The 72,089-nt window shown below is 28.2% G+C and overlaps 1 protein-coding gene across 4 annotated transcripts; it reads left to right on the top strand.

Annotated features, from left to right (window-relative positions):
* Window positions 1-20,457: 20,457 nt before the first annotated feature.
* Gen (XPG-like endonuclease) lies at window positions 20,458-56,465 on the top strand. Of its 4 annotated transcripts, XM_043041628.3 has the most exons (14): window positions 20,543-20,652; window positions 20,835-20,992; window positions 22,606-22,786; window positions 26,221-26,310; window positions 27,953-28,039; window positions 30,121-30,302; window positions 34,312-34,409; window positions 37,398-37,585; window positions 39,879-39,965; window positions 45,467-45,606; window positions 46,556-46,617; window positions 48,162-48,284; window positions 51,380-51,444; window positions 55,850-56,465. In XM_043041628.3, exons 1-14 carry the CDS (start codon window positions 20,641-20,643, stop codon window positions 55,919-55,921), a joined length of 1,545 nt encoding a protein of 514 aa, XP_042897562.1. In that variant the 5' UTR covers window positions 20,543-20,640; the 3' UTR covers window positions 55,922-56,465. The 4 variants fall into 4 exon arrangements, with proteins under 4 accessions (XP_042897560.3, XP_087013646.1, XP_042897562.1 ...); XM_043041626.3 differs by lacking the exon at window positions 55,850-56,465 and having other exon boundaries at window positions 20,458-20,575; window positions 51,380-53,141; XM_087157520.1 differs by lacking the exon at window positions 55,850-56,465 and having other exon boundaries at window positions 20,532-20,652; window positions 51,380-53,141.
* Window positions 56,466-72,089: the final 15,624 nt, after the last annotated feature.

Genomic DNA, 72,089 nt, shown 5'->3' on the forward strand with positions numbered 1-72,089 from the left:
CGTGCAAAATAATTTTCAAAAGCAAATTCTTCGTAACAAGCTTCACTTTAAGCCACTTAATGTCATTCTCTTTGAATATTCAATAGTTCACCTTATGAATATGAATAGTTTGCTCGTTTAGCGTGGTTGTTCAAACAATAAAGAAACATTTTTTGGCAAAATACTAAGTTGCAAATTTCTAAATTTCTTATAACTGAATTTTATTATTTATTTTTTTTAGCTAAGATATTTTAAAAATATCCATTATGCCATAAAAATGAATTTTAAAATATAGCTAAATTAAATAAAGTTGATTTTATAGGTTAAAGTAATAAGGATCCGCAATAAAATGATGTCATCATAAAAAAACTATTAAACTACAAGTAACTAAAGATATAATTAAATTTTCCTTAAGTTAACTAAGATATTTATAAGTAAAAAAATTAATTTAATGCTTGTTTTCATTTTTTTTGGAATTTTTTTTGAAAAAAAAAAGAATTTGACATTCAAAATCAAATTATATTTTCATATAGAATGCATATAAAATACATATACATTGATACATTTAGATTACGAAGGGTGTAAATTAAGTAATGAGATTGCTGGCGTAATGTTCAATATGGCAACCCTGAACCCACCAAACTTGGACGGTGGTTGGTGAACCTCATATGCACGCTCATTACAAGCTTAAACTCAGCTATTGCGGTTGCCTGAAGATATATTTCTTGCAGAATCAGTTTTGTGGTAAGTTCTAAAAATGAATGACAATAATATGAAGCAACGGTGTGCTGTAAGATTTTAATTCAGACTCAGGCCACTAAAACTTTTAAAAAATTCTAGCAGTCAATAGCATAGTTTCTTGGTGGTTTAAAAAAACTCAGAAGGAAAGGAAAGTTAGAAGATGAATCATGGATCAGTAAAGGGACTTCAATTACAAGAACCGGATGAAAAAGTTGGCAGAATCCAATGCGAAATATTAAGTTTTCAAATCGTTGACTGATGTCCTGATGATTGGAGAACATTTCAATTTATATCACACCACCGTTCATCAGAATTTGAAGTAAAATTAATTAAATTTGAACTCTGGAAAAGGAAGGTAGGTACTTTATTTATGTCGCACTATAGCTGCACAATGGGCTATTGGCGACGGTCTGAGAAATATCCCTGAGGATAATCCAGAGACACGTCATCACAATTTTGATCCTCTGCAAAAAGGATCTAATTCGTGAGGCCACTTCCTCAAGTTAGACGTAGACCTGAAGGGCTCCTGATCCTTGTATTTATGATACTGCCCCATGAACGACCACTGAACTATTGATTCCATAAATTTTACACACGTATATCGTATGGTAGCACTCTATGTGTTATAGTGATTATCAAACCCAAATCGAGTTTGATTGTCTAACCACTGGGCTGCCACGGTCAGTTCGAAAAAGAATTATGCCTCTCAGACCAACAAGAATACCTTGTCAATAAACGTGTTATGGTCAATGAACACATTCTTGTGACTGATTAACATCTTTTGCACCTGACTTGAGTTCTTATAAACTTTTCTTCTGTAAAAGATAGAAAATTCATAAGAATGGTCGTCATTTTAAAGACAGAAAACACTTAAAAAGGATGTAATCGACTAGATAAATGCTTTTCTAGCTTCTGTACTTCCGATCTCCAGCATTGCTATTAGGAGTTGAAAAAAAGAACGTCACCAAACGTGAATGTTTTCCCAAAGAAATTATTTCAAAGAAGACAATTCTTAAGTAGTAATCTCATTAATCTTGGTGAACATGGAATGCCTATAAATATATATAAAAGACATAAAGCCTGTTCAGTGCTGAAAAAAAAAACATAGATGTATAGTTAACGCAACGAATAAAATTACCATAAACAAAATAGTCTCAGGAAATTAGAAAAGGGGCATATGCGAATTCTTAGACAAGAGCAATTAAGTTTTTAGAGGGGAGAGGAGGCTTTCAAAACTCTAGTAGTGGATTGATAGCAGTAAATGATGAAGATGATTATGATTAACATAAAGCATAAATATATTGGTTAAAATATTGATGGATATAAGATAAAATATAATAAATAAAACAAAACAAAGTAAATAAAACACAAATAATACCAAATGACAAACCTACCGTAGTAAAGTACCTTCAAGTTAGTTCCACATAATTCGTTGCTTAACCATCCAAGCGTAGAGCCCCTGGGTAAACTACGTCCTGCCACGCACTGCCAAATATCCTGCCACGCACTAGTTTCCCATTCAATTGCATGGAAAACCCGGGTTTTTTTTATGCATGATAAGCTGCGTCAGAAAGTTCGGAAAAAGTCGAAACCAATGCTCAGAGGGTTAACTATATTCATCGACACTGATGAAGGTTCTTCGTTATAGAAATGAAACTATTGACAAATAGCATGGTTACTAACAGATATATTTTATTAAAATACCTTCATTAAGGTACAAACATGGAACACATCATTCCGTGTTCGGATACAGTTAAAAGCTCTTAACTATAATACCGAAACTATACCTGTTACCTGTTCCGTGCTATTATTTTTTCACGCTGTTTGGCAATATTCATATACGCCGAAGAGCCATTGCATTATGACCACCCAGCTAAAAACATGTAGGACCACCTTTAGCCCTCAAAACTGCTAGCACCCGCTGTGGCATTGATTCCACAAGGTGGTGATAGGTAGTCTGAGGTATCTGGTACCAAGTGCTGACCAACTGGTCCTGCAATTCCTTCACATTGCGAAGGGGTAGCGTGGCAGCACGAATTTGGTTTTCCAAGTAGGACCACACATGCTCTATTGGATTAAGGTCAGGTGAATTTGGGAGCCAAGACATGACTTGAAAGTCACTGGAATGTTCCTCGACGATTCGACCCTTATGACATGGTGCATTATCCTGTTGGTAAACACCGTCCCCGGCAGAAAAAACTGTTGCCATGTATGGGTGAACCTGGTCTGCAACTATGTTCAAGTAGCTTACAGACGCCAGGAATTGTCATTTCCTGCCACGCACTAGTTTCCCCTTCAATTTCATGGAAAACAAGGATTTATGTGTCCTAATGGGCCCCTTGAAGACATTGTTACTGGACGAGAAACCATGAAAACCTGGGCGAGCCCATTGTTATAAATGGAGGGTGGTCATAATGTAAGGGCTGTTCGGTGTATACCAAAAACATAAACTCTTGCTACACTTTTCTACTCTTGGATTGAATTAGAATTTTTCTTTCTAATTATCTCTTTAAGTTACATTTTGATAAAAATTATTCTATCATTTTCGCTTAGTTTTCCTTTTCATCGATAATTAATCGTGCACATAATAAAATTAATCCTAAATTTCTCATTCAACAGATCTTCCAATTACTCTGATTATTTTGAAAGAAAACCAAACTATTTAAATGTTTATACATCTACAAAATACTTACTATGCATTAATATTCCCGTTACTACAACAATTATTCGTACATTTAAAGCAGGAGATTAAAATAGCAATTATTTGATAAGATATTTCTAAAGGGGCTCTGCGTGCAGCTTGGGTTGGTTTCGTCTCAAATACGTAACTCTCATAACTCTTACCTATCAAGAGAATAGGAAATAATTCTAAGTTATCTTTGCGTCATTCTCCTACGTTGTCTAAACTCTTGATTGTGAGTCCCATCATTAAAAGCTTTAAATTCATACACGATCATTTGAAAAGCTTTTCAGACTACGGACGTCACTTCAACAATTTTCATCTGCAAGGCTTTACTCTAATGTAATTTCCTTGACTTCCACGATAAATCCTGAAAATTATTACCTACACTACCCTTTAATTTCCATCTGGAAGTTTTATCTTTAAATAGATTGTAACTGAACAGGATGCTGTGTAAATGGAGAGAACGGAAATTAAATAAGGGTGTATTTTATACGGATAAAGAAGGCACTTGCCAATCACATTGATTTATTTGTATCACAAATATTTTTAACATGATTAAATTCTTTAAAAAAATGTCTTTGTCTGTATCACCATATCTACGTAGATATTTTTTTTAAATTTAGTTTTGGCTTTAAATATATTTGAACTACTGTCGAACAAACTCAGATTCAGAGCCTTCATTACACATTTACACTAACTATGACATATTCTGAATACATGTTTTCAATTTTATTTGATATATTTTTGAAAACATAACCATTTTTTAAAATCTATATATTCCCATAACCAGTCAATCAGTAACTGGTATTGTGTATAAGACCATTTAGGACGTCCAAATTCCCCTCTGTAGTTAACTAAGCATAAATATTGTATGCTAGTTTTACACTTAATTAAATATTAAAACTTCCATTGTGACTTACTCATAAAATAATTAAAGATGAGTAAAACAATATAGGATATTTATGACAGTTTTTCAAAACACCATATAACAAAAAATATAGTGATGGAAAAAAGTATAAAGTCACTGAAGAAAGTGATAAAACGAAAAGAAGAAAGGACGAAAGTACTTTTATAGTTTTATTTTAGAATAGAGTCATAGATTATGTTATTAAATGAAAAGCAAAATGAAACTAATGATAGAAAACATTGTACATTACTTTATTAGTCATAATAAGATTTTAATGCAAAGTAAGTTGGGAAAAAGTACAAAGGCGGCACAATTACTGCATCAGTAACCAATATGAAATCCTTTCTTTTCAAATACATTTATCAATATCGCTTAAATGGCCCCAGATAGAATTCACAAAATGCTGGCATCAATATTGTTCCAAGACATCTTGATTGCATTAATAGAATCCCACTTGCTCTCGAAATATCGTCCAGATCTGTATACTTTTCTCACGAACATGACCCAATGGTTTTCTACCAGATTCAGATCTGTGCTACAAGATGGCCACTCAAGGGATTTAACCACATTTTGCTTTCATCCAGGATTTAGTTGGATATAAATTATCGACTGCTGCATTCTCCTGTCAGAACATCTAGTCTCCGGGTTTTATAAGAGGAGCAACATTGATAAATTATCTCCCAATATATCTTAATAAATAATTCAATTAATTTAAGTTTGTATAAAGGTATTTGGAGATGCACCGCGTGCTGCAAAAGTAGCTCAAACCATAACAGGCCCTGAACCAAATTGACGTTTGGAAAACTACTGTGGTTTAGTAGTACCAAAATTAATATCGACAGCCATCTGGTTCATTCAACCATCAAAAAACTCTAATTCGTACCTTTCTTGAAATCTTACTTTGCAAATGGTAAACGAGAGTCTTTGCGTAATTTAGTAAGCGGAGGTTTTCTTTTAATATTTTTAAATTGAATGTTCGGATTATTACTAACAGAGAAATTATTATTACTATTTAATTTTCGCTTTTTGTCTAACATACAGAGAAAGTCTGTAGAAAGAACGGCAAAGTACAGGGTTATTCATAATTCCCTCCGGGGGGAACTGGACTATCGCATTGATGTATGCCGTGTGACCAAGGGTTCACACATAGAACACCTGTAATGTATGTAAGTAAAACTTGAATAGTTTCAGAATAATTTCATATGTTTCTTTTTTTTCATATTCGTCTTCTTTTTTTTTTACTATAACGCTTCGAAACCCCGGAGGGAATTATGAATAACCCTGTATTACAGTGCATGGATACCAGTTAAAAAGAGAAAAAATCTGTATTTTCCTTCAAACAGTTTTTGTCTGTGAAATTATCTCTGAGTTTGCAATTATTTTTCTCACTGTATCTTTTGCTGTGCACCAATATCACACCGAAAGGAGTAAAGGTTTATAATAAAATGTTACTATTTAGTAATTTAAGCGTTGTTTTAAATAAAAATTAAAAGTTTATTGCTCGCATATCTTTACTGATATATCCTAATCGGTTATAGATCTTTCAATTACATAAAGTATAATGTTTTTCTTTTCATATTAAGTAGTTCTTCTGCTTCCAACTTATAAATGAGCTATTGAGTGATGATCTGAATAAGTCAAAAAACCGGCCGCGCAGTTAAGAAAATGCATAATGACTCAATTACAGTCAAGTCATTACGAAGGTTTCTTTATTCATCCGAAATGAATTTCGTGAAGATTTATTGCCAGCATTGTGCCCCTATAGCACAAAACTAGTTTATCAAAAGTCTATCATTTAAGTAGACATCATTAGTCATTTATTTTGAGAGGAAAAAATCAATTCATGATTAAAGGAAGAATTTTTTAGCTTTGAAATTAGTATTTGCTATTTCTTAAGGAACTAATTCATATTAAATTATTATCCATGAAGTTTTTATAAGATTGGCAAAAGTTATCCAGAAAACTAACAAATATCCCTATCATTTGCAAATTAAATTGTAAATGTATTTTGATAGTTTAATAACTTACTGAGTAGAAGCACCGTTTTGTTATTAAAAAAAAAATATTCCTGTTTTAAAAGAGAAGAGGAATTCCTGATGAAAAGAGGAAATTAACAGTACAATATAAAAAATTCCAAATCAAATTGCAGTAAAAAAGACTAACACTTTTGTGCATTATCCGTAAAATTTATTTTATTGCAAAATATACCATAATTTCTAAAGTAATATTTATTAAATTACAGTGATTCAATGATTTTACGGTAATTATTACTATAAAAATTACGGTGTATCAGATATTTTGCTCTGTATCATGTTCCGGAAAAATGGATTTCTACTAGAATTTATTGCTACCTAAGAACTAGTTGTAAAGTAGTAGTAGAAAGTTTCAAATATAAAAATTTTCAAAAAAACAAAATCTTTTACATAGTCTCTTGTGAAGGAAACAGCTTTCCAGCAATCTCCTAAACTTCTAGTTTTTAGAGGGCATTTTTTACTTTTAACTAATACAGCAACAATGCTTTTCGGTTGAGTATAGCTGAGTTTGGCTATCTAATTGAGCGTCTTTCAAGCCCTTTTGCTTAGAAGCAAATATTTTTTTCATATTATGATAAAAGATATAGATGACATTTTGACTAAAATAGAATTTTGAGTTTTTTTCACCCCTAGAATCTCGATACATTAAAAGTTAAAACCCAAAAATGCTAAAATCATTTTGATAGAATACCGGGCACAAATAAAAAAAAACAATTATCAAAATGTAAAAATTTACCAGTAGTTTTTTCGACAGTGTATTTTAGGATAGTACATCATCTTGTAAAAAATGTAAAAGAAGAAAAATTTTCACATACTTGACTAAACTTTAAGGAAAATTACTTCTACGGTCAACCTTAATATAGGTACTTTAAACTAAAACACGGTGCAAATTTTTTCACTCTTATTAAGGTACACGGAGAAAAAATTTCTGTAAAATTACTGTACTATATGGTAATGACATTTTTAAGAAGAAAAAAAAACCTAATTCTGGTTTTATAAAACCAAACAGTATGGTATTTAAATCATTGATTTGATAATTTCTCCGATCATATGGAAACGGTTTACTGGAAATTACAATTTTCAAAATTATAGGTGTTATTACTATACATTTTGTAAAAGATGCAAAAATGAGAAGAAAGTTTCACCTAAAAAATGATTTGTATGCCATGTGCTAAGATAGCATGATAAAACTGAAATTCTACTACATTTACCAGACTTTATCATGTATTATAAAACCATATTTTGTTTTCAATTTTATCAAATTCATTACAAAAACGGTTCGGCAAAAATTGCAAAGTTTTATGGTGCTCCCATGGAGCCAGAAGCACGGTAAATTTTACCATATCATGGTAGTTTCTTTGCTTTACTTTTTTCTCAGTGTATCAAATAGAACCGTGTTACCATTCAAGTTGAGTCAAATTATAATGCAATCAAGTTAAAGAAATGCAATAATACGGTTAAAGTTAGCACCATATTAAAATAAAAGACAATTTGAGGTTCAACACACCACAAACCTTCTAACAACGTAAGCAAAATGTTTAATTATTTTAAACGCAAATAATTATTATTTAAAAAATGTCATCAGTGCCGGATTACCCATTATGCCAGAATAGGCCATGGACTGGGGCCCTCAATGATTAGGGATCCCCTTAAAATGGATTTTTTGAAAATAAATTTTAAAAAATTAAGAAAATCAGTGATTATTTTTTTAAAAAATCAATTTCAAATATATATGTTATGATTATAAAATGTTATGATTATTTTTAGTTCCAATTTAACAAAATACAGTCAAATTTAATTTGTTATTATTTATTTTTATTTTGAATATGCTTTTTTAAATGAAAAGATATATAAATACTTTTATATTTGAATAAATAAAAAATATACGAGAAAAAATTTAATCTAAGGGCCCCAAAAATTTTAATGGCCTAGGGCCCAGCGTACGCTTAATCCTGCCCTGAATATAATAAATATTTTACATTGTACGGAACATCTGGAAACAAAGGAGAAGATTTTGCTAATTATTTTGCTCCCTTCTAAATAGTTTTCTCAAACAAAAGGGCACTGAAATTATTTCGATAACTATTCGTTTGATGTAAAATTGACACAGCAAAAGTATTCGAGAAATTACGCAAAACTTTATAAGACGCCTCTGGCATCTATAAAGTTCGAGCATATTTATCTACATCAGAACATTTTTCTACTAAAATACATAACTATGTAAGCATTCGATAATATTTCTCATTTGAAGAACCCAATTAATTTTAAAACAGCAGCGTTAGAAAAATTAATAAATAAAAAAATACTAGTACACCAAATCCATCCGCTTGATTTAATTTAAAATGAATCTGAAGAAACTTTGACGAGTCAGAAATAAAAATTCCTTTCATATATGTGCGCCAAAATATATTTCTGAAACTGTTTGTGCAACAGCTGCACGACTCGTTACAGAGTTGCACCAAATTTAAAATTGCAGGCGACATCCCTTCATTTCGAAACATTTCTTTTGAAGCTGGTGTATGGAGTCACGCAGGAGATATTACTTGATCCATCTCATATCTCTTCTCGCCCACCCCCTCCCCAGAGAATGTTTAAAAAGAAAACAGTTTTGAATTCGAATTTATATACTGAAAAGATATTAAAATTGAATTCGTCATTTAGGTGGAGGTTCATTTTTAATATGAAATTTGACACGTTATCAACTTTTATCAGTTATTCAAAAGTTTAATTAAGCACCAAAACAAGAAAGAATATGTACTTGTAATCATTAAACAAACTCTAAGCTTATTAAACATCGTATTCTAACCGCAGTATGAAATATGGAGCGTTACTAATCAGTAATTTAAAAGTTTATTTGAATATTAGTTCAAGAGAGAATATGTTATTGTACTTATTGGAAACATTTTAAATGTAATTTATTCTATACAAACATATCACTTGAACTATAAGCAAGACTTACCGACGAGTTTTAAGGACAGGTTGCATAGTTTTTCATGGTGTGAGGTTTTGGAACTCAATAAATGTAAGATGCCCAGTTTTGAAATAATTAGCATTTTTTGAATAAAATATGCAAATTAAGCTTAAGAGGTAGAATCTAAAAACAATTAATAACAAGTGACAATTAAGAAATGTATCGACATCATTTTCATAATAAAGATACCATATCATTGTTTTAAAAGTAGAAAAATGTATTTTTTAATACATTTTTTATACAAGCATTCAAATTGTATTTTAAAACAGTTTTTGAAAAATTATTTTTTTAAGCAGCCGACCAGCAGGTGGCCGAGTGGTTAGCGTGCCTGACTGCGGAGCCGATGGTTGCGGGTTCGAATCCCGCACGGGGCATGGATGTTTCTTTCTCTCTCTCTCTCTGTGTTCTATGTCCTTTCTTCTGTGTGAATGTAACCCGCCCTATAAACGGGTGTGTGGTGGCGACGCTACTCCGCCACCGTTCCTTAGCCATAGGTGCTCACTGAGTGACTGCACTTTTAATTACACGCGAATGCACTTTTAGTTAAAAAAAAATGAATTAATAAATAAATAAAACTTGAATTGTGAAATAAGAAAAATATCACTTGTTTCGCCTTTATTACTATTTCGAAAGAAATTCTGAAATTTAGAGACAATATCATAGTTTTTACTGTTATCTTGTAACGGTTGCGGCCGTAACATATCTTGCAACTGATTACCTTTGCATAATCAACTTGATTCGTCTTAAATAAAAATACTTTTTTTTAATTCAAGTTTAGAATAAATAAATTTATAAAAGTTACATTACAGAGATTAAAATCATTTTTTTAAACCATCGTTTTAAAAAATAAGATATACTGATGAATTCCCCAATACACTTATACCGCCATCTCAACCAAGTTAAATACAGCCAAGCAAAGAAGAATTTAGTACCGATATCATTGAACTGGGAAATAATATCAAAGTAAAGGTTACATTCGTTCTTCTAGGAATGGTTTTACTGATTGTGTCATGTTGATTGTGTCATGCTGTCATATACTCATTGTTGATATTTTTTTTTATATTTATGGGACATCAACATTTACGAACACTGTATTTTTTTTTTTTTTTTAATATTTATCTTGGGTTGAAATTTATCTTAGTCAATATTTTATGATATTTATCGTATGATGATCTTTTTTAAAATTTCGTCACTTTCGATAAGTAATGATATTCATCGTTAGCGAAATTTGTCTTATTTATGAATTTATGATATAGCGAAATACATAAATATCGTTATCGCAGTAGTTACAAAACAATCAATATGTAGCGATTTATCGATATATCACCTAGTTCTATATCTTTTTTCTGACATTGCTGTAAAGGATTTGTTGATTTTCACCTCAAACACATAAATATTTTTCCAAACTATTTATAATTATAAAAGAAACTGTTTTCTCATTTTAAAAAATTATCTTTCAAATTAATCGGGAAAAAATAATTAAATATCTTATTATTGTTTTCAGAGAGAGAACGTTTTATTCATCAAAATTTAAATAAAATTTGACGTTAAATTCATTGCAAACTTTACAAAGATATGTAATAATTGCATCCTATCCTAAAGTGTCAGCAGTAACTGAAATTTTGAGATTTTATTTATCATAAAATAATTATGAAAATTATAAAAAATATTAACTATTTCTAAATATTTTTTTAATGTTAATATTGATGATTAGTTAAAAATTTTATAGCTTCTATATTTAGCTTTTTTTATATAGAACAGGGTTGGAGCTTAAATGTTGCAATGAATTTTTAGGGTAGTTAGGACGCATCATCAAAATTGTAACTGCATAGGAACCCATGCCCGGAAACGTCGTCATACGTGCCTAGGGACCCTTTTCTATTATGATCTGTTCAGAAGCACACGAAAAATCAATTCATAATTATGAAGCGCCCCTAGCGGCTATGATGACATTTCAGGATATAAGTTCCTAAGCGACTTTAATCCTAAAAATATGCTCTTTACTTCCCCTAGAAGTTTGCCTCAATATTTCCCCGAACCCTAATTACATAATGTTTTTAAACTTGTAGATTTTAACAAAATAAACTAAAAATGTCATTTAAAGAAAATGTAAGTTGAAGAGAGAAACTGATTACAGATTTGAAATCAGTGACGGGAAAATAATCAATATCCGTTAAAAAAATCTCATGCAATAGCAAACAAAACAAAATTGCTCTCTAATTAGTTCTATATTTAATTTCGGTTAAATTATTATTTTAATTAATTTCAATTATTTTACTTAAATCATTCTATATTTGTGATGCTGTAAGAATATTTTGAATTCATCACAAATATCTATCGATATTTGTGATGTTGTAAGAATATTTTGAAATCTAACCAAACTAAAATAAAGGATTCAGTTTTTTTCTTATTTGTTTATTCGAATTTCTCCTTGTTCTTTTTTTTTATTTATTTATTTATTTTAGCGAAAACCTGGAGAAATATTTACAAAACTTCGAATTTGATTTCAATTTCCAAGCTACATACATAATGTTTTGCATTTTTGAGTTTAAAATACTTTGCGAAAATAATTTGTAAAACTTTTTTTCCATACCAAACATTATGAGAAAACACCGCGTTCCTTTTTCTGTAGCCCTGATTTTTACTTTTTGTGATCTTCTGTTTATCGTGTTACAGCGGTTTCAAATTTCACCGAGATCAAACGTAGAGTCCGTTTAATATAAAATAAAAACAAGATAGTTATACATTAATTATATTCGTCATCAATTCTATTTTTTGTTATATTCATTATTATATTATATTTATAAAAATATTAATTTTTATTTTTTTACCATTTAATGATTTTTTTTCTAACTCAAAAATTCTAAAAAAATTTCTCTTTTAAGGTAAACATATTATTTAAATTCATATATCAGTTTATAAAATGATTTTTAGCTTACAGCTTAAGATTTCAACTTTGAGGAAGAAGTTTAAAAAACTTTGTGTCATGACTCTTTCTAAAGAAATTTTAAATTAAAAAAAAAAATTTTGATTTTGTTTAAGTTTAGAAAAAAAAACTTATGCATAGAATAATTACTTGAAACTTAAGAAAAAACATTGAACTAATATATTTAATATAAAAAATTTAATTTTTTTCTAAGCGTTAAGGTCTTTAAAACTAAAGTGATTTTTCCGGTTAAATAAGATATTAAATATTTATTGCATTAGTTCTTAACATTTATTATCCAATTTTTAATGTATATTTTTTGATGAAAAATTAAAGAGAGCTTGAAAATGCTATACAATTCCAACTGGGATTCGGTATATTTTTGGTTTTAGTGAAATTTGTTTCTTCATGCATTGTATTCTTATGTAAAAAGTTATACTGTGTATTATCCAACTAGATGTAAACTTAATTTTTAAATCTTTTAATTATTTAATTATTTATATTACCTACATAGATATAAAGGCAGTATATCTATGCCCCCATATTAGTCCCTGATTACCTACTTACTAACTGCTGTTTGTGAAAAGAAAAGGTTATAATAGCTTTAGTGCTGCCATCTATAAGAAGAATATTGAGAAAAATGTAATTGTCATTATAAATTTAAGTACAACGCTAAATGTTAAAACTTCTACAAGTATTTACTTTATTCTAAATGCAAAAAAAACGACAAACAAATTGAGAATTTTAACTTTTATATTTTCGGAAATATAAAAATTGCTTTAATGTAAATCTTACTGATTTAAAGATATTTGATTGATTTTATAGGTTAGTTTCTTAAATTGCAATTTTTTACTCGTCAAAAATTAAAGAAAAATTCAAAATGAAACACAATATAAAAAGTGAAAAGTACCAATGTAATCATGATTAACTAGCAAAAATGATTTCAAAATATATCCGTAACTGAGTTGCCAGGTTAAAAAATAGGAAATGAAACGTAATAGAGGCTATAGCTTTTATTACGCAATCAGGGCCGGATTAACCTCTAGGCGCGTGCCTAGGGCCTACGAAATTCAGGGGCCTACGAAAAACTTGCGAGAAAAAAACTTGTTGACGAAAATAATTTCGCTTTAAAAATTATTAAACTATAATTTATGATCCTGAAAAATATATGTAAAAAACATTGGTCAATTGCTAAAATGACTCATTTGAAAAAACGTGACTAACATTTTATTAAAATAGTATTAAATCATTTTTTTCTATTAGTAAACATTTAACCTACCTTGAAAATTTATTTATAAATAATTTCAAAAGATTTACTTTTGACAATGTTAATTTCCTTCACTTAGTTATCATAGTAGTATCATGAAAACTATGAAGCTATTTGTAGTATAAATATTTCTTGTAATTAATCTCACTATCAATTTCACTGTTTTCTTTGCTGGTTTGTTGTTGTATTGTTGACGTGAAGTGTTTACATAGTTATCGATCGAACTAATCATAATGGTATTATCGATATCAACTGCAATATCGGCAATATGTCGGTATTGCAGATTAAGTTCGATAAACAAATTTGTAAATTAAAATCCATATTAATAAAAATGTTAAAAAAAATATGCAAGAAAATTTTAGCATATATTTTGAAAAGAGGGAAGGAGGGGAGGGCCCAAAAACGGCTATGCCTAGGGCCTACGAAAGGTATAATCCGGCTCTTTACGCAATGGATGGCGCAATAGAAAGGCGCGTTTTAACAAAGTTAAGATCTGCATCTGTTTTATCCGTTAACTTGGATTCTTTTACTATCATTACCTGTATTGTGCAAATAATAATAAATATTGTTTGATAATTCAAGAATTATAAATAATAAAAGGTCTAATTAAAAATGCAACGCAACATTTTAATTCAATCATTTTTAAAGAAATGATTGGTATTTTTTGAATAATATTTATCATTTAGTTGAAAATTGGAGGAGGTTGTTGGTTAATTATGAAATGTCGCACTATTTACAAAAAGAATTTCTCCGGAATCAATTTCACAATTAATGATATCTTTTATTACCATAATAAATAACTCAAAAGAACATCTTTATGTTCATAAAGGTGGAAGTCTATTAAAAAACTAGAATTCAAATGCGCAATAGATCTAATTTTGTTACATGTAATGAAATCTAAAATAAGTTAATTATTAAAATAGGTAATAATCCATGAAAAACTTATTTAATGATACTGTTAATAATTTTATTTAAGTAATTAAAGAAATTAGTGTTAAACCCACAAATAAATTGTTCTAAACTTAGTATTTTTTGAAATTTTGGTCAAATTATAAAACATGGTAATTGTACTATATTCATTACTAATTTTCCTTTTTGATCTCTTATAGAAAGCTAAACTTATTTTAATGATAGTATTATAATTTAAATTGCTAAATTTGAATATTTCACTATTATTAATTCCTTATTTAAAAGTTTAATGCAGAACTTTTTACAGAAGTAGTATTTTTTGTATAGTTGTTCTTAGCGTTTGTCTATATAGGTTACTATAAAATTCTTTTAAAGTTGTGTAATAGCATGATTAATTTAAAAAGAAAAAAAACGCTTAATTGATTTTAATAATTTTCTTTTTCAAGCAATATTGCTTATGGAACGATATATATTGATCCATAAAATAGCAAAATTTAACTATATTGTTATTTGTTACATATCTCGTACGACAATTTACCTGATCTCTCCTTTCAAAGTCTATTCATTTATGAGTAGTTGATATTTTAAGAATAAATAGGATTATTGGTTTAAATTAAATAGTTGTTTGAAAACAAATCGTATCCATTTCAAAAAAATGCAAAGTTATTTCTAAAGTATATTTAATAAATAAGTAAAAACATTTGCAACTAAAATAATATTAAAAAAAGAAAATTTTCTACTTGCATAATTAATTTATTCCAATTGTTGATACGATAATTATCATAATTACTTTAAAAACATTTCATTTTAAACTAAACAGTTTTAGCTTTTGCTTTAAGGCACGCTTTTATGTAAATTATAATATGTTAATAAAATAATATGTAGATGACATTAAAAGCGTTAGAGAACGTTTTATTTTCATTTTGTTAAACTTATACAATAATGTGTATTTAAATAATATTACAAGCAAATTATAACAGTAACAATAAAAGCCAAACATTTATATATTAAATTACCCTTACCTGGCAATATTAGATTTCGGGTGATTTTTTAATTGATTTTCTCATATTGAAAGAACAAATAAGTATCTAAGAGTTATCCACGAAAAAAAAATACAATAAAAAAATAAAGAAAAGAGAAAATAAAAAAACTTCTTATTCAGATGTGAAGCTGAGATTACAAAAATTGGTTCATGTTTCAGTTTCCGAAATGGCAGACGATTATGCAACAAAAATTTATTTTATTCGCTTAAAATCATCTGCAGACGATTAAGTTTTACATAATTATATGTATCTAACTGGAAACCGCAAAGAAGTGAAAGAAAGGGTTTTCACTGGGTCACCGCAACTCGGAGCCGTTGAAGCTCGCTTCAAAATAAGTTTAAAACTTTTGAAAGGTAAACAATCGTTCGACGGTCAACTTTCTAGAGAAACAGTTCAAAGTGGCGTCATTTTTTTAAATTTAAATCTAATTATTTCTTTAATATATTAACTGATTCTATCAGAAGACAAACTACAATAAAATTAAAGTTGAATTCTTAAAAAATAGTTTAAAACAATGCACAATTGGGAACATTCGTACTGAATCGGGTTTGATCATTCTGCTTACAAAACGCGAATCAAATTCCCAATTTCTAAATATATGTATTTTCAAATTAATTTTTATGTTTATGAAAAAGTTGCAATAAAAAATATTGAAGGTGCAGCGTTGGGAAATATATTTGTATTAAAAGGGAAAGTATGTTTTGTAAACAATTTTAATTCAACACAAAATCATTTCCTGTTGCTCCTTCTCCCCAAACTAACTTCCTGTCGTTTAGCTATGGGTGAGTTACGAAACGTCATTCTGAAAAGTCCCGTAATGAAAGGCCACAAATTCTACGATACTGTCGGAATTATAGGGATAAGCAACAATTTCTTCAATTAAACACTGTTTTACACTTTGAAATATTTACATACATACTTACAGCCGCGGATCCAGCGAGGGGGGGAGGTCATGGCTCCCCCCCCCCAAATTGAAAAAAAATTTGATTTTTTTAATAGTTTTCAAAAGAAATAAAATATTGTAAAAATTATCTAAGGAGGCATATACACACCTAAGTAGGTCGGAAAAATCGATTTTTTTTTCCATCTAATTATGTTCTTCACTGTTTCAAGAATCACTGTTAAAAGATTTAGAATACTTGAATTATTTATGTACTGTTCTATTGTTCATTATGAAAAAAATAAATGAGAAGACTAGCATTAAAAACCCCAGTTTTTTTTTCTTTTTTAAATACTTTTTTTTAAAAAAATTTATAAAAATAATTAATTGTGGGGGGGGGTATCAGAGTCTATGACCCCCCAGGAAAAATTTCTGGATCCACCCCTGCATACTTAAATATTGAGCCATATTGTGGCCCTTATTGTATTGAGCCATATCTTTTCAGTTAAGACCATTACATTTTAGAATGTTTGAAATTTTATTCATAAGACGAACACTATTGTTACTTAATTAAAAATTTCCGTTCAAAATATTCTGAAATAATGAGTTACTTTACATAGTTTATTATTTATATTAATTTGTAAATGATAGCAAATGATTAAAAAATAAACAACAGTATGGCCGACTTAAAGTGTGTTTGCATTGAATGAAAACAGTGCTGAAAAGGAGTTGCAATTTTCATTCAGGAAGTTTGAAAAAATTTTTGAATATTTCCGATTGGCTCCTAGCTTATGCAATGAACAAAAATATTTTGATAGTTGAGTGTCATGGTGATTTGTCTTTAAAAAAAAGTTAGAAAAGTATTGAATTTGAGATATTTTTGTATCTGTATATGCTCGAATATTCACTTCAAATAAAAAGAGCTTAAGGGTTTTGGGCTATAATTTTTCTTAAATAAAAAAACAAAATTTTTACTTTAGAGAGGTTATAAAAGAAACTATTTTAGCTAATCGCCTTCCCTCTGATAAGTTTTTCGATTCTTGTGTACTGACTCCGGGACTTTTTTGACACAGGTGTTGATACGAAAATCCACTTATCGAATTTTATAATAAAGAATATCACAATTTCTTAAAGTTATTTTCAAATTAGGTAAATAAAGTTTTAAATAAATATTTAATGCTTCATAGTTTAAATTTAGTGTTTACAATATAAAGTTAAACTTTTTTTCTCTTATAATTTTAGTTTGATCTGCTGGATTAACAAGCTAATCTAACAGGAAGTAACAATTCAATTTTGAGATGAGCTGCGGGACACTGCTAATGGAAGATGACACAATCTGGAAGAAAACTAAAGACCGTAAGTTCGATTCTGCTGAAAACAAAACAACTGATGTGTATATGACACAAGGTGCACTTTAAATCTGTCGCAGCTAAAAGTCCTCTTATTGGTTTTCGTGAAGAAACTTGAAGAAAGACATAAAGCCTGTGTGATTTATCCCTACTGTTTGTGTCATATATACACAATATTAATTGCTGCTGATCATTTTATAAAATCATTCAAACAACATTCAGAGATTCCCTGGTTTTTTACTCGGAAATATAGTTGCAAGTAAACAATATAACTTTCAATTGAAGGAATAAAACTGCATGAAATGGCTGTAAAGTCTCGAAAAAACTTTTTACGTAAAAATAATTTTAGAACGTAAATATTTATTTAAGAGAAAAATATAAAATAGAAAAGAGAAACGTGAATTACCGGTTTTGCACTAAATTTTAGCCACGGATTTGCACGAAATGGAAAAATTATATAAATTAACAAAGAAATCTTTTTAGTAAATAATTTAAGCCACATATTTGCCCGAAATGGATTCGCACATGGAAAAATTTTATAAAATAACAAAGAAATTTATTAGTAAATTATTTTACCCACGGATTTGCCCGAAATGGATTTGCACATGGAAAAATTATATAAATTAACAAAGAAACAATTTTTAGTAGATAATTTTAACCACGGACTTGCCCGAAATGGATTTGCATATGGAAAAATTGCATAAATTAAATTTGTGTATAAATTTGTGTTCTATTTTATTTGTTGCAATTTTTGTAAAAAATTTTTTGAGTGCTCCTCACACTATTGTTTTGATATATTTTGCTTTGGCTATATTGATACAATATCAGAAAGCACTCTTTTTTACAGATATAATCGTGTTGGCTGATGAAAAGATAATATCTTTGATTTTCCGGATTTTTTTAAAAAATTTTTTAATTTTTTTTCCCAAGTTGTTTGTTATTTTTTTATTATTTTTTTTCTTTCCCCCCTTTCTTCATATGTCTGTAATTTGCCTTTGTTTTATCTTCATTTTGAACTTATCTTAAGAGTTCTGTTTACTTGCAGCTTATGCGCAATAAATGAAACTTAATTTTCTTCGTGTTTTTTTGAATTTATTTATTTTGCTGTATATATATATATATATATATATATGTTCTTGTCAATTATTACGAAGAAAAAAAAAACAATTTTATTTCAGGATTTTAAAGAAAAAAATTATTTTTTTAAAGTTAAAATTTCAATTCAGTTTAAATACTAATTTAACTTTATAATAATATACTAGTATGGTTTTTATTAAATAATTTCCGAATATGAATAATGTATGATAATTGTTAAATTACAAATGGTTAGAGTATAATTTGAGATGACTGGAGTTAATAAAATTGATCAGGTTGATTAAATTGGTCCATTTCTAAAAAAATTAGGAATACGTTTTAAAATAAACACCTACAAATGACTAATGATGTAAAATTTATCACAAAATTCATTACATAAACAACAGAAAAAAATATCAATAAAAAATATCAATAAAAGTTTAGCAACTAGAGTATTATTTCTTAATTAAATTGGAAATATTTATTCCAAAAAGTCAACTGGACACAAAATACACTTTGGAATACGAAAATTCGATAATGTAATTTTATTTAGTATTTCTGTATTGCTAAGTAAGTAATGCGTCGAGCAACATAATAAAACTATTGTTTCATGTTTTACTGCTTCACAAAATTACAAGAATTTAAGTTCAAAGTTATATTTCCAAATTAATTTACTACCATGCAAATATCCGTTTTGCTTACTCCAAAAATAAAATACAGCGCTAGATGTACAAAAAGCTAATATTATTTAGCGTCAAAACTGAATGCAAAATAATGTTATGGTGAACGCTAGATAATATTAGTTTGTGTAGAATCTTATGTTACATAATGCATAGAGAATAGCGACCTTTTGTATCTAACGAATGTTAGAAAGTTGCGCAAGATAGCGTTAGATTTCACTGGTTTTCTGATGTTATTTAATATTAGGTGCTACTTAGGAAGTAATATGATTGAGAAAAGTATAGAATATAAAGCTTAAATAGACCTTTCATATTAGATCATTAAATTTAGTAGAGCGATTTCGCAAACATTAGATTTTAACTCTAATAAAAAGATAAGATACCTATTTTTTTTCCCTGTTTATTTACAAAAATTTTGCCGATGTTATGGATGTTCCTTCTCTATAATGAAACGAGATTCCATTTTATTTTCGCTTACATAAGAAGGAGCATCAAGCATTTTTCTTTTGTAAATTTAATAAGTCACAATAAGGAAACATCCCCGAGGAAGATCCGCAGACATGCCATCGCAATTTTGATCTTCTGCAGAGAGGATGGCTCCCCTGCTTTGGTATCCCCACGACCTGCACGTGAAGTCGAACACTTTATGGTAGAACAGTTTAACGAGGACCAATACCACACACCGTCGGTCCCTACGCAGACTGATCCAAGTGGTCACCCACCCACACAGTGACTGCAGCCAGTGATGCTTGACTTCGGTAATCTGCTGGGAATCGCGTCTTAACACTGCGGGACAGTTTCTTGCCTTAAAAGTTATTAATCTATTTGAAAATCAAGAGCGAAACTATCGCACCTCCATTTTCAATGACTCTCCTCTCGCTACTGGTGAACGTATGTGAAAAGTTGCATAGGTCGAGAGTTCTGTTCTACGCCATCTGTAATCCATTTTGATCACCAATAGATACAGTTACATTTATTTACCCATGTAGTTATAAGCTTCTGCATCTGGCAACGTACAGTTCTCAAATAAAGATATATTTTTCATCTAGTTTAAACTGTTGAATTCGGTTTTTGTTCATATTATTGTCAAAGCTTATTAATTTTAATTTAGTTTACATTTACAACGTTCAAAAGTTAGCAGGATTTCAATTTTTTGTTTTCTATTTAACAAGCCGATCTTTGTTTATAGTTGGTTTGGATGATTATTACTGTCAGATTATTTTTTATCTTATTTTCTATATATATTTCAATTGTAGTTGAACAATTTAATTGAAATATTAGTTTAAATTTCTTCCTCGTATACTTTTTAGGAAATACTAACTCTTTTTTTTGGAAATATATATTTAAATTGCTGACATATGTTTTTCTAATTATCATTTATTGAAAATACAGATGGGTGTTCAAGGTCTTTGGAATATACTGTCTGAGTTAGCGGAAAGAAAACCTTTGAATTATTTATCGGGTAAACGAATCGCTGTCGATTTAAGCGGCTGGGTGGTTCAAGCAACTCAATGCAAGGGGCTTGCAAATTCAAGAAACCCTCATTTAAGGTTAGTGTGAAATTAGTAGGTAATACTGCATGAAAATATTTTTTCTGTCTTGACTTTTCAAAATATTAACTATCAATTTTGTTTTTGTTACCTTCTGAAATACTTGTTTCTTATTTCTTTATAATTTTTTTTGCGTTTTATTTTTTTATTTTCTACTTCATAACTGAAACAAACAAATTTTCGTCTGGTTAGCTTGAAAGTAAAGTGAAAACCTTGCTTTCTGGAATTCGACTAAATAAAGATGCCAATTAACAACTCTTAATAAAAAAAAGGTAAAAATGAAACAACACGCTAATTTTATTTAAAATTCTTATTTAATCTTATCTCATTTAATTGTAAATCTTATGTGTAAAAAAGCACGAAAATGTTTGCCCGGGGATGGCTACGAGTTATATCTTTCGAGTTGGTGATGCTTTACAGTGTTTTCATTACAGAAAAACAAAATGGGAGAGAATTTGTCACCCTTTCTCAAAAACAGAGTGAGATTTCAAGAAGTTAAGTGAGATTTCTAAAAATTAAAAAAACGCAAATAGACTTTAAAATTTTTTTTTCTCTAATTATAATGCATTTTTAACATCTCCTAATATTTAAAGCATTGAATATTTTTGCTGCATTATCATATGGAAAATGTTCTATATCTACTTTTTCATCAGCTATTATATTTATTTGGCTGAAAAATATCCGGATTTGTTTCGATTTGACCGTTTCTACTGACATTTGTTTAATTTTCATTTGTTCGTTACGGAGTAGAAGATGTCGCCTTAGCAAGGTATTTGTCCATTTTACATTCATGCACAAAAAATTTAAACTTCTTACATGAAAAACCTTACCTACGATGAACACATGATAGCAGAGAAATGTGTTCTGAAAGGGGTTCGGGAGGGGGGTGTTCTGCTGTTCGCGGCGGTTCTGAAAAATACTGGTAAATAGGGAAGCTAGATAACAAGGACCGATGTTCAAAATAATGAAAGATCGAGGAAGAAAAGTGAAACGGATTTTATTCAAAATTTCAGAAGACGAAATATTTTCCAAATTTCGTATATTTTGAAATTGATTAATAGAGTGCGCAAACTTCTTGCGGTAATCATTTTTCAACGCAAAAAAGAAAAAAATATGCGAGATTCTCACAATGTAGTGAAAACACTGCTTTATTCTGTGATTTAAAAAAATTTTTTTTTTTTTAGTTTCTTGCGAGCTGCTGCCCGCAAGACATATGACAGGGAATGAGGCAGAGATTAATATTAAATTAACAGTAATCATAAATAAATGAAGAAACAAGGATTGTGTTTAATGGTAACTTTGGGTATCCGTTTTAAGTTTCTTTACTAGTAATTTTTCTGCTAAACTGTTAGTATGTTTTGCAGAAGAACAAAAATGGCAGAAATATTGAATATTAAGTAGATTTTGATTAAACAGAAAATTTTTCTGTTTCCAGCATTTTCTTCAACTTTGAAATTTAATTTCTCAACCAATTTGTTAGGTGGAAATACAACTGGTGGAATCTTATCTTTAAGCATCATAAAACACTAACCAGTTAAAAACTATTTAATATTATAATTAGTAATTAATATATGGTTTCTAAAAATTCATATTTTTATTTTATTTTATTATAGGAATTTATTCTTCCGCGTATCCAGACTACTTCAGGATGGTGCATTTCCAATTTTTGTGCTTGAAGGTGACATGCCAGCTTTGAAGAAAAATGCTTTTAAAGAACGAAATCATCATAATTCTGATAAGAATAAAAATTCTGATAATATTAGCCGTTCAACATTTGATCGTACCTTGTCACAGGTATCACACACAATCTTTCAGTTTGTACTTGTTTTCTCTTAATATAGCATAGATATTTCAGCTTCTTTAAATATTTTGTTTATCTATTAATCAAAGGTGGCACACTAAGTAGGTAAATATTCGCCTTACTGTACATATACAATATAGTGGAATAATCCATTCTCCATTACCATTATCTTGTCTGCTATCAAAATCTTCTTTTGGTGTACAAAAACATTATTTTTTTTCATTTTAAATTTTAGGATTTTTAGATATGTTTACTACTAATTAAAAAAGGTCTAAAGCTTTTTTTTTTGATGAAATTTAATAAAAGGAAGTTTATCCAAACTTATTTCAATGCGTGAAAGAATTTTTAAACAAATTTACTTTTTTTAAAAAAAAAAAAATTAGTAATGGAGAATTAATGAATTATGAAATTTTTAAAAATGGTATATTAATATTTTTTTTAAAAAAATAGTTTGGCTAATAGGGAAAATTATTTCTAAAAATAAGTTTGAATTTACAATATTAATTTGTAAATTTTTTTTACATCTCTGCATGGAGATGAAATTTTGTCTTCATATATTTAATTTTGCAAATACTATTTTAAAGTTCTGATAGAGTTGGTGGGAATTCATGACCAAACCTTATTCAAGTAAAAAGGTTTGTTTTTTCATAAAAATTAAAAGAAGGTAAAATAGTTAAATTAGTCTTTATTTCTTTGTACAATTTCAAAGATATTAATAAAATAATAATTTAAGTTGTTTGTAATAATCAGTTTTGTATGTATGACAGATTCTGATGTATCCTATTTCAGGAGAATATTTGAGAGAGAGAGTGTTGTTCAAATTTAAAATCATCAAGCTATAGTACTCAAATCAAAATTTAAAACACTCCCATCTGTTCTACTGATGGTTAGCAGCAGTTAACTGTTATAAGTTAGTTATTTGAAGCTATCTAAAAATGCTTACAGTTTTTCTTTCCACGATAAATTCACTAATAAGTAGCAAAAAAAAAAAAAAAAAAAAGTGAATAGAAATATTGAATTGATATTTTTAAATAACATAATATAATTTATTTTTGTTAATGAAATAAAATTTTCAGATTATTTATTTCAACAAGATTTAATTGGTGCTTCTTAATTATGAATTAGTAAAAATATAAACAAAGTTGGTCTTGTGAGTTAAAGAGTTTAACATTTCAAATAACTACCATTACCAGTGGTAGTTATTTGAAATGTTGAACCATAGGTCTTCTGCCACCAATGATATATGATTTATGCCAATCCCCTTCCATCTGTATATTCTTTTCCTTAATTCTAAATTTATAATTTTTTTGAATATTATTTTAATAAGATATTCTTTTATTTGGCAACTGGACCAAAAATGTATTATTAAACTTATTTGCTCTAGTTGAAAATATATTTATATTTTATATAGCATTTTCAGTAGCATTACATTTATTAAATATATTTATATAGCATTATATTTCCATCATATTTTATCTGATATTTTTTATGTGAAGCACTATCTACCTTTATTATCCTAAACTGTGATGAATAAGTATTTCCTTAAAATTCCTTTGTATTAAAATTTTAGATATCAATATATTGTATCTAAATCAATTATCTCTATCCAACTATTAATATTCATCATTATTTCATATAAGAAATTTGTAAAAAATCAAATTAAAATTTTTAGTTTAAAAATCAATGAAAAAAAAAACTAAGCTATTATGTCATTAGATTTAAATTAATATACTTTAGTTAGGAAAAATTAGAAAACTTTTCTAATTATTCTAAAATTTTAAGACATTTTGGTACTTTTTATTTTATTTATTCATATTAAACTATTAACAAATTCAAAATAAACTTTAATATACATTTTTAATGCTTCTTTCTCATTGTATTTTTTATGAATAAATATGCTCTAATACAGCACCAGTATTTGACATAGAATAGTTTATTTGCTTTGTGACTTTGGTTTTAACTTTTGTCCTCTTTAACATTATATATGTTCCAGAGTTTTCCCTAGGAATAAAACCAGGCAGGTGCTTCCTCTCAGAAAAAGACGCTTTGAATTTTGAAAAGGGCACTCACTTAACACCATAAAAATTTATCAAAATATATAATATCATGTAATCACTGAATTTCATGCTCACCAATTTTTAAGTTATCGTCTTATACACTATGTTACGTTATACGTCTCATATGTTATTTTTTATGTGTATATTTTAAAAAGTTTTCACTCATGTAAATAAGAGAAAAATTTATAGTTTATAAATAACAGTTAAAGGCTTTCTAAGAGACAAACAATCTCTGTGCATAATTTTTTTTAAAAAAAGAAAAATGTAAACAAAAAATTTTTTTTAATAATAAACAGCTTAAAAGTTTTTTTTTTATAATTTATACTGAAATGTATTAGAAAACAGACAATTAAAGGTGCATTTTAATAAAAAGGTATTAAATTAAAAATAATTTTGAAATTTAAAATCAGTTTAAAAAAACATTAATATACCCCATTGAAAAAGAGAAACTTATAAAAACTTAACCAGTTTAGAATAATCCTAACAAAATAAATATTTGCAATAGTAATCAGAATTAAACCTATAAACACAGATAATTTTTTTGTGCAATTATTATTTTAACAGTTAATTAAATCTTCTTAAAAATGGAATATGAATAAAAATTCAATGTTTTTAAGAGATTTGGATTTATTTTTACAAAGAGGGCACATTTATAGGGATCAAATGGCAGGCAGGAGAGCCACCCTTTTAAAAACATTTCAAAAGAACATTGATATATTCTTATCATCCCATATTTTCACAGGTGTAATTTTAAAATCAATACCTGTTTGATAGCAGTGCTTTTCTCATATAGTGCAATACAACTTGCTGGCATAAACTAACAATAGGATATATCTTTTATTTGAGTGTAGTGCACTAACTATCTGATGTGATTATTTTATTTTTTCTTAGCATTGTTGTTAATATCTAAAACCAAAAACAAGGATGACTCAATAGGTACAAAATTAAGTAATAAATGGTTATCTCGGATAGTACAGTGAAATAAATACTGGTATGATATGTAAAAGAAAATCTCTTATTTATTCAGAATTGTCTGATGAGAGTATTTGTTTTTGGGATCTATTTTTTTCTCAAAAAGCTACTCTATAAATAAAAGTTATTTCAATGTATCAATCATAATAAATTAATAAATATCCATATTATTAATTATATTTTAATGTGTGTATTTACAGTGTTATTATGATAGATACAATGTATCAACTAGTTAAATGACCTGCTTACTCAAATAATTGATGTTGGAATACTAGTATTTATTTATGTGTTGCTGAAAAGGCTCAATTGGAGCTGTATTTCTTTTGTATATTTCATTTGTGTTGTATATATTTGTTTTATTTAATGGTACATTTTACTGTCACACTTAATTTTAATAGTGTAGAGATTTATTGCAAATTCTGGGAGTGCCTTGCTTGAAGAGCTGTGGAGAAGCAGAAGCATTTTGTGCCTTTCTTTGCTTGCAAGGGGTAAATTATCTTTTTATTAAAAATATACTTTTGTTGTTTTAGTTAAATTAATGTTTTTATGTACAAGGTGTCTCATAACTAATGACGTGTGTTAAGGGAAGATAGGACATAGCTAGACAAGCATACATCACTATACAATGCATATCCGAATGCAAGTCATAACACGCTAGAGGGCGTCTACCTGCTCATTTGCTCTGTGGATCATCGATAAGATGTATGCATTCGCAAATCTGGATAAGGCTGAGATACGTTACATGTACAGAGCTGCAGATGACAATGCGAGGGTAATTCAACGATTTTGCCTCTAGCATTTTCCTAATAGATTCTTCCCTGATGTGAAAGGGGTTCTTTTTCAAGTTGTATGCTGGATGACGGAGGTACCAGGAGTGCAAGAACGCCGTCCGTAAGGGACAAAATTGTGCATCACATCAGGGTGAGGTCTGTTTCATATTAGGTTCGTGAAAGAATGAAAAAGTCGTGATTATGCAATAACCACAATATAATTTGAAATAAATACTGTCTGATGTGGCCAAAGGGTAGGCTGTATAGGAAAGTAGAAATTTCCTTTTCTTAAGAAGAAATTTCCTTTTCTTAAAAATTTTCTTATATTTAGAGGATAATGCTAGTATTATGTATGTAAAGTAGTGCACCTCCGCAACAACTGGTTGTTGGCTAAATAGTTTCTGAAACTTACAGCTTCACTTTTAAAAAGTCAATGATGTTGGAATGCCAACCTGGTGAGTATTGTGCACTATCTGCCTTTACTTTATTGGCTGGCTGGTACCCATTGATCTGGAGCTGAATAGGTTTTAAGCAACTGCTGGTATTAATTACATATTGTTTCTGGAATGTAGTTTTGTCTTGTATGATCTCCTCCTTCCTATAATAAAGGATGACTCCACTTATTTACTTGAGATGTAAAAGTCAAATATTAATTTGTTTATTTTAAAAAAGAATATGAATTTGTCTTTACCTTTCACTTTAAAAACTATGAATTTTATGCAATTTAAAGTTTATCCTATTAAGCTGTTGGCTTCAATCTTAATTTGAGGTAACATGGAGATGCGTTTGTGTGAAATATTCCTGTTTTCTCCAAGAGTTTCAATAAAGAGACAATGTTTGGTGGAACTTTTAATTTTTAGATTACACTATTTTAAGTGCATTGTTGTTTTTATTTTTTTTCCTTTTGCTTCTTTTTCTTCAGCATAAATACTTTTTAAATGTATTTTAATTTTTATGTGTATTATCATTTTTAAATGTATATTAGGACTTTTTAACCAATATATTTTTATTTTCTACTTCTCTTAATTCCCTGTGTTGCACAAACCTCTGTGTACACAAACATTTACCTCTGTGAAAAGGCAGGCAGGGTGGGCCAGCTTTCCACAAACTCTTCGGGAGGGAGAAGACGGTATATATATATATATATATATATATATATATTTCCGAACATAGGTTTTAAAAATTGCTATGTACTACATTCGTTTATGTTTGCAAAAAATTGTTGTAATTTTTTTTTTTAAATTCAATAAAAATTTATACATGTAATATGTATGTAATATAAGTTATATATAAGCATTATATATCTGATAGTTCATTGAGGAAAGGAGTTTAATTCAAATATATTCTATTACTTCTGCAGATAGTGGATGGAGTTATAACTGAAGACAGTGATGCCTTTTTGTATGGTGCTGATTCAGTTTTTCGAGAATTCACAATTGATCCTACCGTAAGAAAAACTTATATTGTAAATTTTTTTTTCAGTAAAAGAAATTTATTATTATATTCCTAAACTGCATTAGCACTTAATATATCCAGTTTGTTGGAGGAGAATAGTAGAAAATAAAAGGATGTATCTCAATGAGTGATATAATCGAGATGTAAAAGAAAATATATCAAACTACATTCCGATTAGGACAACTGTATTAATGAAATCAACTTTAAACTATTTTAATTTTGTTGTTACTTAATGTTACTGCTCTTCTTTCTTATTCTATTTATTATTGTTTGTACATGGAAGTACAGTGCCCGCCGCTAATAAAATCACCGGATAATAAAATCAGCCGCTTTATAAAATCAAATCGGCAAGAACCGAATCGTTACAATATTAGTACAAGTTAAAAACATCCTTTAATAAAATCAATGCCGCCGCTTTTTAAAATCAAAATTTTGACTACATAATAAATCAAAGGTGCAATATTTCAGCTTTTTTTGTTCTTATTTATAAATTTTTATTTTTTTGAAGTTTAAAGATTTTTTGAGAAGAAGCAACAGTTACTCACAAACCTGTGAAACAGGTGTGGTTAGCACTTTCCTGAGATATACAAAGTGTAAGAGTTAAGGAAAAATGTGGATGGTAAGCGGCCAGTTTTTAGAAATCAATTTATTAATGTTAATTCCTTGACTTGAATGAAGTTTGAAAAAACCTATCTCACTCAACAGGTGTCAAATTCTTATCTTACTTTTTATTGAATGAACCATAGAAGGGAGAGAAGTTTCTTTTGTTATCTATCTTAACAGAGAACATGAATAGATTTCCAAAAAACTGTCTGTGCACATGTTCCATATTATTTAAGCCGTTTGAGTAAATTGTAGTTAGAGCACATATCATTTTTAAGTTCGTCTGGTGCTAAATTTTATCAGCATGCCGAAAAGGAAAGATTTGAGTCTTAAAGATAAATCCAAAGTGTTGCAAAACTATGATACGCTTCCTAAATGTAGTCAACGTGAAACTTCAATGGAGATGGGGCTAATAACTGTTTCGAAGAAATGATAAGCAATGAAGAAAATGAAACGGACAAGAATTTTTCACGTTACGTAGCTATTGACGATAACTTGCAAACATCAGGAGAAAAATCTGAGTCTGAAATTGTTACAGACATCAAAAATTGCAAAGTTATTTCCAATCAAGAAATGGAGGAATCAGACTCAGAAGATGAAATAAACTCATCAGTGGAAGTCAGAAAAGCACTTAATGTATTGCGGCAAGCTTTAGAACAAAGAGGAGGAATATCGAAAACTATAAAAACTTCTATTAACTCTCAAATGATGTTGAAAAGTTAATTTTAAATACTGCAACTCAAGCAACCATTGATCGTTTTTTTGCAAAACTTTTGTAAATTTAATCTTATGTAGGGTTTTACTTTATTAAAATAATTAAATTAGTTAAAATGAAGCATTAATGTGGTCATTATTTCAGCTTTTAAAGTTGTGCATAAAAATTTGTTTTTTTCCTTCAAATGTTGAATCGCCTCTTAATAAAATCAGCCGCTTAATAAAATCAAAAGAGCATCAAACGAAAGTGATTTTAATAAGCGGCGGGCACTGTAATCACAAATTCTTCTTTCTATCTCTATTGATACCTCTAAAGGTGCACAAACTCAAGTTCAAGTCTTATGGTAAGAATAAAATTTTTCATTGCAAATTTCAATGAATTTATAGAATTTGCTCACCAATTTTTGCTCTTTTAGAAAAAAGATTCATTATTTGAAGATTCTAAAAATATTCATATAATTTCTCATAATTCTTAGGAATAGAAAATTGTTTTCCTAAAATTCTAAATTTTTTTTATTGAACTGTAATAAATAAAAAGCAATGTAACTAAATGCATGATGTAGCAAGGAGGCTTCTATTTAACATGATCAAATTTGGTTCTTATATTTTTAACTCCTTTGAAATCGCTCTCCCTCTATTCTTAGCATGAGGATGACCATATTCAAGTAAATATTTTAAAAAAAGCACTTGTGTGTACTTAAAATTCAGTTGAGTTCCAATTATAATTTTTAATTACATGTACTGTAACACTAATAGGATCCTCATGTGAACCTGTACAGTCTCAGCTCAGCAAAGAACAAATTGATACTTAGCCGAAGAAATTTAATTGGTTTAGCTTTATTGCTAGGATGTGACTATGTGAAGGGAGTACCAGGAATTGGGAAAGACAGTGCTTTAAAACTGCTGCATGAACTCCAAGATTGTGACCTTCTTAAAAGGTAAAATTATTAATTATAATTTCTTTTTGCTGATAAACATTTTTTTGAATAACATTTGTAATCATTAGATTATAACAAAAAAATGTTTTTTTTTTTTAATAATTATGTTTCTATTTTTTTTCTTCAAAAACCAAAAAAGAAGAATCATTTCACAACTAGCAAATTTATCAAACTCTTAACTCAAAAAATTTATTTATTTATTATTATTATTTTAAATCTGAAATCAGTTTGGAGCTTGCGTGTTTGACGAGATTTTAATCTCAAATAAAATTTCAGACTTAGCTGAATTCCAAGATATGTTTGAAATTCTGAAAATAAGAATGCTTCCAAGTTCAAATATATTTTCGGACTTTTTTGAATTCTTGCACAAACCAATCTTTATATTCAACAAAGTTTGAATATTTTTTCAAACTTGTCAAATTCCAAGATCAGTTTATGTATGATGGTATTTTGCAACAGTCCTCAGAGACTATATAAAGAACTCAGATTTTTAAATCCACACTCGTCGGGTGATTTTCCATTGATCGGCAGATCATGCGTATTTTGCTAAACTTTGACAACAAATTTCAGAGAGTGTTTTTAAAAGAAAAAGTAGTTTTGTTCAACTGTACAATCACCACCAGTGTCCTGCAGGTCAACTTTTAGGGGAAAAAAAGAATTCCATATTTAGAAAAGATTCCTATTTGAATCCTGGACAAAGGGCCCTACAAAGCAATATAGTGCATGCAGTTTGTCAGCAGACACGCCCAATGCTATCCAAAAGACTTTCAGAGTTTGATCCTATAGATGGAATGGCAGACGTTTTGGAAACTTTGCAAGGTTATGTTTTATGACCGGACTCAACAAGTTTGACTTGCTAGGCATGAAGAAAAATTTGCAGAAGATGCTGTCTAAAAGTGCGATGGCGGCGAGCAGAAATGAACGCTTGGACTATTTACGGCAGGCTAAAAGAGTAATTGGTATGGAAAGTTTGGATTTTTATGATTATTTGTGATGTATATATGTATTGTTTTGTAAATAATTTATCATGCCATTTTATTTTGTAAATTGCCTTAAATAATGATTGTTTTACGTTGAACTGTTGTGAAATTTGCCTTTTATGTTTCTAGTTTTGAAATTTAGCTAATACCTAAGACTAAAATTTAACTAAAATTAATATTAAAAAGCATGCCGATATCATTGAGGATGGTTTGGTAAAATATATTTGACACTCCTATTGTATTTGACACTTTGATTTTATATTTTAAACGATGTAATGTAATGTATTTTATAACTTTAAATTAGTTTCATTCTCAGACTCAAACTGTTTCAACCTACAACTCCTGTAACTTGGATTCCATTGTAGTTGGAAAAAGTTTTCAAACTTGTTGAATTCTCCAAAATTCAAACCTATCTTCGAATTCGACCAAGCTTGAAATAAAATATTAGAATTTAGACTGTCATCATTCCAAATTTTTGTCATTTCTGATTCCTCCAAAATTATTTCAGATTTGAAAATATTTTTCTAAAATTTTATTTCGAGATTGAGATTTTAGATTTAAAATCTGAAAAGAGTCTCAAAACCGAATTTTGAAAAATATTTTCTTTTTCAAATTTGGTATTTTGCTCATGGTGCGGTCTTTGTTTATTCGGTATAAAAAGGAATCACCTCCCCACACCACACTACTCTCTGAATTTGTACATCGATGTCTAAATCTGTCAGTTGGGATCTGAGTTTTAAATTCAAATGAGATTCAAATTATGAAAAAAAAAAGGAGAAACAGTTTGGAAAGGTTGTAGTTGGCGATTTATATTTTTAGATTTATTTGTCATTAGTATTTATTTGTCAGATGTTTTTCTTGGCTAAATCAAAACTTCATATCAACTTTCACTCAGCGGTTTTTGTATGTCTGGGGGATGAGGTTTTTAATTTTTATTCAATGTCAAACAAAATGTATTTGACCTTTGACCTTGACTTGGTTTTATTCCCCTCCTTTTTTCAAAATAGTATAAATTGTATTCATTGCCTGTGAATTTCTTGGTAAACAGTTTATTGTTATTGTTTCAAGATCTACAAGAAAATCAAACTTGTATCCTGACTCTCACACATGATTTTCGCCGATTTTTAAGTTGACATTTAAGTTTTTTTTTTTTTTTAATTTTTCTTTGTATTTTTTTTTTTTTTTTTTTGGATTTTGTTTGATGTCAAACACTGAATGTCTAACAAACTGCAGCACTTGTTGTCGAGCGCCTTCATGTCACATGCCGGTTTGAAAATTCAATGAATCTTTCCAGTGTTTTCATCGCAGAAAAAAAATGGGTGAGAATTTCTCACCCTTTCTCAAAAACAGGGTGAGATTTCAAAAAGTTAAGTGAGATTTCTAAAAATAAAAAAATAAAAAGCACAAAGAGACTTGAAAAAAAATCTTTTCTTTAATTATAATACATTTTTAACATCTTCTAATTTATAAGGATTGAATATTTTTGCTGCATCATCATATGCAAAATGTTCTACATCTACTTTTTCATCAGCTATTCTCATTAGGTTGCTCAAATGAGTGTTGGTTTCGTTTTGATCGTTTCTACCCACGTTTGTTTCATTTTCATTTGTCCGTTTCGGAGTAGAAGATATTGCCTTTACAAGGTATTTGTCCATCTTGCATTAATGGGCAAAAAATTTGAACTTCTTACATGAAGAAACCTTAACTACGGTAAACACATGGTTGCAGAGAAATGCGTTCTGAAAGAGGTTTCGTGGTTCGGAGGGATGGTGTTCTGTTGTTCTTAAAGGTTCTGAACAATACTGGTAAATAGGGAAGCTAGATAATGGGCAGATGTTGAAAATAATGAAAGATCCAGGAAGAAAAATGTAACGGATTTTATTCTAAATGGTGCAATGGGAAATTTTTTTCAAAATGCGAGAAATTCGCGAATTTTGAAATTGGTTTATAGAATGCACGAATTTCTCGCGGTAATAATTTTTTAATGCGAGAAAAGAAAAAAATATGCGAGATTCTCACGTTCTCGTACTGTAGTGAAAACACTGCTTTCAAATATTAAACCGTGAAAATACTTTAATAAAATGATTTCTTTAAAACCTCATAATATTTGTAAACATTTTTTACCCACTGTAGCATCTAATTATCAATAATTAGCTCGTTTAATTGATTTTAAATTCTTTTGCTAGTTTTTTAATAATTCCTCTTGATTCTATTCATTCCACAAAACTATATTTATCTATTTGCACTACCAACATAATACACATTATTTTAGTCAAAGTATGGACTCTGATTTTTAAACTAAGTCATTCTGTTTATGATAAAAAGATGGATAAATCAACTAAAATGCCATTTATTTTATCAAACCAAAGCACCCATTTTCTCCAATTAATCAAAATGTTTATTTGTTGCTCACATAAAATTGTCAATTAGATGTAGGTATGCAGCACAAAGCCTGGTGTCAAGCTGAATTATAACACTTATTTTCTGTCACTGCAACGGAATAAATAAGTTGTGTTCATGTAAAATTAATAAAGAAAAAGAAAAAGAAAATAAAAACGCCTTAAAATTGAATTTGGTAAACATAAGCATTCAAATTAAACAGATTCAGAAAATCAAAGTTTTATTGTGCTTTTTTTAAAAAATAAATTTTTTAATGTATTCTAATGCAGAGTCGAAGTATAGTAGTAATTCAATACACTAGGACATGGAGAATTTCATGAAATATGTGCATATTGCTGATTGATTCCTAGGTTGATGGAAGTCATTCATCAGTATACATGATATCTCTTTAGGAATAGAATCATCAAAATATATCAATTGTTATAAGTAACTTATTAAATACCACTGATTTGTTAATGATTTTTCTAAATCTTCACAGTATAAATTACTCAAGGTTTGATAGTGTTTGGTTTCATTTATAATTATGTTTTCTTTTTCATTATTATTGTAAAATTATGTTTTCTTTTTCATTATTGCTACAAAAAACACAAATTTATTTTGATGAGGTGATTTATTGTTTTTTCTTTCAGATTTGAAGAATGGAAAGAAAAATCAGAATCTGAACTATTTCCAGGATATAATGCGAGTCTAAAGAAATGTAGTCACTGCACTCGCTGTGATCATCTTGGTAAAAATCTATTGCTTCTTACGTATTAAATCTTAAAAAGATTATAAAAAATGTGTTTAAGCAGTTTATCATTTAAACAAATAATATGTTTTCAAATTAGGTAATGTTGACCAATCTCCTTTTCTAATACTTAAATTTGTGAATACTTCAAACACTTTTAACATATAATTTTAATCAATTCTTTTAACCTATAGTTTTTCTGTATTTTTTAAACATAGGAAATAGTTATATAGCTGCTCCAATTTTTCTGAATTAAAAATCTTTTTATAATTAACTAGCAATTAGCTTAATTTATTGGAAAATATGTAAAAATTTTTACATTTTTAAATCTAAAATACATGTTTCTTTTTTTCAGAATTTACTGTAATGTACAGTTTTAATTCACATACTTTAACTTAAACATATGTAGTGCTTTAGCTACCATATTTCGGATTATGCTAGCTGATTCAATTTATAAGTGCACCTCCCATTTTTCTCTTCAAAATGAGAGATTTTGTATTCACTGTATAAGTTAAATTCTGAATTAACTATTATTAAAAAAAATCTAACCTATTACAAAACTGTTATCCAAATATAAGCAAAAATTAATTAATAATACTTTAGTATTATTAATTAATTTGTGATAAAAGATTTTTTCAACATCTTTTTATTATAATTTATAGATAAAAAACTTGTAACCCGGTTGTCAAGTGGTAGTGATTCACACTCCTGTTCCACATTGTGTCAGAATTTTTTCAATCTTCCTATGACAATTTTACCTAACAAATACTTTTTTGAAAGACCTTTTTAATAGTAACAAATATATTACTATTTTAACAATATAGGATTATGATTATTATATAGTATCAGATATATTCATGTATAAAATAAAACTATGTAATTTTTTTTAATTCTTAATGTAAGAATTTTTTTATTAATTAAAGGAATACATATTATAATATTATTGGTGATATTCTCCCATTCATCCATGGCAATGACTACCGAAAAATGATTGGCATTGAAGGCATGCAAATCGGATTCTTCAAAAAGGGGATGCTCAAATGCAGTCTTTGTTTAGAGATTCGTTTGTAATAAATAATATAGTTCTTAAAATAAAATATATTATTTTAAGAGCTTTGGGGAAAACAATAGTAATAAATGATGAAAAATCGATCAAATAAATGATAAAATCATTCCAGTGAAAGGTAAATACTCTAATTAGCGATAGGAATTTCTCATGTAAAATTTTTCAGAATCTAAGAAAATATGTCTAAAATATATCAGGATTATTAAAAACCATGTATAACTTAAAACAATAGTTGTCAAAAAACAATCGAAGCAACACATGGATTTACCATGCAAGGGGCAAAAATTGAGCTTGTTCTTCCCTTCAGTGGATCGATAAAATTTGTATCAAGCATTCTTTGGAAATAAACACTAAGCCTGACTTCAAAGCCTAAAGTCAAGAAAACTCGAATTGACAATGTAAAACATGGCTTTCATTCATGGGCTGTTGTGCCTCTGAGTTTAGTTTTTTTTAGTTTAAATAAAATACTCATTTTGAAGAGCATGTGTCAAGTTTTGCTCTTTCTGTCTGAAATAATGATGCTCAGTCTTCAAAAGTGTTTTGATTGTGTTGAATTCCTATATTTGGTGAATTTGAAAAATTTAACCCTGTTTTTAAAAGATTGACTTTCTGTATCAAATCATTCAGGGTGGGTGCATGAAAAAATGCTAATGTATTATTTAAATCTTTTGAAAAATTTGGTGTTTCCAATTAATTAGATGATACCAAAAATTATAATCTATGTGGGAATCAGGCGAGAAAGATGAAGTAGAATCCCTTGAAGAAATTAAATCTCACCAGGATAGGTAAAGTGTATGATGTAAATTGATGTTTTATTATTATATACAGTTTATTTTGTGATAATTATGTTTTTTTTTTTTTATGTTTGAGTTTATGGTAGTGATTAGGTTTAATTTTCTGTGAGAATCAGTTTTTGTAAGAAAAAAAAATCTTTGTGCTAAAAAGTGTTAGTGGTATCTAAATTAAACCCTAGTTTTTATAACATTAAAAAAATGTACAATGCTCCAAAAAAAAGGACTTTTGAATTAATAATCGGAGCTTTACTTCCTAATCTTAATGGCTCGAGGGGGTGCCCTCAAATATGCTAATTAATAAGTGCGGATGATATTTTAAGTTATGAAATCAGACACTAAATGTACTTTCCAAAATGTCAGATTTTTCATATTTATTTTTGATGATATTTTGAGCCATTCGACCAATTTTGCCATGTAAAATTATATTCTTTAAAATGTTGCAAAAGTGTGTATACCTTACTATTCAACATTTTTCGACTATAATCAAATGAAATAATAAATATTTACTAAAAATTATTTTATCTATGGAATATTCTTTGGATAAATAAATTTTATAATTGTGTGCAAAATTTTTCAATTTGCTTAAAAAGTTCTCAAGATAAAATGAAATATGCGAAAAGTAAAATCTTAAAAAGTTCTTGAGATATAGCGAAATACGCCAAAAGTCCAAACTTTGAAACGCTCTCCTAACCAAACTATTTGAACTATATTTTGCAGTTTGTGATTACTCCCTTTATTCTGGGGGTCAGAAATCGTAATCCATTGAAAAACAGGTATGTTTATTCAGAGAAAACACTTTTTTGTGTCTGATTTCATAACTTAAAATATCGTCTGCACTTATTAATTAGCATATTTGAGGTCACCCCTTTGAGCCATTTAGATTGAGTTCTAGAAGTTAAAGATTCAATGAGGTTCAAAAGTTATTCAGGGTGTTCCTTTTTTTTTGGAACTCTTTAAATATTTAGTATAAGAAATTTACACTGCACTTTAAACTACAATAAATATAACTTTCAATAAACTTCAAAATGACAAAATATTTAAACTCTTCCAAATTTTTTTTAAAGAAATTTTTCTTTTTTTTTTCTCACTGTGTTTTTCACTGTCTCATTATGTTCGTCTCTGTCATAGGTACCCAGAAAGAACACAAGAAAAATGGATGTAAGATTTGTGACAGTAAAATAACTTGTTATTTAGCAAATAAAAATAATCCATGTGTGTGTGATTGGCATAAAAGTGAAGAAGTTTTGCTCAAAAGGAAAACTGAAATCAAAATCTACAATGCCGTGAAAAATATTCCCGATTTTCCTAGTACAGAGGTATTGTTATGCTAATATTTCTGTTTCATAATTTTCAATCTCCTAAGATATTATTTACTTTTGATCAAAGGTCTATAGATTATGGTTGCCACTGTGCCTTAAAGAATTGTGGCTGTGATGTAAACAGGGCAGATTGTGCTCCCTAAAAATTCCGAATTTCCAGAATTTTCGCTAACAGTGATCCGGAAGTTTCCGAAAATCAAATTTTCAAAGGTGGAACTTAAAAACACAGTTTATTTTATTTGTTTGTAAGGGAGAGCCAGAGATATACTTTATAAGCTTATATTCATGATTAATATTCATTTTTTATCAGTAAATAGTTGTTATAATCATAAACTCCAGAAAGAAAGACATATTTGTAAATTTTAATCACTTCTCCAGATCATCATAGGTATGTGTTAAATGGTATAAGTATGTGCAAAATTTTAAGTAAACTAAGAAATATTGAGAAAAAGGAAAAAAACCTTGTTTACATTTTTTTCAGTTTTAATTTTTTTTTTAACTCCAGAAATTTTCAGGAATTTTGACTTGGGCTCACAATCACCCCTGTGTAATCAATAGTAGCTATAATTTAAAATTGTAGCAAAATAACATCTAACCTGATATTTGTTGTTTGCCTTAAAGCCTTGTTTGAAAATTATGCTAGTGTACAATGTTATTTTGAGACGTGATAGCACAGTACTTAAGGTGTATTACGCTTGACAGTTTAGAGCCTAGCCTGCCTCAGATCCAGGCGTAACAGCTTATCTGGGAAGAAAAAATGCTGGTATGCAATACCAACTACATTAATCTTGCTGTTGGTCTCAAAATTATGAAACTTTTACCTTCATGACCCCTTTCTATGAATAACTGGCTTTTGCCTGAATGCTGTACTTAACTTGATATGATTTTAGCATGCATAATTATCTGCATTAAAATTGTACATATAAAACTTTATTTACATTTAGATAGTATTAAATTAAAAATTAATTGGACTTGATTAAATTCAAGAAAGTAAAAAGCTGTTATTCTACTTTAGATTCGGAAACATGTTCTCATTTAAGGCTCCTAGAAAATTTGAAATTTTTAAGACCCTGCATTAAACTTTTTTTCTTTTGATACTTTATATATTTAATGCTAATTACTGCTGTAGATTTCCTGCATGACATTACAATTAACTTTTTCACTCAATATATCTATTATTTATTTTATATTGAACATTTTCAAAAACATTGAAATACAGACAAATACATTACAAATGTCAAATACATTAAAATACAGAGTACTTTTATTTCTTAAATTCTGAGTTCCTATGCATTACAATTAATAAATAAATAAATACATACTTAACTAAATACATAATTGGACTGTTGTTGCACCTATTTTAATTTGAGGATTGTACTCTGATATTTTTTTGGAAGAGAACATTTTCGCATTTTGTCACAGTTTACACAGTTTGTCACAGTCCATTAGCACTTTCAACGGCTGTAACTGCCATTTTCACATCACTCCAGTTTTTTTTTCTTCCCAGGGTAAATGACAATACTACCCCTTTTTTGCATATATGATTGATTAATTAACAAATAAATGCATTAATACACTTTTTAACTTACGATGATCAATTTTTTATTAATAAAAATCTTAAAAACAGGTATAGCTGTCAATTACCAACATATCATCAAAAATTGTATGACTACAGCTGTTATTTGTGGCAACATATTAAATAAAAATCATATTTGATTTATTGTGAGTTTCTGTTTTGTAATTATGTAGGTTTTCATAAAAGGAATAAAAATTTGTTTTTGTATATTGGTGAAATTTTTTCTATTGATTTAATTGATGTTTTTGTCCTTTAAAGTAAGTGTGTTACATTTTGAAAAAATTGTTGTGATCTCAATTTTAAAAATAAATTGTTATGTTTTAACATTGATGAATATTTTATCAAGTTTAGAAATACTTGCTTATTATAAAGCATTGAATAACCTTTTTTATGAACGGTTTACATAGAATAAAAAACTCGGTTTTTTATACTTTGGTCTTACTTAGTAATTTCTGTTTATGTGGAGTAATCAAAAATACATGATCTCATATTTATATATGAAAAAAAAATTTAGGGAGGTTTTTTATAATGAGATAAAACAAAAAGCAAAATAAATATGTCCCTTAATATAAAAAGTATCTCCCTTACCCTACTTGTAGTATTTATTTGAAATTAATTTAATTGGTATAAATAATTAGCATTATTTTTATTCTTTTATTTATCATTCATATTTTACCATAATTTTTATTGATATTAAATATTTTATAAATGTAGGTAATTGAAGAATATTTATGCTACGTCGACAAAATACCCAGTGAAAGTGATTTAGATTGGAAATGTCCTAATTTAGAAGCCTTTCAGGTTTGTTATAAAATATTGACTACTGTTGTCATTAATGTTCATTGATTATTACAGTTGTATATTTGTTGTCAAAAGATTAGGAAAAAAACTCGATTGACGTATGGACCTTAATTGCATTTGCTTATTTCTTTGTTTTGTCTTATTTTTTTAAAGAGAAATATTTTATTAGTACTAAGATCAGGTTTTGCATAATACAATAATTTAGAAGACATTAATTGATGTTCAATGACGATATATAAAAAAAATGATTCTTTAAAAAAAATTTTTGTGAAAATTCATTCTATACTGTTATGTTCTTTCTAAGTTTTTTTTTTACCGTATGGAAACAAACAAACTCAAACAGTTTTGTAATTAAAAACATCCCTTTTATGAACATATTTATCTCAAAGTTTAAATTCAATCATTTTGTTAATTAAGTATTTTTTGCATGCTTTAAAATATTGGTTTTGTTTATCTTGATATTTGACGAGAGTTAGATGCATTATATTTTTTAATTCAATCTTAGATCGTGGTAATGAGCTATAAAATTACTAGTCTTGTTAATTACATAGAGAGTAATTTTATTAAATCATGCCAAAAGTATGTAGAATTATTTATTTAAACATATACAGTCTATATTTGGTTGGAAACTTACATGCAATAAGAACTATTCATTTATTCTGACAAAATAGTTAAATTATTGAAAAAATATTAATTTTATTTCTTCTCTAAAAATTTCTAAAATTTATTCATTCTTTTTGACAAAATTTCATGCTTGTGTTAAGTGTTATTTTTTCAAGAATGTAAAGCTTTTAATAAAACTCAAATTTTTTAACAAAACTATTAGTTTTTAATTGTGTTATAAATTATGACATTTTATTGTTCACATTACTGTAGCAGCTGAAATTTTTTTATTAAGCATTAAATCAAGGCATTGAAGTCTTACAGATTGTATAAAAGGATATCTGTAACAAACTTCATGCCAATGCCAGTTTTAGAGATTTTTTTGTGGTAGTAATTGAGAGAACCCAGAAAAGATAAGAATTAGAGCTTTGCCTCATAAGGCTTCTATTAACAAAAATGTCAAAATATTTAAATATTTACTGTATTTAAAAAAATAGGTAATTTTTCGTAGCCCTATTAAAGTTAAACTTGGAAAAAATTTGTTAAAAGCTAAAACTTATTTTAATCATGTCTTACATCTAATTGAAGAGATTTTATATTTGTCCCATTTTACATAGTGAACTTTACCTTTGACACCTGATATTTTGCACATAGCATATAATAGTGGTATGTTGTATTTCCTTTTTTTTCTCTTAGAATTTAAAGATGCCTTGTACTTTAAACAAATACATCCTAAAAATAATAAGTGTATTTTACATCAATTGATTTCAGATTGATTGTACCTATTGTAATAGTAACTTATAAAAATAATAATTTTATAACAATATAAAATAAATCTCTAGATAGCATAATTTCAAAACTAAATCTTGCTTAACCAAGTAACTGTCAGTATTCATCTGAACTAGTCTAGGTAATATTGTAATATAAGGAATTAATAATGATCTAAGACTAATTCAAGGAATAAATTGCTACTTTCAAACTTAGTTCTTGGTCTTAAGTCACTCGTCAGATTAATATTAATCAGTGAATTCATTGATTCTAAATTAATTAATTTTTAAAACTGATTCAAAGGTGTTGAGAGCTGAAGATTGATACAAATTTTATTTCATTTCTTCACAGGTATTATATAAGGTATGAAATCTCAGTTCTAAAGGTACTGGCCAGACTAAAATATTTGCTCACCACTAGGACTGGGCGATATTAGAAATTATATATCGTGATATATCGTCAGTTTTGCATCGCGATATAGCGATGTATCGCGATATAGTATTTTTGAATTTCATTTACTTTAAGGCACAGAAAGTCAGATTTCTATCAAGACTTCATACGCATATTGATTTAAATCAATTTATAAATTTGAAAATATATATGTTTTGCTAAAGAAATATATTAAATAAATTGACTAAGATGTACAAATCTTACTTAAAATATTTATTGAAAAAATGTGTGTAGATACAGAATGAAATATTTGCACTTCTTTATCGTTTATAAGGTATAAACAGTCTTAATTTAAGTTAACCCCTAAAACACCCTTAATGAAAAAAATATTGTTATTAAACAAAAGCTGATTTTAAAATTTCAAAATATATTTTAATTAAAATAAAAGTTAGATTGACTAAAAGCCGAAGTTTAAAATTAAAAATGTTCGAATTTTAAACTAAAAAGTAAACATAAGAATTGTAATAATTTCTTAAAATTTTCATTCTCTGAAAGATTTCTCAGTTTAAAAATAAAAAGGGAATTTTATAAAGATATCTAGCTGAAATTATTGAAAGAAAATTTAAAAAATTGAAAAAAAAGTTTGTTAAGAAAGTCATTATACACTTAAAACAAAGTGTTAAAAATATATATATTTTTTTTAAAAAAAAAGAAACTTTTTTTAACAAATCAATATTTGCTTGTACTATTATGCGTAAATAATTACAGAATTATTAAGTTCGATCGTAATGTTCAAATTCTTAATGAAGAAGTAAACACAAGTTTTGTTATATTTTCTAAAAATGATCACGCAAAACAAAAGATTTCTTAGTTTAAAAATAAAAAAATAAATAAAAGTGAAATTTATCAATATATTTACCTAACAGCATAGGAACAAAATTTAAAAAATAAGTTCGTTAAAAAATTATTTGTATGCTTAAAACAAAGAGTTAAATAAATTTTAGAAAAAAAATGCTTCTTAAACATTATTTTTATTATTATTTCATATAAATAATTAAATTAAATTAAATAATGAACGAACGAAAAACAAAGTAAGGCAAAGTTTCTTAATTAAATTCTTAAAAATAAAAACAAAAGAATTGTGATATTCGGTAATATATTTAGCTAATTAACTAATAATATAAAACGAAAATTAAAAAAAAATAATGATTTTACTCTCTAATAAAACGAAGTAGTAATTGATAAAAAAAAAAAAAGAAATGAATAAAATTCGCAAACTTTTCAAATTCTTTTGAACAAATAAAGTTTATTGACTTATGTCCAAAAAATAAGTTTTGTTTTAACTTTATTTCTAAAAATAAAAGCAACTCAAGATTTATAAATTTAAAATCAGTAATAGAAGCCCATTAAATTATTAGAAGTTTTATCCGAAAGGTTTTTAATAAATTAAAAGAAAGTAAAAAAATAACCTAACAAATTTATTTACTTTGTAATTTAATTCCTTATGGGTGCCTTAAATTAGATTTCCGATAATTTTCACATTTAAAAATATAAAAAAAGTTTTGTCAGAAAATAAATAAAAAACTTATCTAATTAATGAAGAAACTTTTCTTTATAAATTCTTTTCAATAATAGATTGCGTTCAGAACAAGGTTACGATGGCGATCACGAAGTTAATCCCATTGAAAATAATCTACAAGAAACGATTTCAAATCGCGAAGGTGCGAAAACGAACATGTGATATAACGATATAAAGTCTCAAAAGTGATTCTGATTCTACCGCTCATCAGTCAAGGCCGTCTCAACATAACGAAACAATATCGTCTTCCACAGCGCGAGTTGGCATCGGAACGTAAGAGAAAGTCCTTGCGTGTATCGCTATATCGTTATATCGTCTTCTTCACTCGACGGCTTAAATCACATTTCTGATGTATCGCTTGGAATGAAAGTTGCTGTATCGGTTTGCCGATATAGGCGTTAAATCGATATGTCGCGATATATCGATTTATAGCCCAGTCCTACTCACCACTAATTTTACATAAAATATGAACAATTTTTAAAATGACAGATGTTGTTTAAAGAACTTTTTGATGATCAAGACCATAAAAGAATATACAAACAGATTTTTTTCAACAAGAAAAACGAATTATTTTAAAGGTTGTCAAAGTTTCAATGGTTCGAATATCACCCACATATCATTAAGAACCTATGAAATAAGAAAAAGCAGAATATAAAAATATCAGATATATTCTTACTATTGTAACACTTTGTATATGCATACCAGTGCCTTTTTTCACTAAAATACCATTGGAGAATTTCATTGCTTCAGTAAAACTCTTTTAAGGGAGAATGCTTAAAAATCTTGAGCAAATCATTTCATGCTGTCTTCATTCTATTATGACGGTTAAAGCTTCTTCCACAGGAAGCTCTGCAGAATATCTAGTTTAGTAGAATACCACAAAATTATATAATTTATAGAAAATTAGGAAATCTTTGCCAAACACTTTTTATATGTAACTTCTTTGGCATCTGAGTCAATGTTGGTTGAGCAAAGTTAGTTCTGCTTATTTTGCCAACGCAACATCCATTTCCTTAAAGATGTTTGGGTTTGAAGACATGAAAATGATATCTCATCTATACCAAATTAAGAATTTTTTGTGATCTAACTATGCAAAGATGATAATATATCTGTTAACATACATTGCAGTCTTACTATGATTTTTTTATCATGGTATGTTTTAAAGTCTGAAACTCTTGCTTCCTATTTTTAATACTTGTCAATTGCACATATTTTATCCAACTGGCTAGTGAAAATTTTGTGCCCAGATTATTTATAATGAGTGTCTTTTTGTTGAATGCATTTTCATGTTTATTAAATTAGACAAATTGTAATTAAATAGCTTTTCTTTTTAACTTGAAAAATTATAAAGAATTTCTTTAAATAGCTATTGTAAAACTAATTTAACTATTGTAAAATTAATTTTTAATTTTTTTCACATGAAATTTTTTAAAATTATTTTAACAAAAATTGCAAGCCATTTCTTTATGTGTTAATTTAAGATGGTGAAAATTTCTTTTATATTTTAGTTTACTTAAATTGAATGATTTTTAAATAAATTTAAAATAAGAAAATTCATTTTTGATTCCCAAAATATTTTTGTCTGAACTGAAGTATATCTTTATTGAAAATGACAATAATAAACTAAGAGTGTTATTTTTTTGTAATTTTATTGTTAAATTGTTTAAATGTTTGTAATTTTATTTTAGATTTAAATCAACTGTACAAACAATCTTTAAAAGCATGGAAATTTTAATCTCTAATTTCTTCAATAAGTTGAGATCTAAATGAAGATTAATATGCATTTTATTTTAAAAGTATCAGGTTTTTGAAACTCATACTCAGTTATGTCAGTTTGTACTTGATACCGAAAAATTGGCACTTTTCCATTTTTACTCCATAGTATTGCTACATAAAATACTTATTCATCATTAACAGATTGTGGAACATACAAACTAAATTGCAATTTATTTTGTTCTTTAAAAATAATACAGTGTTTAATACCATTTAATAACCACTACTTACTAGATTGTAATATTTTAAATTCAAATTTTATATAGTTTGGAACGTTATTTATATCGAGTCATACATTTTTGATTATTCTTTAAGAATAAACTTTAAAATTTACTCTTAGAAATGTATAAATGATGTTCTTACCTTCTTTGCATATTATTTATTTTAGGAAAAAGCATTTACTTTATGGAATTTTACACCAGAAAATAGTTCAGAAAAATGTTTACCAGTTATTACTGCTTGGCATCAGTTTCAACTTATAAATCTAGTTCCTGATAAAGTGCCAAAATTATGGATAGAACCGTCAAAGTAAGAAATTATTTGTAATGCTATATCAGAAAATAATACTTGATTTATGTTTAAAAAATTAATAGTTAATGAACGTTATGATATGCAGGTAATTGTAGAACTCTTAAAAGGTTTTTTTGATTTCTGTTAAGTAAACTATTGAAGGTTGAACTCCTTTATAGATTTCAAAATTGAAATACTATTTGAAAAACTGGTTTGCTTCCAGTTGAATAAAAATTCATTTAATTTGAAGTATAATTGTCAAATATTGTTAAAATAATGCTGAAAATGGCTTTCATTCAACTTTTTTTTATGTGTGTGTATATATTTATATACATATAAAAAGGAGGGAAAGAAAGAAAAAAACTTCTTTTTTTAGAGTGTTGCCAAAATTCTTTTGATTTATTTTCTAGTTGTTTTAAATATACTAAGTGTGAAATTTCATTGTTGTTGTTTTTTATCTATAAAGTCTATAGTTCCTTCCAAAATTTTTAAATTTTTTCTGTAAAATTTGATTTTAAAGCTGCTGTCAAAAGAACTATAAACATGATTGCATACTATGTTAATATTTTTTAAACTATAACTTTTTGAAACCTGTCATTGGGGGCAAGCTCAAATAGTCCAAGGAATTGTATTTGGATGAATAAGAAATAAGTTTTTTTTTTAAAAAGCCAACTAAAAAGTGCGTTTTTTTTAAAAAGTTTCTTAAATAGTTTAATAATATAAAAAAGTTAATTTTTTACAAATTTTATTTAACAACAAAATTTAGCAATTGTTTTTTGTTTAACTTATTTTGTTTATTTATTATAACTTGGCATACTTATTATTTTTAGTGCTGAAATTTAAAGCTTGCATTTGTGTTAGGTTTAACTTTTTTTGTTTGTTTATTATATATCTTGGCATACTTATTATTTTTAGTGCTGAAGTTTAAAACTTACATGTGATCCAAAATTATATTCATTAATTTTAGAATAATTAAAGAAAGGACTGTGAAAGGAGAAGATTGTATTGAAGTTCAATGGAAGAGATTGTGTAAGTTTTTTTTCTTCCATCATTTTTTTAAACAATAACATTTAGCAATCGATATGTTAAGAGTTACACATTATTTATCAATCGATATGTTAAAAGTTTCAATTCTCTGTAGGTAAGGAAAACTATTTAAAAAGTTTTTAAGTTATCAAGGATATGGTAAGAAAGAAAATTTTACTACAAGTACTTTGCTATACAGAAAATACAGTTTATGATTCATGAGTATTTGTGTACTGTGTGTGTATAATATATATATATATATGTTGTCTTGCTCAATATATTGACTACTGTGTTCCAACCAATGACGAATGTTGTAACATAACGTTGTTGTATCCTGAATACACAAAATTATTGCATATATTAGTTATAACCCATGCATACTTGACTTCTTTTTGTAAAAATATGTTACACATTAAAAAGAATTCTAAAACAGACAGTTTGTTTGACAGCAGTGTAGTTTATTAAATCTTAATAAAGTACAAGTACTGTGCAATATAATACTTTAAAGATTATTATAAATTTAAATTTTTTTTCAAGTTATTTCTTTTAAAATTTTGCATTAATATTGTATGTAATTTAACATTATCATTTGATGTTGCTTTCTGAGTTTTGAAGTTTCTCTTCAATAGAATGATGGCATGAAATCAGAGCACTTTATTCTTCTGCCTGTGGAATTTCATTGTGAATTTTAATTATTTTAATCAAATGTCTATTCAGAATCTCTAGAATATTTAAGCAATTTGTAATTTTGACTTTACTTTTCAGTCCTTTTCCTAATTTTTAATTCCCATTTTAAGCATATAGCGTTATGCTTGTAGGAGCAGCCACTGTCGCTTAATAGCATATGTCCAACAAATGGAAAAATGATTGCAAAAGCAATTCAATGATGAGAACAAATGAGAAGAATTTCGAACAGGAATAATCTGATTGCTTGAACGCTTTGAAAAGAAATTTACTTATGTTATAGGTGCAAAAGAAGACTTTGATTAAACTTTTTTTTGATGGATTTCGATTTTTGACCCTCAAAATAGTGGAGAATTTTTTTTAAGGAGCATGGTCCCTCATTTTGGGAAGCATAGTCCCAATAGTTTGGTCAGAAGAGCGGTCCACAGCTTGGACCCCTTTTCTTGATTTTACTTCTAGCGCATTTCACCATATCATGAGTATGTTTTAAGCAAATTGAAAAATGTTTGACATAATTATAAAATTTGTTTATTCAAAGGTATTTAGATGCAAAAAAATTTTTTTAAATAAGTATTTATTATTTTTTATTTGTCAAAAAAGTAATAAAAAAGTAATAGCTGCTTAACATAATTTTTGCATTATTGTTTCTGGCTGTTTTTTAATAGTAATTTAAAGAATGTTCTATAACTTTTTAGTCTTAGCTTTCAGTTGTTCAAAAAAATAATCCATGCTATATGTATAACTGTAAAATGGTAGATATGTTATAATTTGAGTTTTTTGTCCAATTTTAAACTTTGAATCCTGTAATAATTTGCAAATTGTGGTTAACTCTTTTCAATGTTTTTTTAAATTTTTTTTTATAGATTCAGATGAAACAACCCCTGACTTTGGAGAAACTTATTCTACTGTTGAATTTGTTGACAGATTTTCCAAGGCTTATCCTCAAGTTACTGATGAGTTTTTCAATTCCTTAAAACAAAATAAATGTAAGAGTCTATCAAATATTTAATGCATGTTTAATTTTCTGAGACCATGTTTATATGCAGTTTTAATGGTGTTGCACCATTACTAGAAAAACTTCTGGGCTAATTGACTAAAAAATCTCAAAATATTAAGCTTTTAACTCTAAATAATATCAAGGAATTTTATATGATGATTACGAAGAATGCAACGTTTGTACCAACATTAGCAATTCATTATTTTTTAATGCAGTTTGTGATATTCTGTTATTTTATCATTGTGTTACTTTACTTTTTTTTTTAAACTGAAATATTACTAATAGCATATCTGATAATCGAAAAATCCACTTTTATATATAAATTAAAAATAGAACCAAACTATTTAATTAGAAATCAATGTTAAATTTCCCTATTTATAGAATTATTTGTATTTTTCACCCCTCACTTAATTGCTAAGAAAAGAGAGAGAAAATTGTTAAAGAAATGTTTCCTCAGCTAGAATGGAATTTCTGTGTTTTAGTTAAAAATATGAGAATACAATATGTAATCAGGGTCACTCCAATAGAGACTTCCTTCCATCCTGAAGTTTTTTTTCTCCAGTTTTTGATGATTTTCGGCATAATTTCTTCTAATGGTAGTAAAGTTTATGTTTTAGTACATTATTCTTTGTTTTGCAAATTTTCTTTAAAGTTATTTTCCCCGTTGTTAAAAATTTAAAAATGATGTGCCACTTTGTTCCAGCTCTGTCATGGAGGGGCATCTAAAATGTTGACAAATCTACCAAGATTCTGCAGACATTAGTTATTTTTTCACTCACTACTCTATAAAATATTTTGCAGAAAGTCTAGCATTTGACATCAAGGAGCATCTAAAATGTTGGCAAAATTACAAAAAACTCTGCAGACATTAGTTATTTTTCTTTCACTCTATAAAATACTTTGCAAAAAGTAGTTGTTGGCAGTTCTGGACAAAGGAGTTTTTCCCCCCTCTTTGTCATATTTTTCTCACAAAATTTTTAAAATGTAGGAAGCTATGAAGTGGAAAAATGTTTAGTTAAAATGAAATGTTCTGTTGAGTTAATGCTCAGCTATAAATAAAATGAAAAGTATTATATTCATATAAATTGATATTTGATATAAATTGTGTATATTATATTTATTATTAGCATAGGTTTATTTTTATATAAATTAATTTTTTTTAAATATTTTATGTCCTTAACACTAACGATTCTTATTATTCATCATGAATAATTTGCTTATTTGGATACAGTTGGCTTAAACTTATTACATTCCTTTAAGAGAGGTTGATTGTATATGACAGTGGTTCGCAAATGATGTTCCATGGAACCCTAGGGCTCTGTGGAAGGGTTCGAAGAGTTTGAATTTTTAGATCAGTAATGGTCTTTGAAATCTGTTATTTTATTTATTTCTAAACAATAAATCATAATTTATTTAATATTTTGGTTATTTTTTATGAAATTTAAGTAAAATGCCAGTAAAAAAATTAATTGCAAAACTTATAAAAAAATTGCATTAATATTTCTCATTGAACTTTTCAGTTCAAAATAAAATAACCATATTCAAGAATAACAAATTATGTTTAGCTCATAACTATTTTCAAGGTTTATAAGAATTCTTTTTCAAAAACTATATTTCAGTTTATTTTATTAATTTTTGCAAATGTAAATTAAAAACTAGACTAGGCACCATTGCAGGCCTGCAAATGCAGCTGCTTGACATAAAACCTATTTTATTTGTTAAAACCTATTTTTTTTTTTTTTTGATGAAACGATTGTTGAAAAAATTTTGTTCTTCACTCTAAATATTATCAAAATAGCTAGTAGTCTTTCTTAGATTGGTATGTTCATAGTGGCTAATTAATTTTATTTATTTATTTGTAAAACTGCCAAAAAGATGCTCAATCTATTAGGGGTTCTATAGCCGTAAAAAATAGGGAACTGCTGGCATATTAGACCAAATGGCACATTTTTTTATTTGTATGGTACAGGACAGGATTGATGATGAGCCACTATAACAGGTCAAATTCCAAAAAAATTGAAAAGTAATATACAAAACTTCCATGTCTACTGTTATGTGGGTTTCATAAATTTAATTTCTAAAAAAATCTGTAAAGAAATTTTTTCTTTCTGAAATCTCTAAAGTCACTGTGTTCTTAATTTTCATGATCAAGCAAAATTTGGTCATATTTTAAATAGAAAACAATCTGCTGCTCTGCATTTTTTTCAAACATTGTGATACAGAATTAATGTTGTTTAAACAAATAATAAGTAGGATTTACAAGTAAAAAAGCAAATTTGCAATGTATGAACTTTTAAATTTTATTCTCATTTTTAATTGTTTATTATTTCTGTTACTTTTTTATGGAGGATGTATGCATTAAATTAATTTTTTAATAAAAATTTACGAAACATGACTTCAATGGAAACAAATTTTTTTTTAAATGATATTATTGTTATCCTTCAAACAGTATTAAGGGATTTCCACTTAGTATTTATTCTGCTCAAATTTTAGAATAAATTTATTATACTGAACAATTATTCCTAAATTTTATCTTTGGTTTTGAAATATTATTTTTGAAGATTTTATATTATTTTAACTTTTCATTTCAAATTATTTACAATTTTCTAAAGGATAGTCTTTAACTTTGAGTTAAATTGTGGCATTCATAATTAATATAGTAAAATTATATAAATGTACTAAATAAAAAATGCTAGCTTTTTTTTTTTAAATTCAAGTATTTTTTGTAAATTCAAGTATCCAGGTATTTATCATTTACTTCTGTGTTGTACATTTTTATAACATGTCAGTTTAAAGAATTAAATGTTCAATTTGGGACCCCATTTTTCCCGGAGAGCACACAGGTTTTCAATGAGGCCTTGGACCCAGGTTAAGTAAGAAATAAAAAGCCTTTGCTACTATGTATGCTTTGTTCTCAGGCTTTATTATCTTTGTTTTAACTATACTGTTAAACTGGAATTTGTTAAAGATGCACTTATAAACGTTTGCAAATATTGTTCTTGTTATAACACTGATTTAAATTGCATAATATTTTCTATATTCTCATTTTTATCCTTAATTAATTAGTTTGTAATACATTTTTAGTGAAATCATCTACTAAGCCAAGGTCAAAAGCTAAGAATGATTTACAAGCTGATGACTCTTTGAAGGTAATATCTATATCTGAACCCATATCTGTATTTCCTTCAAACACTAATAAAGCCATTGTTCCACAAGTATTAAGCACATATGAAAAATTAGACAATTCTGAATGTAGCTTTAGTGAGCTTCCATTGCTAGAACGAATAAAAATTTTAACTATAGATGAAGAAAGAAGAGATGTTGCTTCTTCAGAAAAGCAGAATAACGAAAATATTTTAAATATGAGCAAAGAATCTAATTGTTTGTTTCCATTTAATCTTGAAACTGATTCCTCTGCTGGGATTCACTCCGCAGAACCTGAAAAACATTTATTATCTGATAGTAACTATGGTTTTACAAATCAAAAAACTGATTTGTGTTTGAATTTTGATGATTCTGATAGTTTCATTGAAACACTGAATCCAAAAAGTGAAGAAATGGACATTACTTCCAAACGTTCTAGTATTCTAGTAAATACTTCTAGTTCCTCTTTACCTTCAATTCCTAATATGAGCCAGATTTATAAGCAAGAGATAGGAAAAGAAACTCTTGAAAATTCTGTTTCGTTTCTTACACATTTAATAACTCAAGGCAATAATTCTCTTTGTCTGGAATTTACAGATTCAGAACAAAGTTTTTCTATGATCCTGAAAGAAGATACTAGTCATAAACAGTTACATAATATATCAAAAAAGAGTATTAGTAAAAAGGAAATTTTGACACCATTTTCAAATAAAATAGTAAAGCCAGATAAAGAAAATATTTTTCCAGTTTCTAACTTTGAGAAGTCTATCAATGTAACAAATAACATGAGTCCAAAACGTCTCTATTCAGTTAAAGAATCCCCTTTTTATAAAAGATACGGAAATTCGAAATTTTCTAATTGTGAATCTATTGTAAATAGTACTCCTTATGACAAGTTTCTTTGTTTAAAAAGTGGTTTAACACCAAAACTTTTGGAGACATCTAATATAATACAAAGCAATGATCAGATTTTTGAACCACTGATTTTTGATAGTAGTTTCGAGGAATCTATTTACTAACAATTGATAGTATAGCACATGAAACAAATAGATCTGTTATTATCTATTAAGCTGCTTTAGGATTATTTTAACTTTATTTAGAACTTGTATATTTACTCTGCAACTGTCGCATTATTTAGGATAATTTTTACAAAATTTCTCTACCCTGGACTTAACTGTTAGCATATTATAGTAGATATTTATGTATATATTTTTAAAAAATATTTTCATACACATTAAATATATGTTCCTGTATGTATTATAGAGTTATTATGTATATATATTCATTTTAGATATGAGGTTCTTTTATTTGCTTGTAATGTTCTGTATATCAGAGATTTTTTTGCTTTTTACCCTTTTCTGTATGAAAATTTTCCTGCCCCTGGTGCTTTAAATTAGGATTTTTTTAATATGATTTATTAAGAGATCAGTTGCTATTTAATTTTGTAAAATTATAACTTTTGTCTATTAAACTGAGGTTTCTTAAGGGAGCTTTGTTATGCTAGTATTTCATATTTATATTAACAGTTTTATTTATATGTTGTACTCCTTAAAAATAATTCTTAGGTAATTAAATAATTGTTGCTTTCAAACAAGAAAATTGTAAAGTTTTATTTAATTATAAAAGATAAGATAGATCAAAGATAATTATAAAATTTTTCACGTTATATTTTCTAATCTGTGTATCTGTTAGAAATATGATATAGGTATCACTCCTCTTGTTGAAAAAAAACTTTGTGTTATTATTATTATTGTATTAGATATACTTATCACCCTATAAATTAAATGAAAATATCGTATTACTTAATAAATTGCTGTGTACAGAATAGTCTTATTAAATGTCTTTCAAATGCATTATTTTAATTTTTTTTTCTTTTTCTTCTGTTATACAATAGCAGACCTTTATTATGTTATTTCTGATTATAAATATTTATGTTCTGATTTTTAAATTTCAATTAGATCCAGTATATATTTGAACATAAATTCTTTAAAAAGTTTGATTATTAGAAATAAATTATGTTAACTCATTCATTGGCTTTTGAAGAAACTGATTTGAAGGTATTATCTAGCTATTTATTTTTTTCTTTCTTTGTTTTTAACTTTCCATTTTATTATTTTGACTATTTTCATGGTGTTATTTATGTTTTATGATAAATTTTGTTGATATTATTCATTAATTTAGAAAAATTTATTATTTAATTTCTACTTTACTCTCTCACGGCAAGTCCTTTACTACAATTGGCAAATAAGGAATTCAAAACGGACCCTACTTGTTTTTATCAAAATGTAACGAACACTGAAATTTTTGTAAATTAATATTTTACTGAAAAAAACTTTTTTTTTATCTCTAATTTATTACCTAAAATAAATATAAATATTTACATTACTGAAATAATGCAAATTTATACTGAATTAAACATAATGAAACACATATATTTTATGACAAGAGATAAGAATAAGGTATGAAAATATTTCATACCTTAATGAATATTTCAACATAAATTGAAATTAACTTAAGAATCAATTCTTGTACTTCTCTTCACGAATAGCTACTCTATGTTCTTTACAAGCATAGTTTTTATAAATTATGCAATACCTTTTTGTTTTTCTATATTTTTTCTCATTGTTTCACAAAGGGTGGATCTTCTCTTACATCCGCATTCATAGATCACTGAAGTCAACCATGACTGACAGTGGTTGGTGAGTGGGTGGGTGATAACTTAAATCAGTCTGTGAAAGGGCCAAGTGTGCCGAGTTTCCAAGTCCTCATTTAACTGTTTTATTGTAACGTGCTAAACTACTTGCATTGGCCGTTGAGCAATTAAAGAAGGGGAGTCATCCCTTTTGCAGAGGATTAGAATTGCTATGTTATGTCTCAAGAATGCTCCCCAGACCACTTCCAATAGGCTATTATGCACCTGTAGTGTGGCGTAAATAAATTACTATTTCTTCCACATTTAAAGCTCATTGCATCGATTGCCAAACCTGCAAAGTATTTGTACCCATCTGAATTTAAAATTTGTTTCATTTGTACCTTGTTTCATTACTATACTAACGTTATGAGTAGTTGCAAGGAATTTCTACAAACTATTTTTTTATCACACTACTCACTTCACTATGTTTTTTTTTTTTAAAAAAAAGTAATGCACTGCACTATAAACTATGAAAAAAAGCAGCGACTACACTATTTTCGCTACTTGTATCATAGTATATCCGATAACTGTTTAAGAGTTGTAAGTATTTGGCTGTTTTGTGCCTGTGGCAACTGAAAAATTTAATTCATACTTTCATGGCTTAGTTTATATGTGGACTCAAAATACGCATTTGAACCGAAAACTGTTGAGTTGTCACATGTTAAAAATCGTGGAAAAGAAATCTTGGAATTTTCAAACTTTAAAAAAAAAACTAACATCAAACTTGAAAATAATCTTCAGGGTGCTTAGACTTAAGTAGTACTTAAAGGTGCTTATTTTTGATTTTTTAAAAGCCCTTAACAGTGCTTTTTTTTCATTGAGTGTTTTTATAAAGTGCTTAATTTTCCCAATTTCCAAAATGAGAGCTGTTTTTTTTCACAAGTAAATTTTTGCCACAAATTATGCAAAAAGCGTAGGTTTTCACATTGTTCTATTCAACATTTTCACAATTCATTCAACCATTATCCATTTCGGCATATCGTCGGTTCGCCGGTTCATACATTTATTTAAATTAGGAAAATGTGCATAAATTCTATGCAAACTTTCTAAGTGCTTAAAATTTTAAAGATTAAAATTTATTATTTTATTTTACTTGTCTAAAAAATTATAATTGTTACAATGTTGAAGTATAATGATTAACAAGTATAGTGATAAAAAAGATACTGGGTTTAAAATGAGATAAAAATTTCTTTCCAAAATAGCTAAAATCTGAAGAAAAATAAACTTGAATAAAATTCTAGAAACTTTGTTATTTTAATTTGTATACAAATTTTAAAATTTCATCTTAAAACAAGATTTCTAGCAAGTTTAGAACTCAAAATTACATACTTTTTCTTGCTAAAATCCTATTTCTTTGTGGCACAGAAATGTTGTTTTTTACTTTGTTTGAGAAGTACTTTTTCCAACTGCATAGGTAGAACCAATCTTTAACTTTAATAAAAAAAATTTAAAAATTGACATCGCGATTCTTGTCACGATTTTTTAGTGAATTTTTTTCTTTAAGGAATATGATAATTTGCTTTAGCAAAGTAGCAAAATTGTTTTCAATTTCAGTATTTTTAGATGGTCTTTGTTTCGAATTTTGCTAAAACTATCGCCGAAATTAGCTTTGGGAAGAGAGCTTAATTTTAAAAAAAAATGCCAATCATTCCAGTTTTTTACATACGTATTAATATATATATATATATTTGTGTATTTTATTATTTCATGCATACCAGATGACACAATTCCTTGTCTCTCGTCCCAAATCTGTTAAGGAAAGATTCTCCCCATACACTTCTCCATCTTGAGGGAAAGTCTAAACAAAACAGAAATGAAGTTACTGGTGAGCCTTCTGTGAAAAAACTTTGTTCCTGATTTGCTTTTCATTATCAATATCTTATTATTCATTTCATATATTATTCATCTTATTATTCATATATTATCTTAGATCTTATTATTCATTTTAAATCGTAAATATTATCTTCATTTTATTTGTTTTCAAACAAAAATTCCATTTTTGTAGAGGGAGATTTTTAATGCTAATTCTAATTGACGGAAATTACTGTAGCAAAATTTTTATTTTTTGCATGTTATTTGTTTTTAATCTTAAAATTACATTATTATTTTCATGCCTTTTGCAATTTAAAATTAAAGTTTTTATAAAATTACATATATTTTTGTACTTAATATATTGTTTATTACATAATTTTATCTCTTTAACTATATTTGAATACATATTATACTGTTTTGTGTTCATCTGATTCATTGTACAAATCATTTGATTCACACTCAACCATGTTTGTTATTAGAATTACAATCTGTAATTTTAAATAAATATATTATTTAAACTTATGAGACTGTTTTTATTATAAAGAAATTTTATATGGTATAATATGTCACTCTCTTATTAATATTCATTCATTTAAAGAAAGACATTGATTCTTTATGTATTTTTTAAAAATATAAATTGGACTTTTACAATATATAGGTACAATTGCTTATCGGATAATGGAATAACCCACTTATATGAATAAAAGGTATTATAACCAAATCATTTTATATTATACTAATGTTAAATTTTCTTTTTTAAACGGTTATTTGTATTCCCTTTCCTCGCTTATTTGAATAAAGAAGAGATACTGAAATGAAAGAAAAATAATTTATTTTTTAAAAATGTTTCACCAATTAGAATGAAATTTCAGTTACGAAGAAAAGATTACAATTGGTGGTCACTTCAATGAGGCTTCTTGTTCATTTTTTGCTTTAAGCAGGTGTTAGGGATATAGTTTCGGAATTAATCCAATTTTGCTAGCAGTTATACTTTTGAGTAAACTCAGGGGGTTTTACCCCTCTTTGACTTACTTCACTCATACATCATTTGGCAAAAAGAAAGATACTGACTGATTTGTTTTGCAGTCAAGACTTGAGGTTCCCTCCTGGTGCACTATTAGCTTTGAAAACTTTTAAAAACCTGCTTACACACTAGTGTACAGTGTATCTTTCTCTAAACGAGAATAATTATAGCTTACTCCAATGAATAACTGATGGAGTGAGTTGATTGCATGACAAGCGCAAAAAGGAATGATCTGAGTTTATAGAAGATAAAAAAATTAATAAATTTCAAAAAATCACAAACTGAAATAACTAATTAAATTAGAATTTCTCAAGTTTCAATGATAAATTTTTTTTTAAATATATCTGAAAGCATTCCAAAGGAATAAGCAAGTCATGAAAATCTTAGTAAAAAAAGATAGAGAAAATCGAATTTCGATGAATTGACGAATTAAACGGGTATGAAAACAGTCTTCAATAACTGATTATTTGGAACAAAATAATATTTTGGTACCTTATACTTGCCTTTAAAAATTAATTTTGTTTTATGTTACTTTGAATATAGCGATTTATGATATATTAACAACTTTAATAACAATTGTTTATTGAGCATAATATTGAGTTAATTTAATAAAAACATTTTGCTATGCATTACATACCATTAAAAAGTAAAATTTTAAAAAAAATTGGCATTTAGGAATTGCTTATTGACCCCCCATTTAATTGAATAGAGTTGGCTGGAATCAATGGTATCCCTTTCATCCCTTTTGACTGTAAGATGTCTTTCTTATTTGGTATTTTGATACTTAATATTACTGCAAAAGTGTAAAATAAAATAATATTTTATTTTATAATATAATATTTTATTTATTATAATATTATATAATATATTATAATATTATAATATAATATTTTAGTTTATAAACTCAGTATTGGTGAGTAAAAGTATCGAGAAATTTTGAGACTAATTTTTGAAATGTAGTTTTAAATAAGGTTGGAAAAAATTTATTGTTTCATTTTGTAGAAAAATCTCTGCAATTTTTTTTATTATAAAAAAATTTGCATAAAGGTGTTTTTGTTGAAATTTAGAAATAAAAATTCCTCGCTACAGGTGTGAAAACTGTGCTAATCTTATGTTTTTGTCATGACTAATAGTTTGAATAAATGTGTAAAAAAATTTTATGCAATTGTACCAAAATCACAGTTTATATTCATAAGTTTTTTTCTTAATTAGAATCTAATTAATGCATATAAATGTTCTTGAGTAAATATCAAAATCTGATGTATGATTAATAGGATTAAGATAGAAAAATCAGAACCAATTTGTTGACAAAGGAATTCTAACCAGAATGAAAATTGACCATGCTATATTTGCGATACCTTTATGAAATTAACAAGGTGAACAAAGAATGGATACATCTCCACGAAAATGCTCAGCTGCTCGCATCGTACAAAACATTGGCGAAATTCAATGTATTAAAATAAAAATTGGACATCCAGCTTATTCACCAAATCTTTCTCTTACCAACTTTCATTTTTTTTTTTTTTTTAATATTTTGAACAGTTTTTACAGGCTTAACAGGAGGAAAATGAAGACAGTCTAAAAAATTTTATATCGGTGAATTCCTTCAAGACAGGCATCTATGTTTTAGAAGCTCGTCGTTAAAAGTGTATATTGAAGGAAATGGAGCATACTGTGATTAAATAAACAGCTTTTAAAAAAAGACCTACAGTTAGATATATTCACTTAAAAACCTGATATTTGATAAGCGCCAAACTAATATATTTGTCCTTTATTCATAAAAGACATTTTATTCATTTTGTCTTTTGTTCAACAAAAATAAATGTTTTTAAATTTCAAAGAGTCACCAAATTTGACGAAAAAAAGCGTTGTTAAACAAAACCATTAAATAAACAGCTTTTAAAAAAAGACCTACAGTTAGATATATTCACTTAAAAACCTGATATTTGATAAGCGCCAAACTAATATATTTGTCTTTTATTCATAAAAGACATTTTATTCATTTTGTCTTTTGTTCAACAAAAATAAATGTTTTTAAATTTCAAAGAGTCACCAAATTTGACAAAAAAAAGCGTTGTTAAACAAAACCATTAGAAAATGCTGTAAACAGGTTGTAGCTTTGGTAATGTTTAAAGCTTTGCCGCAAGTATTAGTAAGCCAATTTTTTTTTATCCCTTTTGTTTTCTTTCTCTTTTTTCTCAAAAAATTCCGTAACTAATTATATGAACCACAAAATGTTTTAAATTCTCGCATTCTCTGAATGGTTTTTTTTCTTTTGAAAATAAAAAATTTAGAATTTTATTTATTCTGCAAATAATATAAAAAAATAATAATAAATAAAGTAAAATGTCCATTGAGTACGATAATGAACTTAATTTTTTACCAGTAATGAAATTAAAACTCACAAAAATATTTGAATTTTACATAAATTCTAAGAGTTTGTAAGAACTAAAAATATAATAAATAAACATGAAACCTTGAAAATTAAATATAAAAATATAGTTAAAACGATAAATTTTTATAAATGTTATGAAAAATAAAATCTGTACTAAAATCGTGCTTTTCGTCTAAAATTTTTTGGTAGGGCTCATAAAAAAAAACTTTTATGGTTGGAGCTCAATTAGTATAAAATATATATTTTTGATTGATGATATTTTATATTAATATATATTTTTGATTGATATTTTATATTTTTAATAACTTGTACAGATTCTTACACATTACAAGCCAAATCACTACCTACCTATAGATTGTTATATATTTGTTATAAAAATTTATATATTTTTTCGATGATAATATGATTTGTTAGAAAAATTTATGCCATATTAGAATATATTACTAGCTTAATTTCATTTAAATACTAGCTGAATGATGTAAAAAAAAAATCAATAAATCTGAACCGGAATAACATAACAAATTCATACACAAAACTGAAAAAATAAATGCCAAACACAATGAATAAAACTCAAATAATTTCATTTTTTCATAATTTGTCCTCCCCGCAAACTTTAAGTTAAAGATTAAACAACACACATTTTTAGTAGCTCATCCCATCGAAATAGAGATTATTTGTATTCAGTATCAATTGGAATAATGTTGCTTGAGGTCTATCCGTGATAATCAAAATTTACCACACAATCAATTATCGTAATTTCAGAAATGCTTATTAACAAAGCATTATAGCAGTAATAGCATAACGATTTTTAGCGTTTCTCCGAAACTAATTTTTATTATTTTTTCATTAATTTTACTTTTTAATAAATTTCATGATCCAATTAGTACCCATTACCAAATTAAATTAAGCATCAATGGTGATTTTTCACGTTTCTCCCAAACAAACTAGTACTATTTCTCCATTAATTTTGATTTTTAGTACATAGTTATTTTTTTAAATTTCAATTAGTACTTATTTAGAGGCAATAGAGCACTCGCCTCCCCATGAGATAACTAGGTTCATATCCCAGCGGGGTCTGATTGATACTACGTCTGCTACCGGCTTACACCGACCACAATGCTGACGTAAAATATCCTCTGTGGTAAACGGATCGTTGGTTAGAATTCCCTTGCCACCAGGCTAACGGTGTGAGGTTTTCGTGATTTTCCTCTCCATGTAACGCAGATGTGGGTAAGTTCTATCAAAAGTCCTCCACGAAGGCTAGTTTGAACTGGAGTTTTCTTGTCTTATTACAAGACTCCAGAATTGAACATTGATAGTTTTAAACTCAGAATTTGCTAGGCTGTTCAACACTAAATTTAAAATAAACTAAAATTAGTACTTATTACAAAAAATCATTATTTCAGCCTAATTGACGCCAAAGGTAGCATGGGTATTCTTTACTTTTCTCAAGACGAATTACTACCAATCCTCGCTAATTCTGCCTTATAGTGCATGAGTATTTTATTTATTTATTTATATATATATATATTTTTTTTTTTGCTTCAGTTAGTACCTATTGCCAAAATTAATTAAGCATCATTGACGTCAATTTTAATACCGCGATATTTTAGGGTCCTCTTAAACCATTAAGTAACCTTTCTCCATTAAGTTTGCTTTTTGGCATAGATTATTTTTATATTTCATTTAGGACCTAATGCCAAAATTAAATAAACTTTATTGGAGTCAGTAATATGATGGCAATTTTTTACTCTTCTATTAAATAAATTGTTACCATTTCTCCATTAATTTTGTTTTTTAGTACAAAACTAATTTTTTTTTATTTAAAAAATTGTTGATTTTAAATTGTTTAGGTTTATATAAACACTTTTTAATACACACAACTATAAACAAAATAAGCGCGTTACTTAAGATAATTTTAGGAATACTAATTTGGTGACGTAGTCCGCCTATACAGCATCGTTCAAGGAATGTGTTTCTCTTTATTGACAATTTCAGTGATATTTATAGGATCTCTCAGGTCCCACGATTCAAAAGTAAACTCTAAAAGTATCAATGCACAATGAACTTAATGGAAAAAGAATTTTAAAAATAATTATCAAAATAATGAACAAAAATAATGATGCATTTAAAAACGTGTAACAAACTTCTTTTTTTTCTAATGAAAGTTTGAAGTTAGCAAGTATCATGGATATAATCTTTCAAATATTTTAAAAAATAAAACATAATCGCCAGCAGTTTTACTTTTATCAATGGTGAATTCTGGACTACAGAGAAAATTTCAATTTTTTAAAAGTTTCTCCCGAATGATGTAGTTGAACTTTTTGAACGATTTTTAGGATCAGAGACTAAATTTCTCCCTTTTACCCATTCTCCAAATTTCAAGGCATTAGCATGAACTGTTTTGGATTTATAATTGAAAAACAAACCACTCATTTTATTAGTATGGAAAATTAATATATGTAATTTGCTGTAAGCCAATTACATATATTAATCTTCCCAAAGGGACAGTCGTTGGATTCTGTCCCTTTTACCCATTCTCTAAATTTCAAGGCATTAGCATAAACTGTTTTGGATTTATAATTGAAAAACAAACCATTCATTTTATTAGTATAGAAGATTAATATATGTAATTTGCTGTAAGCCAATTACATATATTAATCTTCTCAAAGGGACAGTCGTTGGATTCTGTCCCTTTTACCCATTCTCTAAATTTCAAGGCATTAGCATAAACTGTTTTGTATTCATAATTGAAAAACAAACCATTCATTTTATTAGTATAGAAGATTAATATATGTAATTTGCTGTAAGCCAACGAATAACCGCTCAGCCAACTGCACCTAATCGCCAATAACGGAACAATTGATTTAAAGTTTGTATTTAAAAATATGAAAAAGTCAATGTTTCATTTATAGCATTTTTCTTATCCTTAAATATAAACACAAAAATACTTTAAAATATGAAAATAAATTCAGTATAATTTTTATTATTTTTGTCTAGACATTGCCAACCATTAGAACATTTGTAACAAAAGTACAGAATGCCTGTATGTAGGATTCGAACTATATTCTATATCTTAAGACCGTCATTTTGACAAGTCGGAAACAAAGAAATATTGTCTTTTTCTGCAATTCAAAGTTTCGTTCGGTTTAAATTCAGCTTCACTCTCTCTGTCAAAGGAATGACATTTCTTGAATTTGGTTATCGAAAGTAGGGACATTTTAGTTTGTCTTCAGAGTAAACTTTAAAATAAGACAAATGTGGCCAGGAATGTTTTGGAATAAGGAATAACAAAAGAAAAAAAAGGTAGATTTTCCGTGCGGCTTTCACATATTTCGTTTTCTCAAAAATGTTGTTTGAAATTGAGCTTGTAACAAAATGGTAGAAAATTTGTACTTGAAGTTTAAAATTGAATCTGTGATATAAAATATTGGATTTTTTTTATCTAAGTAATTTATAGGTGCATTTTTTTGCTTCTTAAAACAAAAGTGATATCAGTTTAGTTTCTCAGTTAAACAGAAATCGGTTTAGCAGATATTAATAAGTTAATATCTGTTTCAGATTTTTAATCGAATTCAATAATATTGATTTTTGATGCAAATGATTTTTTCATAAGTTGAATTTAATTATCGCATTTCGTTAATATTGTTTTGTTTTATCTTTCTGGTATGAGAGATTATATGTTTCTTTAAGCAAATTATGCATTCAAATGTTTTCTTTTTTATGCAATCAAAACAAATCGGGCATGTTATCTGAAGAGAAAATATCCGGTACTATGATGCTGTAATAAAATCACTGAAGAAAGTGATAAAACTTAAGAAAAAAGGAGTTATATGGTTTTATTTTATAATACAGCTATAGAATATGAAATAATAGAATCAAAAAAATACATTGCACTTTACTACTTTATGAATCAATATAAGTTTTCAGCTCAAATTAAGTTGGAATAAAGTATAAAGTCGGTGCAATTATTACATGAGTAATCAATGTGAGAGCCTTTGTTCTCGATTACATTTATCAATCTTGCATTCATGCACCTAGATAGAGTTCATAAAATACTGTTATCGATATTTTTCCAAGACATCTTGATTGCAATAATAGAAACCCACTTGCTCCTGAAATATCGGACAGATCTGTAAACGTCTCTTTCTAATGTGCCTCAAAAATTTCACCGGGTTCAGATCTGGGCTACGAGATGGCCACTCAAGAGATTTAACCTCATTTGCTTCCATCCAGGATTTTGAATATGAAGTATGGGACTGCCCATTGTCCAGTTTGAAGGTCCATACTCCCGATGTTATAAGAGGAGCAAGAGGCGATAAATTACTCTCAATATATCCTTATACATAATTGGATTAATTTTAGTTTGTATAAATATAATTGGAGTTGTACCACCTGCTGCAAAAGCAACCCAAACCATAACGGACTCATAACCAAAGGGACGTTTTTAAAGTAAGTGTGGTTGAGTCCTTAAATCGTATCAAAAATATCTACATCAGCCAGTGGCGTAGTGAGGGGTGGGCAAGGGAGGGGTGGGCAAGGGAGGGCATCATGCCCCGGGCGCTACTCACAAAGGGGCGCCAAATGGTCCGCAAAGCAAAAAATTGCTGTATAATTTTTATTTTTATTATAATTGATTTCTGGAAAACATATTTTAATTTTAGTGCCAGTGTAATATAATAAATGTTAATTTGTAAATAAAAAGGAATATTAATAGTCTAAATCAAACTGTAATAATATATTCATAATAGAAATGGCACGCCTTTCCTACTGGCAGGGCTGACTCAACCTGTGTCTATCAGCACTTTCTTATGGCATCTACGCTGTGTAGTAACATAAATTATCTTCTTTCTTGATTTGCCTGATAAAATAATATGTAATAATAAATATTTGAAGTGTACAAAGTACAAACATTCTTTCTTTCAGGACAATATATATTTTTATTTCCATAAACGCAATGTAGCTTACGCTTGTTAAAACGATAACAATAACACTCTAATGTACTTATATGTGCAGTCTAATGTACTTATATGCACACGGAAAAAAGTAGCCGAAAAATAACAACTAAAGGATCGAAAAGAGACACACAACAAATACATCGTTTTGCCGTTTCTAGAAAAGGACACAAACGCCGTATTTGTTGTGTGCCTGAGAAATATCAGTATTAAAAAATAAACGATTCCTTTTTAGTTACCTTCCGGATACTTTTTTCCGTGACTGTACGTATCTTAGACACTTACGACAGGTTGTGGAAGTCGGCAACAAATTAGGGAAATACCCGAAATATTAACGTTTAAGTTATTTTGTTAGTGTATTTTTCAGTTTTGCATCCTTGTCATCGCGCTCTGCTTAGAATAAAAATGAAATGTTATTAAATATTATATATTATAAGTTTAATGTTAGCATAAATTCTAATGTATTACACTATAATTACACTGTGTTACTACCTTTCAAGTTCAAGGCATTCTTGGTAAGTAATAAAACAAATAATGAAGCCATGTTTAAAAACTAGCACTTCAAGTTGGTACAAAAGTAGGAAACCAATTATCTTTACTTAGACTTGTAGCTCAGTTTGATCTGCTACTAGCAAATCATCTTAAACATGCCATAGAAACTCTAAAAACTGTCTCATATTTGTCAACACAGATCCAAAAGGAACTCATTCATCTTCTGGCATCTACCAGTTCGAAATCAACTAATAAACGATATCAAAAGAAATAAATATTATGGACTTTTGTTTGATTCAACTCCTGATATTTCTCACCGAGAACAAATGTCCCAAGTCGTTAGGTATGTAGATGTTGATTTTATGAATAAAAAAGTTTCCATCAAAGAATCTTTTTTGGGTTTTATTGAAATACATGCTAAATATGCAGCCTCGATCGAAAATACAATTTTAGATAAATTAAATTCCGATGAAATTTCATTAACAAACTGCAGACTACAATGTTACGATAATACTGCCGTGATGGCAGATCACAAATCTGGCGTTCAACAAAGAATAGTGGAAAAAAATCATAAAGCATTATCTGTAAATTGTGATAACCATTCATTGAATTTAGTAGGAGTTACTGCAGCTAAACAAGATCAAATCATTGTGACATGTTTTGGAATAATTGAAAACATATATCTGTTTTTCTCACGTTCAACATTACGATGGGAATTATTAGAAAATGCTTTAACAAAAACTGTCAAACGTGAATCTGAAACACGATGGATCGGCGGAATACAAGCGGTTAGCGTTATCGTCGATGGGCTCAAGAATAGAGTAGAACAATTAGAAAAATTAGCAGAGGCCATTATCACTACAAGTGACACCAGAAGTGAAGCAACAATTCTGTTGCAAAATATACTAACTTTTAGTTTCATAACTTTAGTTCATTTCTGGTATGAAATCCTAAGGAGGATTGATCGTGTGCAGCTCAGATTACAAGATCCTAGAATGAATTTTAGAGAAGTTTTCAATGATCTTGAATCATTAGCGACTGAACTACCCGAAATTTGAGATAAGCTCCGTGAAGATGCAATAGAAAAAGCGAAGTCTCTTTGTGAAGAATGGGATATTGATACAACAATACGTGTAAGAAGACGCCGCAAAATGCTCGGAGAATTGGCTAGAGATGTTGGTCTTTACACAGAAAATGAAATTTCTCATGTTATGAAAAGCGTTCTTGATCCCCTCCAACAAGAAATATGTACACGATTAAGTGACCTTAAGTTCAAATTTGGAATTCTACTAGACATTGAAAATTTATTAAACGAGGATAATGTTGATAACGACCTTGAAAAAAATTGTACAAATTTGGGTGAATTTTACTATACAGATTTCAATGGAATAGAACTCTTTATCGAAATATGTGACTGCAAAACGTTACTCCGCAGTAGATAAGAAATTGAACCTAAAACTCCATTAGAATTTCGTACTTTTATAATCTCGTATGGAGAAGATGTTTTTCCAAACCTGAGAGTGACACTTCAAATACTCCTGACTATCTTAGTATCAACTGCTAGCTGCGAACGTTCATTCAGCAAATTAAAATTAATTTTAACATATCTACGATAAACGATGGTTCAAGATCAGATCGCCTAAGTGACCTAGCATTAAGTGTGGAAAGAGAAAAATTTGAAATAATCAACTTTGATGATATTATTGATAAAGTTGCTTCATGAAAAGCAAGAAAAATTTATACATAGTAATTAGTCTTATTAGTGTATTATAATCATATTATTAACAAATATATGTATCCCCTTAGAGATAATAAATATTTACTTTTTTATTGTTTTAAAACTGCGTGTTTTTAAAATATTTCCTTATAAATAAGTAAAATAAATAATAGGTATCTTTTGAACTAATTCTAGATGATCATATACAATTCAGAATCTAGTCTTGTTTTCTCAACTGCATTTTTTGTCACAAATTAAAAGCCTAGCTTGAGCCTATGACTTTATTTATTTCACTTTATTTATTTATTAATTTGGGAGTATATTTTACATATAATATTATATGGTTTTCGAATGGGGGGGGGGGTGCTGAAAAGGTATTGTGCCCCGGGCGCGAGTTAAGCTCGCTACGCCACTGACATCAGCCATGAGATCCATTCAAATTGAACTTCTTTTCACCAGAAAACTCCACATCACTCAAATTCGTACCTTTCATAAGATGTTTCCTTGCAAATGCTAAGCGTGCGTTTTTGTGTAATTTAGTAAGAGGAGGTTTTCCTATGGTATTTTTAAATTATGTGTTCGAAGTATTTTTCAAATAACTTCTAACAGTGTGGTTGCTACATAGTAACTGCATTTCATTTTTAATTTGTGCATATGGCATCTTGCCGTGACAAACAAGCTTTCAGAATCGTCTTTCTTACGTTGAGGAAAATATTTTTTGCCGTCAGCTATTTGCCTTTTCTACTACCATAGCTTTTAGGATTCCTACGGTAACTATTTCTTGCAGTCTTGAATCCCCCTATTTTTTTTTTTTTTTTTTTTTTTTTTAACAATTTGAGAGCCACTCAAGCCCATTTCTTTTAAAGCTAAAATTCTATCTCATTCCCCTTCCGTTAATGAGTTCCACTTGACATTGTATTGCGCGTGTGAACTACCAAAATTTGCTTTTATACAACTCAGGTTTGGTTTTTGCGCTGAAGCAAACCACTTTCTCCTCTTTTATGCCTGACAATATATTTTTTTCCAAGTTGTTTTTCAATGAATATATCAATCTTGCCATGATTTAAATAATATGCATAATAAGAATAAAATTGTTATGCAAAGCAATTAGGCTCTACATTTTCAGGTAGAAACTTAAATTTGAAAACATTCCATAACAGTGCAGCGGTGTTTCATATTTTGTGACTTTTTGCGCGGCTTTATACTTTTTTCAAATACTGTAGGGTATATACAAATTCTGAGATTTTTCGATCCTTGATGTAGATAAGTATACAATCTAAACACTGTACGATATTCGATTTTATAAGCATATTTAGGAATTACGCTTTCTTAATGTGTTGAACTAGCGAGAAAATTAGCATTTTTCTATATTGAATAGCATCAACTGAAAAGTTAATCCCATTCCCATGAATAAAACCAATTATTAAGTTATTATGTGCTCATAAAACGAACTTCCATGTAGTGATTTTCCGTTACGTAAGACACATAAATACGTAAGACACATAATACACATAAATACTTGATTTTTCCCATTAAATAACATGAATTAATAACCTGCCCTTCGATGATCAGTCCAACCGAATAACAAACCTCTTTCCCATTGAAAGACTAAAAAAACAGTTTAATTTTTCTTTTCAATTCTTTTTCTTCAAAATTTTTTAATCAATGTCCTACTGCAGCAGTCGCAAGTGAAATTCCAAATTTTGATTAAAATATTACCATAAATTATTTATAATGTTATTTTATCAAACGCTTATTATTACAGGCGAAATTTCTGGAAAAAAAATTTGAGTTACGTTTTTTTTTTCTTTTAACATCATCTCATTTAATATTGCAGCAATGACATACTTATTTAATATCAGTATCTATTGACTGGGCCTTGTGACATTCACAGAAAAGTGTGAGCAAAATACGTATTTTTAACAAATTCTAAATTACAGAAAAAAATCATGACATCAAATGTAGAGTTTAAAATTCCTTCGACATTTGTAATATATGTAAGCTAAATGTATTAAGAAAGCTCTAGAACAAGCAATATACACGAAACTGTTTCTAAACTAACATAGAATTCTTATATTTTTATAAACATTGAATTTAAAGTAAATTCGTTGTTTTCTTGTTTCAAAGCAAATTGTATTAAACAACCTCGAATATTAATTACAGAACTTTCTATGTAAATAAATATTGAATTTAAAATTGATAACTATTGTATTAAAGCAAATAATAGTATGCTACCTATAGTATAAATTACAGAATAATCTTTGTTCTTTCTGTTAGTCGATAACTATTGTATTTAAGCAAATGGTAGCAAATTACCTCTAATATAAATTATGGAACAATCTTTGTTACACAACAAAGAATTTGAATTTTTTTTAATATTTATTTTATTTTGATATCTACTGTGTTAAACAACAACCAATATAGAACAATCTATGTAACTAAATATAGAATTTGAAATTCATTCGATATTTATTGCATTTAAGCAAATTGCTCTAGTAAATATTAAAGAATACTTGCTATTAATATTGTCAAAAAGTTTATTTATCCAAAAAATCTGAAAAAAAAGAACGAATGCTATGAAAAAAAGACTAAATGTATGGATATTTTGTTGTTTATTCCACACGCCATTTCAAATGATATCGAAACCAAAGCAAATACATTTTTAAAGCTATTTCTCTTATCTCACGTTGTAGATTCTTTTTTTTTTTTTTAAATAGAATTCGTTTTTGTATTTTTATTTTTAAAATATTTGCGGGGAATGTTTGTATGAAAGGGCATTTGTTGTTACTGAAACCTATAAGCATTTTTGAATCTAAAGGGCTTAGGGTTATTTACATTTTGTTATGAACGCAATACATTATAGTGAAAAATCTATGTTTTTAACTAGAAGTATTTTATAAATTTGCTTCGGAAAACAAATGTACGTGTTTTCGGTTTCAAGTAATATTTATGTCTGACATACTGAAATATCAAGGCATTCTCTTCGATTTCTGAATATATTAGAAATGCATTTCCTTACAATGTAGATTGTAGACACGGAAATTGCGTAATATTTTAGATTTAAAATATTACACTGAAAATACTTCGCAGATTGCATTCCTAGAGCATGCGCACTGCGGTTAACTGTGTATTTTCAGGTATTTTAAAATTTTTGAATCAGGGTGAGGAAGTCTTAACCTAAATTTAGATTAAATAACAATTACTTACCATAATATTGTATTAATTGTTTAGATATTTTAAAATGACGTATGGCCGAGATAGCCTGGTCGGTAGGGCGCTGGACCCACGTCCGAGAGTTCGTGGGTTCGAACCCCGCCGGCCGGTGTAGTAAAGTGACTGATACACGTTAAATTTGTCGAGTCGCAAAAGTCCTCCATGTTCCCATAACAAATCAATACCTCTGGGAGTACTCGATCGGAGATCGATCGTTCTCTGATTCAGATCAAAATTACGATCTGTGGATGACTGAATGGATGTATGAATGGGTCCGCCCTATAAACGGGTGCGACGTATGATGTGGCAGAAGTCGAATTCTTGGCCATAGATGGTGCCACTGGAAAACAAGAACAATCGCACCCCCACTGCCTAAAACAGGCATACGTCAACAACAAAATGACGTAAGGGCTGTCTAAAGATTATGTAAGTACCGAAGGCGAAGAGGTTTTTCAATTAACTTATTTTTGCTAAAATGATAAAAGGGTGCATTTCTCACTATGCTATTTCTTCAGAACAATATGATTATGCTATTACTATTAAGTTATTTTAAATCAGTTTTTTCTCAAAGGAAAAAAAGCATCTCGTAAGTTTCAAAAACAGTTAATTATGTGAAAAAAATTGACTTTCGAAAATTTGTGGGGAAAAAACTTATTTGAAAAATATTTAAACGGTGTAATTAGTCTCGTTGTTTAGCATTTATCTAAATTCTTTCAAGTATAAACGATTTTTAAGCATAGGAATAGGCATCATTTAGAACCTAAAATCTAACATAACATAAACCACAATTGATTTATCAACCTGTTATCTTTCACTGTGAAGGTGAATAGCTTTCAGTAATGCTTGTTAGATTAAATTATTTGCTTCTGAGAATATTTACTTATTGATGATGAGTCATTTTATGAGTTTCTCTTTTTAATGTACACTGGTTATCATAAATTAAGGAAAATTCACAAAAATCGCGATAACTCAAGAAATTACACATGGAATTTTATGAAACTTACCCACAATATACAACACATAGTAAGGTATTAAACAACATAAAAAGAAATTATCAGACATTAATAGTAGTATAGAAATTAGCACATGTATAAAATAAACAAATTGGAAGTATCGGTTTGCAATAGAAAAAGTACCTTTAATATGGAATATGATTGCCTCTAGAAGCAATACAGCACAAACAGCGATGTGTGATGCTTTCAATTATGCGGTCTATCAGTTCAATAGGAAGTGAGAGCCATTGCTCTTGTAAAGCAGTTGCAAGCGTGGCAAGGGTCTGAGGGGGCGGATTGATGGCAGATACACGCCTCCCTAGAGCATCCCAAACGTGCTCGATAGGATTCAAGTCCGGGGATCGAGCTGGCCACTCCATGCGAGTAATTGTTTCCTGTTGAAGATAATCATCAACAATGCGAGCTCTGTGTGGTCTTGCATTATCGTCCTGTAACAGGAAGCAATCACCAATTGCCCCGGCATATGGGCGCACATAAGCATCAAGGATGTTGTCTCGATAAACCTGAGCATTCACGGTTCCCCTTGGAAAGACATGGAGGTATGTGCGCCCTCCTAAGGATATGCCTCCCCAAACACAGACACTGCCTCTTCCGTATGCATCTCTTTCACGGATGTTTGATGGATGATAACGGGTCCCAGGTTCTCTCCATATCAAATAACGTCTACTGTCACTTTCTAGACTAAACCTGGACTCATCCGTAAAGAGAACAGGCCTCCATTGATCTGACGTCCAGTGGACATGTTGTCGGGCCCACTGCAAACGGTCTCTCCTATGGCGTGATGTGAGCGGCACGCAAATGGCTGGTCGTCTCGCATACAGACCACCTTCGTGGAGCCTTCTGCGCACAGTTGACGTTGACACCAACCTTCCGGTGGCTGCAGCAAGAGAGGATCTAAGATGTGTCGGAGTAGCGGTTCTATTCCTGCGTGCACTTAATGTCAAATATCGGTCATCGGCACTGGTCGTAACAGTTGGCCGTCCTTGACTGAACCTCCTAGATGCCGAATCTGTGGTTTGAAATTGCCTCCAAAGTCTATGAACCACAGATGGACTCACATTTAGCCATCTGGCCACTTCTGATTGACTCTGCCCTGCCTCTAGTCTCCCGATGGCTCTCCATCGTAGTTCTTCAGGCAAATGATGCCTAGAGGTCATTATTACGAATTGGCTATCTCAGATTTTCAATGTCGCAATCACAGTAAAATTTGTGTGCTTTCTCTCAAACTTGGACTTTTATGCTCCAGGCAGATGACGTAAGCCGAGTGCAGCGCCACTAATTTGCATATTGCAATTTTACTCAGCTACTCTTAGTGGACAACATATGCAAATTTTGCA

The sequence above is a fragment of the Parasteatoda tepidariorum genome, chromosome 2 (assembly GCF_982258835.1).
Source record: "Parasteatoda tepidariorum strain Cologne lab strain chromosome 2, Ptep-v5.0, whole genome shotgun sequence".
Taxonomy (NCBI): Eukaryota; Metazoa; Arthropoda; class Arachnida; order Araneae; family Theridiidae; genus Parasteatoda; species Parasteatoda tepidariorum.

Bases quoted from the DNA above. Each gene is read 5' to 3' on its own strand.
- Gen (XM_087157520.1), top strand. The intron at 26,311-27,952 runs GTAAATTATCTT...TTACTTCTGCAG, and splicing joins CCTTTCTTTGCTTGCAAGGG to ATAGTGGATGGAGTTATAAC. The intron at 28,040-30,120 runs GTAAGAAAAACT...TAACACTAATAG, and splicing joins AATTCACAATTGATCCTACC to GATCCTCATGTGAACCTGTA.